Consider the following 72,089-nt stretch of genomic DNA (forward strand, 5'->3'; position numbering starts at 1 on the left):
TTCTTCATTTTTTCTCTTCCATATTTATCTCAACATGAGATAATTTTTTCATCAAAACATTCTTATGAGGTATAGAAGAAGAAAAAACAAAAAATTTCAATGCATGTTGAACATCCGGACCAACCACCGCAAAGTGTGTATAAACGTGTGTATAGACATACTCGTGCATTGAAATCTCGGACCTTCTACAAGGTCCGGAGCAGAGGTTGTAAAATTTCTCTATTGCCATGGTAACCGCCATGTTAGTAGGTTACCCCGGGGTCTACTCACAGGTTATGTGCGCGCATCGAGTTAGTTTCATAGTTGCTTGATAACTTATGAATTTTCCAGCACGAGAGACCCCTGACCCGCCCAGTTACCTCCGAGCCTGGATTAACTTTGAAGCCTCGAAGCATTGCCGAAAGAGTTACGAAGTAGCGTAGAAAATGAGCCCGCAGAAAATCATCTTTCGTATAAAAACGAGACTGAAATTAATTATTAAAAAAGATTTTAAAAAGTTGCTTTGTCGTGAAACACAGACTCCATCGATACCGAAGATGGAAAACTTCTTTTGGATTACAGATTTATCTTACGAGAACCCATGGAATATTATTGCTACACTCGGAATATAATTTATTCAATTTAGAGGCACATTTGCTAGACGATAATTATGAAAATGCTGCAGTATTGAATATCTATTATTGTATTCATACATTGGCAGATCTCGGATGAGACGATGACGAATTAAGATCTCGGATTCAGGTGGCGTGAACAAAACGACGATGATGTTAACGGGCGTTGATGGTTTTTGATAGATGAAATATAAGCTCGCTCTGTCGGCGACAAAGCAAAGTGAAATTACACGCGTGAGATGAGAAAACGGTCTGGGACGCGGAAGCTGCTATTCCCATTTTAGGTTTCTACACTACCACGTTGACGACTGTGAGTGGAACAAGCACCGAGAGAGCGTACCGAATATACGAACCATCAACTCTTTGCTTCTCTCTCTCTCTTCCTTCGCCTTTCTTGTTTCATCCTAGGATTGCTCCTCTTCAGAGTCGATTTGGTGCCTCAGTGGTGATGTTGTCTTAGACGCCTTCAAAGCAGACACAATTTCGAGATTGTTATGTCAGCCTAGACAGGCTCCTGCAAACTGTATAACAATGATGGGTAAACATTCCAGTGCCTGTATACCCACCACGACTTCTTCAGCTCTTCCCAATGCCTCCATCTTTCTCTATATACCAAGAGAGTTAGAGAGAAATGAATGTATATGTGCTACTGTGCTCATCGTTTTCATTTTACTCTTGTACATCCCTTTGGTCCTCCTCACTATTCTATGTGAATCTATACATATACATATACATACATACGAAGATGTCGTCTCTCGTTACAGAACCGAGACTACCTACGACAGCTGTAGTTTCGTGTAAATCGAAAGGGTCAAACTGGACCCTGTTGCTGCCATTAGGAACCAGCCAATCGAATATCTCTTCACTCGTCCTTCCAGCCAAAATAAATGTTTCTAAGTCTTAACGATATACTTTCTCGCTTACTTTCTGTTTCTCATTTCCTGTTTGCAATGGATACAGGTTGCTCGAGAACCACGAACAAGAAAAATAATCGCAGTGGTCTTGGGGTGACGTCGCGAATGAAAGTGTCGACGATGTTTTCGTTCGGGAAATGAGCTCGAGTACAAATTTGTAACGGGATCTCAGTATTTCGAACAGGAAACTGTTTTTAACGATGAAAATTTTTACAAACTCATAGCTTGTAATGAATTAATTTTGTATGCATAATCGTTCGAAATGAAATGGAATGTTGAAATTGAAACTTGTCCATTCGCTACTTGTGAACCTCGAAAATCGAAAACTTTTTATAAGATATTCTTCAAGTACAATGTCTGAAGAATATTCGTAATAGTAATAGTCGTCTAATGCTTGAATCTTTAAACGCGGTTATCTCAGAATCGTCTTTTTTGAAAAATACCTTTGCAGTGGACACAATTATTAAAAAACTATTAATCCGATCAATACCAAATTTATAACACTTATTTATTATAATAATAGCTAGAGCCTGGACAAAGGATTTCGTATTTTGTTGGAAAAAAAATTGTAACAAAAAAACCGAAAATTCAGCACCTCAAAAAATGAATTTTTGAGTTAAAATCGTTGCCATTTTTTTAAAACCAAAATTCTTACAAATCCTTCGTCGAGGGCCAAGCTATTACTACAATAAACGAGTCTTATAAATTTGGTATGGATCGGATTAATAGTTTTTTCATCTCCACCGCAACTGGTGCTCAAAAAAAGTGCTACTGGAATACAGCTGGAGTTGGGCCATTTTGAGAGATTTTTTAATGAAAAAAATTGTACAAGTACATGAACGTATGTACTAATGAACATAGTTTACAATTTTTCAATCAACTTTTATTTTCTTGTCGATAAAAAATGAAGAAAATCACGTTTTTTCGGCCACTGCAAGTGTATATAAGCCTTAATTTGACGTCTGCTTTTCAACATAATTTCTGCATGGTTCTCGGTCTACAAAAGAAGCAGAGCAACAGCGGATAATACCGTGTAGTTTTGGACCTCGTAAAATGGCACTTCCGACAAGGACCAAAACACATAAAGTGCCAGAACGATGTGAATAACAAATCATAGCTTACAACTTTTGACCTTACAACACATATCCGTAGATGTAGAGCTTTTATTTCCATGAAATCCAACGGATTGCATCAAACAGATGAAGAAAGCTGTGCTCCATTGGTGCTTCACCAATAACGCACGGAAACTCGAGGCCCTTTTCAGGTTTCCAACAATGCGAAATGCCTCCGTGGAAATTTAATGTCCAATCCTTCTATCTCTCAGTTCCTCACTCACTTTATAACAAAGCTACCTCAGCAACTGCCATTACATATTATATATAGATCGATACAGAGCGAAACCTGCTCTCTTTCGTAGGAAATTGTTAACGTTTCATAGTTGTTTCGCTCCTGTCGAGTTTTCAAGAGATAGAAAAAGACGCAGCGAGAGCTCGAGCTGTCGAGCGAGCACCGTGCAAGAGTAAAATTGCAACGGGGGGCGTGTTACGTTTTACGAGGAAGTATCAACGAGATCGTTCGTATATGCTGGACTGGGAAAGATGCTCTCCTGATTCTACCTTGCGCTGTTGAGGCGAGTCAGTAGCCGCGAGAGAGATAAAACCTCGGCGCAAATTACGGCGTAAAGAGGCTTCGAAACGATGCCATATAAGTCGAGAGAGAAAGACGAGGATCACTCGTTCACGTCACTCCAACTGATGCTGCTATCGAACGAATGTGTGCAGCTCCCTGCTGCGTATATGCGTGCGCGGATAACTCTGCGTAACAAGGGCGCAACTAGCGTGCGTAATAACATACCCGATGTTTCAATGGCATTATGGGCTGCGGATAAGAAATATTTTCTTGCCTTCGCTACGTTCGAGCACGTCGAGTGCGCCGTTTCGAAATTGAATCGTTCGCTAAAGTTATCGAATCAAGATCTCTCACCGAATCCTAATAACCAATTGGAAAGTTGGCTTTATTCATTCGTACTTTTTACCGAGGAATCTCTAGTTTGTGGAGCCCTTAACTGTTGTCGATTCTCCTGAATATTGGATCTCGAATTTCGAATCAATTCGCAGCGAATCACCCAAACTATATTCTTATTCCTATTCTAGTTTACAAGTTACGGCTTATCCGGATTTACGAATCTAGGATATATTGCGATCCGCGTGAAAAATAAATGTGTCCGATTCACTTTCGATGCTCCAAAGACGCGCAGATATAAAAGTTTATTCTTTTCCTTTGTCCATTTCACTTGTCCCCATAAAAGCGCTCCGACACAATTGAATTTACGTGCAACTTTTCCTCCGGTGAATACCGTGTATAAAGTATTCCAATGTTCGAATTGCGCCGATCAAGAATAGAAATAGAATTAGACTTGCTCAAAGTTGGGTTCTTTCAAAGTTTCACGTATATTAGTAAACTCGTGTTACTGTCAAAGTGATAAATTCCTCGGTGAATCGCGTGCTTCTATATTGAGAGAAAAAACTCAGCAGAAGTTCACATCAGTTCGGGCTTTAAGTGCAACCAAAGGATAGATTTTCATGGATGAGTATTTCGTTGTCTTTGGAGCTGTATCCAAGTCTGAAAATAGAATGAGTGGATTATTAAAACGCTGCCTTAATCACTAGCTCAAACTTGAGAAAGATCTAATCGCTTTTGAACATCAAATGCTTAAGATTTTGAAGTAAGATTTGAACGAAATAGCAACAAGTGTGGACAGAGGAATGACGAAATCAAATGAACAAACTGGATTAGTGTGAGTCCGTGTTGCTTGCGCGTAGGTTGGTCTTTGGCTTCGATTCTCTGGTTTCTTACGATCTTTTCTCGCCTTGGGATCCCTCGGAGTGTAAAAAGCTCGACGTTCTTGTGCACTTCCTCGCGCATAACAGAAACGGCATGCCTCGGGATATCTTGGAATTTTCGAGGGAACATAATGGCGAAAAGGAATCAAATAATAGCGAAAAAAACGTAGTCACGGGTGTGTTGTGTATCCAAGACGCAGGTGCATATGTTCGCACAGGTACCGATACTCTCCCTGAATACAATGCTGTCCGTAAAAGAATAAAAAAAGAGGAGCAGGAAGCAGAAGAAGAAAAATAAGAGGAAAATAACAGCGGAGGAAGAACGAATGAGAAAAGAGGATATAAGATGAAGTAAGAGGCCCATCGTAAGCGAGTGAAGAGCTGTTTCATGCCTCGCGAAGAAATAAGAGATAGACCTGCTCGATCTTGTGTACATCCGATGCCTCCGCGGGAGTTAAAAACTTCTTTCCATATACGGTCGACGTTATATACCGGTTTTTCCTCTATTGTAATCCACCCATCGTTGTTTGATCCGTTCAAGATTGTGCGCTCTCTATCCAACGAGAAAAGCGATCTTGAGTACGGGTTAGATCGACGAAAAGCCAACATAAAGTGGACACTAACGATACTTCGAAAATCAGTGACTTAGAGAAACCAGCTTCGATGTTACTGAATATGTTGACGTCTCGTTTCAGCCTGGCATTGCGAATATTTAAATTGTACTCAGTCATCATTCGAGCGCTTGTGCCCTGAATTTTATTTGTGTTGTTAAACCGTCGTCTTGGAAGTCTAAAGTTCGATTAATTTATTGCTGCTTTGGAACGATAAGAGAGTAACCGTTTCCATTCATGAAACTTCCTTTCCACCGTCGTCTTCTCTTCTATATCGTTTCGTTTTTTCCAGCATCGTTCTTGCCCCGAGTATCGACCGCGTTGTTTCCTCTTTTTTTTGTCATTTTGAGATAAATTGGATTTTTATCGATTACAGAAAAATGCAGACAAATTGGTCAATGCGCTCGATAAGTCTTGAGTCTGTACGAGCGAATAATGCTTTAGTTCAAACGTAGAGAACTCGGAGAGATTTGATTTAACGAAATTGGAAAGTGACTTTCTTGAAGCAGATTTTTTCTTCTAAAATACGAGATTCCTCGCGTATTCGTGAGCCCTTTTACACTGATATTCTCAAATCCCTCAAATTTTACGATTGCAAATGATTCATATACCCAGTGGGCTGTCTCTGTTGAACGAGTACACGTACATCCAGCCCGGCAGAATTGTACACGAAATTGAATGTCTTCGCAGCGACCCACTTCGTTATTTCTAACAAAGCTTCCGGTGTTACACCCCCCAACCGTTGGAATCGCCCAGAAGTTGGGAGTGAACAGGAGCGAGCGCAAAGGAGAGGAAAGCCAGGAAAAGAAAGAGAGGAAGTGGGAAAGAAAAGGCGGCAGCGCGACGGGGGCAAAAAAAAGAAAAGGAGGGAAAATTCAAAAAAGAGGCAATGTGAGCTCAACTTCTCGGCTCAGTGCCTGACAGATTCTTTTTCAAGCCCGCTCCCTTTTCGAGTACGAGAGGGTTTGTTGCTTATTCCAATTTCACGGGTTGCTTTCTGTGCTATGCGTTAGGGAAAGCCTTTTCCCAATGGACTCCGGATAACCCCGAAGACCAAAAGGGGAAGAATACATCAAAAATCCCAAAGCTCAAGGAATCGATTCTCTACTGGTGAACTTGGACCATTGTAACTACCATGTACGATCCGCACGGTCCGATTTGTTCCTATAAAAAGTGTTTCAGGACGAGCCATGGAAAAGCAAAGAGCAGCGTTCACAATTTCATTGAATTTATTGCTTTTATCAGTAAAGAGATCCGCTGCCTGAATATTTAACATCCCGTTGATAAAACATTCATATCCCCAGCTCGGAATCAGAGACTGCGAATGGAAATATGACGACGAAACAATATTGATTTTGTTGTTTTGTTTTCAGAGAAAACCTTATTCCTCCGTGAGATGGTAGAGAAAAACATTCGAGAAGTTGCTGAGATCATGCTTTCGTAGATTTGGCCCGGTATGCTCGTACGAATGCACACCCCTACGTATATGAAAATATGCTTATCTCACTTCATATATATACTTGCACTGCAACTGACGCTGGAGAAAATTTCCGAAGAGAACTCGAAGCATCTCGCCTCTGGAGACCGATTCTCATCTCGCGTTCATGCGCGCTCTTCCTCGCCGTATTTATTTGTATATATATCTATACATACGTATATTTGTATGTACGCCACCTACTCACTTTACCCCCCGTAAACTATTTTTTATATTACGCGCGAGCTGTCGACCCTCCTACACATCGCGCACGCCCTCCCTGCAGAGTGTGAATAACACTCGGGCAAACGTGTGCGGTCTCGTCTTTTCTCTGTTCTCTTTTCTGTTTCCTGTACGCTATTTTTTTCTCCCACTTTTTTTTCTCTACACCATTCTTTTTCACACTCACACCCTTTTTATTGCTTTCTTGCTTTTTTTCTTTCATTTTCTTCTTCGTTGTTCCATAGCTCGACATATTTTTCATAAAGCTCATGTGTGTGCCCACGACCATAATGTAGAGCCTCGTGAATATAACGAAGATATGACACCGACAGCGAGATCCGCCCGCATCGTTGAACGGAAAATACGTTTTTCACCTGTGTCTTATGCGTTTGAGGCTCATGCCAGAGCACGCAAGCGTTCCTCGTGTACCTCGAAATTTTCTCTCATTTCCTCAGTGATGAAAATTTATTGCGATCATCCCCCCTCTTCAATCTCAATCCGATTCCTTTTCCCATCGTCCCACTTCAGGCTGCTGTTACTCACACAACGACCCCCTCGCACCTAAATAAATAACGGTTTCTTCTCATTTGCTTTTACAAGGAATGAGGAGAATTCAATTGACGTTCAATCTTTTCTGTGCTGAACAATCGACTATTCACGCACTTCGTTCAACTATTTTTAAGTCTCCCCGACCATGATCAATAAAAGCTTTCTCCATCGAATCAAACGTTTTTTAAATCAAAATATCGTTTTTATTGTTTTTTTTTTTCGAGCATCAAAAATACGTACTTATTGAATCTTAAATTGACTCACGTATAATCGACTCTGCAGATTTTGAGACTTTGAATTTTACGAGCACTAATTTTTATCGGAATTTTATTACTTTTTCTTGATATTGGTATTTTTAATGATACTACGGATTTTGTTCTCGATATTAAATAGTGGAAGTTTTGTATTCTGATTTTGTCGAGCCATTTCACCTGTAACAAGTAGATCTCTGACATGACACCGCGATTCATTATAAAAGTACTATTATGAGAGTTTTCATGATGATAACAAAAGCTCACAGAAGTATATAAATGGCGGTATATGTATAAGTCGAGAGCATGCATGAACTAGAAATTCTGCATGGAAGGAAGAAAAGATGGATCGCCGGGAGATATATTCCCCAGCTGGTTTCTCATCGTAGTACATTTTTCCCGCTACATCGACGACTTCTTTTCACCGCTCACCACCCCGGAGCCCTTGGGGCTAGATATTGCAAGGGATGAAAGTGCAAGAAGGTGCCACAGATTTGAAATTTATCGCGAAACTTTATGCGTCTCATCTACTATCTTTGCCGCGGCACGAATGCAATACATTTGCAAACATAGATATACGCATGCACGTACTCCTCGAACTTCAGTTATTAAATTCGAGGGCTTCTTTGCAAAATTTCTTTGGTAAATTGACTCCTCAAGCAAACATTTAGATTTACGTCCATAAACCCATCAATCCCTATTTACTCAAAAGCTTTGGAAATTCTCTGGAAATTTTTCAGTATTTTTCATTAAACCTTTCGTGTGAGAAAATTCGAAGGTCACTCCTCGATATGCTACACGGAGAAAGTAGATTCGTTTCGTATAATGAGGAATATATTATTTTTCAAGAATTTTCAAAGTACTTAGGCACCAACTACAAACAGCGTAGTATTTTTTGAATTTTCTAATTTTTCGTCCCTTGAATTCTGAACAGCTTTATGTGGATAGCAGCAAAAAGTGATACACGTGAGAACTATATTTCGTTTTGTTTTCGAGTGTTATTCATCGTGTCAGACTAGCACTTACTGATAAGTGAAAGTGTATTGTAAATCACAAATTTTTACTGCCAGCATAGTAGTTTCTATGATAAATACACGAATACACAATGAATACATGTGATATTTTACCATACACATAGTTTTTTTTAAAGATTGCCCGAGCATACTTTATAATATAAACATTTGAAGCGATTGAAAACATTTTTTACTCAGCTTATAGAGATAAACACTCTTGAGTCTTTTGAATAAAAGGTATTATTATTTTTTTTACTATGGCGAATAAAACAATTCTTATTACTGCTCTTCGAATTAAGGCCGAAATCAGTACCTATACTGTACCCGAGTACTTTCCTCTAGAATCTTCGGCCCAGTTTTCTCCGTGTACCGAAAGCTTTCATTCGTAATTCCTGAATTTGTGGAATGTTAAAATAAAATTCAACGCACGAGATAGTTCATCAATTTTCACAGGATTTCCGTATATCCGAATGATTTTTCTTCTTCACTTTCATTTTGCCCAGTTTCGCACAACCATCCGGAATTTCGTGTGTAAATTTATATCGAACGGAATCAGAATTGGAAACATTCCTATCACAAAAAATTTAAAGCATTCGTTGAAATTACAAAGTTCAACAAACATGAAAAATTTCAAAATATTCCACCAGCCTGAATTGAATTTCCCTCCGTTCACACACTATTCTGATGGTCGAAGTTTATGTAGAATGTAACGCGTGAGTATATTTTGAATTTTCCTGGCAAACATGACTACGCATTGACCAAACCGGATGAGGGATACGAGGCTGTATATTTAGAGCGGATATGAAGGGTGTATGAAAAAATGTGTAAAGGTCTTCGTAGTTATTTCGTGATTAAAATATATATAAATAATTTTATTGTTTATAATACACTGCCCTATCTATATTACAAATATACAAAACTCTTATTTACATTTACATGAGGACAGAGCCTACGCTCTCGACACTCGAACAAACGAGAGAAGTAGCGAAGAACTTTAATAAGACTTGGACCGTCCGATCCAAAACGATCGCCGATTAGAAAGAGGGAAAAAATTGTGTATTTTCGTTGCGATACAAGATACGAGGAGTATGCTGCGTTTTACACTAATTACGATTTCTTTTTTCTTTTGCTTTTTTTTTTCTTTTCACACTACGAAAGCTATCACGATTTTTATTTTATTTATTCGTTTTGTTTTTTTTTTTTAATTATTTTTTTCTTCGAAAGTAGAAATGACTATTTATTTTACTCGGCAAACGGCGTTACATGTACTCCAGCGCGATAGTCAGAAATTCTTCGTGATCATAAGTAGATAGAATAGTCTCGATAGTCCGGAATCCTGCAACCAGAAAAAATCATCCGAACTTTAATATGCGTACGTCGTGATGTGAGCGCACATAATAACAGTCGCTGTGACAAAGACACTTTTTTTATCGTTTGTCTTACAACCCCGTGATACAGCAACCACTTGAGGAAGCTAATGGAGGAATTAAGAAAAAAAGGATTCCCAAGCATCACGATTTAAATATTCTGAGAACTCACGAGAACTCAATAAATTTGGAATAGTCGTAAGTCGAATAGAATGAATTAATTTGCCCTGAAGTGACGAAAATTCTTCTGAATTATTCTTCGATTAATATGAGACGAAAAAATAATTAGAAAGACTCACCTTCTCTCCCGCGATTTCGAGATGTTCCAAACCTGGATAAAGATCGACAACATTTCTCGCGATGATCGTTTCCTGAAACAAAAGAAAAAATATTCCAGTTGAAAGAGAAGTTCTACCTTTCGAGCACATTTTTTACGCGCTTTCATCTTATTTCTCTCGCTCCCACTCGCTCTTTCTTTTTTCTCTCTCGTTTTTCGTCCTCTCCGAAACTATTCGGTCTTGTTGGGGATCTCACGCTCGCCGCTTGGCAAAAGGGGATTGAATGCAATCTTCTCGCGAAATTCTATTTCGTAATAATGAAGAAAGCTTCAATAGAATTCGATCATGAAAGAATTCAGTGACTCTGGCGTGAAAGCAAAACGACGGAGACGACTATGTAGCTCAGGAGATGGGCCAGCCAGCCTCGTAATGTATACGACGATCGGCTAAAGTCGCAGAAAAATCGATGAGATCCCCGGAATTCCGTAGCGCAGGGAAATGCTTCGTCCCATTCCCGCGATCCTCCAGCCTCGTTATGTGTACATAGACATAACGAATACGCTCCGTATATCTATAAAGCTCGTGCGGTATAAAGGAGCTGCATTACAGTGAACCTGGCCTGTATAACCCTGGCGTGATTTCGTGAGCTCATCATCTCTTGAAAACAACTATACTCTGGCGAATATCCGAGTTATATAAATGAAAACAAATGGAGCCGTTAAAGTGGCGACGAGTTAAGGGAGGGGGTGCGTTGACGACGCGAATAAGTTTTTTTCTCCCTGTAAAATGTCCTTAATCTGTAATTTACAGTCAATATTGCGTCATTCCGCTATGTAACACAGCAGTATTTATAATGTTATTCGGTCGGCAGTGTATGTTTGAAAGTTGAATGCTAGTTTTTACGGGAGTTCGAACTGTACTTTTTGCGGAATAACAGAGAGAGGGAGAGCGGGCTTGTAAGAAGGGAGGATCGAAATGAAAGTTTTCCTGTTACGATTTTTGCCTCTATATTTTTAGAGGGAGTTTCATTTTCATTTTAAATTAAACGAGAATGGGAATGTTTTTTTTCTCCCTCCGCGTAACGGAATATGATACATTTATAGCGACCGCTGTAGCACTACATTTGTGAGTAAAATAAATGTCAACGTTCGTGGAGTCAGGACGTGGGTCAACTTTTTTTCTCGATGGTATAATTTGTTGAACTCGAGTGCACTTGAATATCCGGTGAATTTAAAATTTTTACGACAGCGGGCAGGGGACGAAGGAGGGGGAGAAGGAGGAAGAGCGCAAGAAAAGTACGCGGAGCTTTTCTCTCAGGGTCTTTTTCTCGTTTCACTCTCGTCCCACCGACCGTTTTACCGTGTTTCAAGATATCGGCAGATCTATCGGGGCACCCTAGTGGAATGGCAAAAACAGGACAGAGCGCGACCGCTCCAGGAAAAGAGAGGATGAGGAAGGAAGGCGCATGGAAAACGAACGAAAGAAGAAGTGAAAGAGACAGAGGCGGAGCGAAAACTTTAAGAAACTTTTCTTTCGTCTTGCATCAGGAAATGGAGGTAATATCCATCTTATACAATCGACAAATATTCGGTATACAAGCGAAAAATATGAAAAAAGTGGTACGAGTAAAGAAAGACTAGTATTTTTCTGTTGTGAGGGATATAACGTCGTTTGCATATATACAAGCCCATTTATCACGGTATGATATTCGAAAAAATTTCAAGCTTTCTCAATGGATTTATTGGATCCATAAAAGTTCAAAGCGCAGTTTTCACATGTAGCAGACCATGTACGATCATTTCGTGAGCTGGAGATTCACAAAAAAAATACGAAATTGGTCAGACCGAAATTTTTGGCGACGTGATCGGTACAAAAGTTTGCTTTTTCTTTGCAATTATTTCATTTTGCTTTGGCACCAAACCACTCTATGGCAAATAAAAAATATAACAACTATGTGAAAGGAAAGTTGTGGATGTTCAGAGGAGGGCAAAGCACGGAATAGAATCATTTATTGCAGTAGCTTTAAACTTTTCCACAAATTAACTAAATTAAACGTTTATTCATTTCGGAACAAAACTCGCTTAATAATTTGACAAATAACTTTTCATACCAAAGGCCAAAGGTCTATAATTAAGGAAGTTCACGCGAATCTAATGGAAATCGAAAATTCTAACTTCAAGAGTTGAAATTTGGAAATATACTAGAAATATACAGAGTGCATCTATTCCCGGAATTATTATAGGATTTAACGTCTGGTTGTCGAGAAAACGATTGACGATAATCACATTTTTTGAAGGGTTATACACAGACTCTTATGACAGGTACACTTCCTGTGCGACGATTTTGATTTAATGAAAAAGGATCCTCCCAACTTTAAAGAGCCAAAAATAAGAATAAGAAAACATAATGTTTTTAGATATCAATGGTGTCTTGAGAAATCCTTGTTAAACGTAAAAATCACTTTGGAATGGAAAAAGAAAAACACTTATTTGAAGTTAACGAGTAATAACGACATAAACGGTGGAAGATTTGGCAACACCATGAGCCAACTGGTTTAAAATATATAATTATATGCATACGCATATAAATGGAAAATGGCTGTTGTCGTCACGTTTTGCTTTACGATTTTACTACGAAAGTATTTTAACCGCTATCATTACATTAAAAATTTATCGATCTCAACAAACAAGTTACACATAATTTTAATAATAGCGAGAGTAAATTTTAATCGTTTCTTTGATCACCAAAAGAGCAAAAAAGTTCAGTTGCTCGTCATCGTTCGAAGTAGAAGCATTAACTAAGTTAAGCTCACGCTGCACAACTCTTCTTCATACACCAACGATTATAAAAAATGATTTACGTCCACCGCCATCGTTATCATATAAATAAAAAACATAAAAAATTGAAGGGAGCGACAATCATTTTGATTTTTGCTTCAACTTCACGTGGAAATTTTTTTTCCCACAAACCATCAAAAAGCAGTTAGGATACCGAAAAACTTTAAAACCATACAAGATCTGGATTCATCGCCTCGAATTAGGTTCATTTAAGTATGTGCAAAAGGAGTTCGAGGTCTCGAATAATAATTTGATGGATGCGTACATCAATCATTCCCAGTCTATCTTCGAACTATTTTTATAAATGTCACAAAATATTAAATTGAACAGTGCGCAGTGCAATGAACGAATCGTCCCAACGTTCTAAAATTTCTGTCATGCCTCTTCTGGCACGAATGAATTGAGTGAATAAATATTGTCATTCTAATCCATTCCACTATTCAATTCGGTGTTACACGCATGAATGAATAATGGGCTCTCTCATAAGCAATGTTGACATCGAATGAAGGATCATGGTAGAAAGGAGAATTTGGATAACGACCGTGATCTCGTCATCATTCCGTCACATGCCGCGAACCCTTTAGTGTATAGCATCGTGCGCGATACCAACACGACCCATCAACAACAGCATCGTCGTCGTACTCGCAGAACGAGAGCGCGTAATTTGAAATAGCCAAGTGGCAGATCACTAGCTCGAAGCAGCCCTTTTCCCGAGTAATCAAGCTCAAAGCATCGTTTTGTTATAGTCAGGCTTATCTCAACGCTGTCGAAGCAAAGACTCGATTCCACTTGTCAAGTGTGGCCGGTATAAAGTGCATGGGGATTCGGAAAAATGTATGGCTGCCACGCTGCCTGAGTCGGCAGATCAAGCACTTACTACGAACTTGAGTATTCCGCACGAAAAGCCACGAGGGCTGTTAGAGAGTTGCATCAAATACAAGTTGCATGGGGTATATAGTTGTGAGCAATTCCCCGGCGTCTAGTTACTACCCTCCCGCCGCAATTTCGTTTACGTCCAGACATCTCGATCCATCGATTAATCGATCATTCTCGACGCTTGATTACCGTACGTGAGCGAATCATGGGCGACCTATAACCACGCAGCCAGGTTTGATTGTAATTATCGAGGTCTCAAATTTTCACGTTCGACGAGGCGAAACTTAATCGCCTTGAGCTGACGTCCTTCTTATATCGTTCAAGAAAGTGACGCTGCCAGATGTTGCCTGGGAATGTCTGCAACAATCATTCTCCTAAGCTCGCGGTTTTATTCTCTCCAAGATTGGAGTTTCTTTTCCGGTTTAACTGTAGAACTTGTGAGCGAGCTTGATTTCGAATCGGGATAAACGTCGGAAGAAGTCAAATACCGTCAGTCTTGATTTTTTTAATATTTTGTTAAGCTACATAAAGAAAAAATCAGACTATCGAAATTATTTGTTATTTTTCACAAATCATGTTGGATAATAATAATACGTTTCAACGAATTTTCAGTTATATTGAACTGACGAGTATGATTTGATTTACAAAATATATTTATTATGCTCAACAAAACCGTTTAGATACTTCAGTACTTGATACTCAAATCAATATATCGTGAAAGTTTGTGTGAATTAAGTAAAAATAAACAAATGTTCCGAATTCTTCGAACAAAAGATTTGGTTCACTGGTTTAGTTTATTCACATAAACAAAAATTTAGTGATTCGGATAAATGAACTTATTTATCGCAAGCATACGTTAGATCAAGCAACAAAATATCGATTAAAGACATTTAGTTGTTTTTTAATGCCTTTTTCAACGAGTCTACGCATTGCTAGGAAAAATATCTTATGGACAAATAAATGCACTTTAATTGTGATCTTTGCTTTTTCATATTATGTTATGTCGCATATTTTTTGTCCATGGTTGTAACGAATTTTTGTCGTTGGAGAAAGATCAGTTAGGCCCTGACCCAATGGACGAGAATTTTCAGGTGACCGCCTGTGGCCGGAAAAAAATTTAATATGTTTTTCGTGTGCCTGTTAACGGTCTCAATAAAAAATAAAACATATCACATTCTCCCAAGCTCCGATGGCCGCATCCTCTCATCGTGAAATTCACAACAAAAAGTAAAATTTCATCGATAACTGTATTTTTAATTGAAATTTCCTGTATATTGAAAATTATATCGCGAATAGCCTACGGTGAACATTGATGGAGTGTAACCCCGCAGCTATACGAGCATTTGCTCTCGTTCGAATGTGTACCGAGGTTTCGAGGACTTTATTCATCACTTTGGCAATTATTTGGTATTAACGAATCTTCGAAATTAGTTATCGCGAAGCAGCAGGGATTAGAAAACTATCAATCACGTGTATTTTTTTATGCTCATTGAGCCGAAGATAAAAAATGTTCGATTACGTTCTTTTGAATTTTTCATGTATTTTTCTCTTTCTGCCACTCGAATTCACCGATTCAAAAATCTTTTTCACGTCAATAAATCGGTAAATGGAAAAAGTTGTGTGTTTCAACAAGAGCAATCTCATGCCGTGGATACATCGAGCAGCACCAAACTCAATTTTCCATTTCATTCATCTCCAGCGTACTTTCTGCACCTGTCGAGACGGCGCTGATCCTCTCTCTTTTATGTATCGACATAGATATGTATAGTGAATGTACTTCGGTAGGAATTGACCGTCTGTATCGAACCAGAAGAATAAAAGACACTTGACGAATATTGTTTCTCCTTGAAGTTTCATTAAAGATGGAACTGAACCTTTTCCAAGCAACATCCCTTTTGTTCTGGCATTTATTTTATTTTTCATTCAGCAAACATTGCCGAGTAAAAGCTTCTTTTCTCTTGAAGCAAAACTTTTTCAAATAACAAGTCTAGAAAAATAATTCACTTGGAATCAAATGTCGAGCAAAAAGTTTCTCGTCAATTGAAAATTTAAACGACGAAGTCACCTAACCTTACCTCGAATTTTCGAACTTGTAATAATTCTCCAACGAGTTTTGACCCATTATAAAAAAAGCTTCGTCAATCTACGCAACATGTCAACCCATGGCAAAAATTGGTTGACAGAGACTTCTTGCAATCGGTCAAACCGCGTCAGAAAAAGCGTCCCTGAAGAAATTTGCAGCACTCACGGTGATGAGACACCGGTTGACCGACACTCGAATACCGGAAGCTTTTAACGCACGTTGTCCGGAAATATTTTTCGTCTACTTTCCATATTTGAGTATCCACTTTGCATATGATCATTTATTTGTATTTTTTCCGTAATTATCGTCACATTTAGATATTTTTAGATTTTTCCACTATTCGATTTATTTATAAGTCGTTTTTTTTTTAGTAATGAGCACATTTTTACTTCATGTTCGCCGGACTTTCGTACTTATTCAGTGCCTCAGCAATAATTCAGTGACGAATGCACCAGAGTGGACGAATAAATGTTTTTTAGTAATGATGCCTTTATACGCACAAAGAATGATGGTTGCTCGGTGCAAAATATGTCGCGGGGTTTATACAGCAAGGAGACGCAGGGCGCACGCTAGAGTGAGGAAAGTATGGAGAGTATATTCTATAAAAGTGTGGTTTCGCGCGTGCTCAGAGGGTGTGAGGATTAAAAGTACGTAAAAAAGGGTGGCTGGGAGCAAAGCCTTTGGGTAAGTACCTCGTTGACGAGTGTAATTTTTTCGATTCTTTTTTTTATTCCCCCTCTCTTTTCTGCCCTCGCACGTTCTCTTTTTCTTTTCTTTCCTTTCGGAACCCACCGGTTAAAAAGTTGGAATAGTCAGAGCCGCAGTGTCGCGCGTCAAGGGAGAATAAGGAGGTGAGTTTTGCACAGCTTGGACGTCTGCATGTTCGCTACTGGTTAAAACCCGGAGCACCTAGAAACCACAACTTCGGTAAAGAGCATCTCGCTTCGACTCGTTTGGAAAGCGAATCCGTGGACGAGGGAGTTGCCGAGGAGGCCAAAATGGAGAGAAAAAAACGTATTATAGCTCTCGACTCGCGATAAAAAGTACACGGAACTTGTAATGGAATATCGTCTATTCAAAGCGGCTTAACTCGCTCTCTCTCTTCCTTTATCCATATGGTGAACCACACGGACGGTCAATTCTCAGAGTGGCTTTAGCACTTCGCAATTTGACTATATCCACCGCACGTGCTATAAGCATACTCTCATTTTGTGTAAATAAATGCATATCTTTAGCTATGTGTACGGATGTTTTACATAAATATATACCAATAAAGCGGATATTCTTGAAAAGAACTTTCACACACATACAGGCAGAAAAATCGACGACCCCGACCCCCCCCCCCCCCACATTCACCCTCAACTCCGAAGCAATTCAATGCACGAACCTTCCCATTTCCTCTACCCCGTGAAACGCCTTCCGCAACGAATTTAAACTCCCACAACCGTCAAGAAATAAATACCGTAAAATATAGAGGGCAAAAAAATCGGTACAGAAATGTACAAATTAACGTCGGAAAGTTGAAATCCCCGTGTCGTGTATCCCCCACATTACTTGAAAATAAGAAGTTCCCGTGCCCCGGCTTTCACGTTAAACCTCCAATTAAGAAGTTTCCTCGTGAAAAAATAAAGCAAGAAAGAAGGAATCATTTTATAAACATTATTTTTTTCCTCCACTCGCTTATTTACATGTCGTAAAAGTTCCGGACTGCCCAAGATTCGTGCGGTTAACGCCTTTTGCGTAATGCAAATGAGGACAATTTGTAAACTGGAGAGTACGAGAGAGCGAAAAGGCGAATGCGCAGTTCCGTGGTACATTATATCCCCGGTAATAGAATTTTTAATGGCCTTCTCGTTATTTATCTTGTTCACATGCAAAAGTACGTACGTCTACAGTGGAAGTTTCAATAATAAGTTTGCATCAAGAATACAACAAAAAGTTTCCCTAGATCGTCAGTTCCTGGCAAGAACGATTTTTTTCCAAGATAAAATCGAATTGGAAATAGCGACATCTGCGTCGGCTCTTAAATTGATGGTTTCTCAGCTTTTTTCTTTTTTTTTTATACATTTGACTAGTCACAGTGATCTGGAACCGAACAAAGATTCGGGTGGCAAAATGCTGACAGCGATCTGGTTGATTTTATAAGCAGGCAAAATTTATGGCTCCGAGATTGATTTCGAATTAATCAGAGTGAAAGAGCAGAATTTGTAAGACAGCGAGAGACGTAACGAATAGTGAAAAAAATGAATTGCAGAATTAATCTCCGAGCCGCGAACGACGTAAATATACTATATTGGTAGAAAGCTTTGAAACAGAAAATATCACGGCTCAAACTGTATTTCACAATTATATCTCGGAACGATAGAGCAGGCCGTAGGGAGGGGAAGCAGTAATTTTTTCCAGCACACGGAAGAACGCGGAAGCGAACGTTTCAGAAAGTTGAATTGTTCCTTTTTGAGAGAAAAAAGAAGAGAAAAGGGAGGGAAGGAGAGCGATATCTGTGGCAGCGCACGGCTGCACATCGGGGATGTTGCAGGATCGTGGCACATTCTCTCTTAGCCCGTCGTCTTTTCGCCTATGCACGTATGTACGCGAGAGCAGGCTCTCCAGCACATGCAGCTTTTCTCTCGACGCGAAGCAGTGCCGCCGCCGGGTTCTCTGGCAATTTGTAAACTCAACGTGTGAGAAAAGTGGGCGAAACTTATAATAGAATCATCTTTTCACCACCGCGACCTGTCCCAAGAAAAGCCATGAAGAATTCAAGCCATTCCCTGCTTCCTTTTTCCTTTAGTTTTTTTGTTGTTCCCTATTCACTTATACACAGGAATACGTGGACTTAAAAATGGCGCAACTTTAACGACTCGGAGTACAACCTTAGTAACTTTACGCCTTTCTCATTCTCAGTGCGTTATAAACTCCCATCTTTTGTAATTCTTTCGTTTCACAAACCCGCGCGCACACACTTGTACAAGCGTGCTCCGGAAAAGAAGAGACGCTCGCGTCAACACGTTCGTAGAGTCTTTTCTGAAGGGGCCGGGCGCGCGTCGCCCGAAGAAATTTTCCTCTCGTCACCCAAAGGAATTTTTCTTGCGTCCCTAAACTCGACACAATCGTGGTCTCTTCCGCGCATAATGCAAAAGCGGCCCTATATCTGCCCGTTTTTTCAAGCATCGTGAGTTGCCGTTTCTTTCATGTTGTATTGTGCACAAAAGCTTACACATCTGTACGCCCGTACGTGTGTGCGAGCAGTGTGAGTAAAACGAGGGAAAACTGCTTTTGTACGATGAATGAAAATCTTATGTACACGCAGAAATGGTTTTTTTTTTCTAGACCTCGGATGACTGATTTTCGAGATCAATTATTTAGTATTCAGTTCAATTGAATCTTTATGAAAGGTTTTTCAAAATGAATGATGAAATATTTCAAGATTATTGCAATAAGTCCGAAAAGATTTCTCGTCGAACGTTCTCACTGCGGAGCCGCGCGATTCTTGACCGTATTTTCTGTGAGCCTTAATTGATAATACGTCGGGTATTGATAAAATTGTTTACCGTAGCTGCGGTAGAGTCGACCGAGAAAATTTGGCAAGCAAAAGTTTGGCCAATATTCGTGGTCCATCAGTGCTGCGGTGGAACTTTCCGACGGGATTTGGCAAGCCGGAGTGGCCCACTTTTGGGCTGGTTTCAGCAGCTTTCGTATTGGGCGATGGTCGAGTCCCACGCGTTGTTTAATTTTTTATTGATGAGTAAGAAGAAGTGGTGCATCAGCGAGGGAGAAAAGGGAGGCAGGAAGAAAGGGAAAGTGTGCTTGAAGATGAGAAAAAAATGAAGAGACGGAGAAAGGAAAAGGAAGAATGAAGGCTCATTGAAAGTACGAGGCTCGCACGGTACAGAGGCGACTCTAGCCCATTATTTTACGCGCACTAACCATCGGTCCATTGTGCACCGAGACATGAGAATGTCGAGGATTCATCGATACATCGATCGACGTGTATCGAGGGCTCCATAGTAAAAGGGCGTCGGATAACCAACCAGGATCGCATGCTCCACGTTGTTTCGCTTGTCAAAGGTCTACGTTATATTCCGTCTTGACTCTCTGGCTCCCTTCACGCTTTGTCGGTATTATGTACTATGTACTAAACCCTCCTATGTACTACACCGCTCCGGAACACACGAATTCCCTACAGAATGCATGTAGGAAGACACTCGTGCCGTTCGCTCGACTCTCCGAAAATCGGCGATGCGAAATAACCAAACATTGTCGCCTGCCCTCCCTCATGCTCTGCTCGCTTTCTCTCTGTCCGTTGTACTTCAAGCTAACCAAGCAAAATGCTCCCCTTGTACACACCCCGCGCGGACGCGAAATGTCTACTGTAAACATGCGGAAAAATCTCCGGCTTTCCAACATCATTTCCTTCCATTTTCTCCTCGTTCCTCAATCATTTGGAAATAAAATTGAAAATGTAGAAAACATTCTTTCGGAGTGTTTACAATATTCGCTCACTTTGGAATTTTTATTTAATGAGAATTGAACTAATTATTGAAGCGTCGTGGAAATTTCAGGGGACGGACCAACCGAGAGCAGCTAAAGAAATTAACCGAACTAAAGCGGAACGGTACCATGTATCAAAAATGAAGAATTTTTATGCAAATTGGTAGATACGGTAGAAAGTGTGTAAAATATTTGCTCACGAAATTTTAACGCGTTCAACCATACCGTTTCTGAGTAAATTGAATTAGTTTTTTACATTGGATCTCATGGAAAATCATGAAAAAACGCAAAAAAACATTGACAAACTACTTTTTAAAAAAGCCACTTTTCGATTAAACGAACACTAGTAAACCAACTGCCAAGATAACTCTAATTAACAAACTAAAGTAAACGAAAATTAATAAACGAAGATTGTCTCTCTCTTCTGGCGGACACAGCTTCAAACGCGGCAACGTCGCATCGATCAACGCACTCTCGTCCAGCTACATATAAACAGTGCGACTTACAGCTTGCCCTCGAGCTTGAGCAGAGCAGCCAACAGTCAAAAACTGAAAGCATAACCCTGCATTGCTGCTGCTGTCAAAGCAATTGTTTGATATTTTGAAATATAAAACAAGAAACTTTTTTCGCCAAAATTAGGAACATTATTATTGTTGAAATACTTATTTTTTCAACTCAAAGTACACAATTATCATTTTTTCATGTAAATTGAAAACGAGAAACTAAATTCACGTGCAGTTGGTAAGACGAGAGGCTTTCCACGTTAAAGCATAGCAGTACCCTCCTCGCCGCCTGCCCCGCAAAAGAGGTACCTTCGTAACATTTTAAAAAATTTCCTAATTCAATAATCGCAAAAGAGATTTATCAGTTTAGCGATCCATGCGAAAACATGAACGCGCCGAATACCTGACTCAACAATTCGAAAGTATTTTATAATAAAAACTGCGTCTGCGGCCACGCCCGTACGTTCGACTTAACCATCGTGTTTGGTGGTCTCGCTGATGACGGTCGAGCGAAGACGTCGATGTGAGGGCGGAGTTTTCGAACATGATACTTTTTGAATGGAAGAGGAAATGCGATTTTATATGAAGCAAAGTGTACACGTGTGGGAACGATCCGGCGTCGATGCTGCATGAAAAATAATGTATTCGATCTCAGCTCCTCATGGCCAAACGTTGGTCGAGCTCGGCTGGCTGTATGTTTATATACATAACCCCCATTTCTACCTGAAGAGAATTCGACACTCAACCGCTCAGTTTGGGATCTCAAGCACATTTATTTCGTTGAAAATTTGATATTTTTTCAATTCTACTGTAATCAATTAACGAAAATTTCAACTCGTTCATCTCGAATCTTCCAGGCATTACGAATGCGTCAGAAAAAAATGCAAGTACATTATTTATCCATTTTAAATAATTCAAGAGACAAAAATCTCTTGCGAGATGAAACTCAAGATTTTCCTAAAAACTTTTTTCCGTAGGTGCTGGAAAATAAGGAATTGTCGACTCCTTACAAAACAGTCGAATCCACGGACAAAACTTTTTTGACTTGGAATACCCTGTACGAATGTACACATACAGAATGAAAGGCGTTCACTAAACCTGCTGGGCTGCTTGATCAATGTCACAGATACAATCAACTTATACGATAAAACGAGTCGCCTCTCGGTCTCGTGTGTAAGCCTGGTATAGGTACAGAAATAAGAGCTGACTTTGTTGGCTGCCAATGGGTTTGTCAGATCAGATCGTTGATCTCGTATCAGGCGACATGGAATAGTTCGTAGTCAACCATGAGGTTCTTTCCTCATTTTGCCCTTTTTTTTCATTTTCTTTTATTTTCGAGCCTTTTTTTCGTCGTAACAGTGTGATCGAGTGACCCACTGGAAAATTGTGTAACGCCCATGTAACGAACGCGAGTCAGCGCACCACGCGAGCCTGTAGTTTTTACGCTTGAAATTTTACTCGATAATTCAGTGACACGGGACAAAGGGCGAGTCAGGTGGAAAGAATTTCAGCATTGATGAGATCGACGCGTTCGTATCCGCCGAAGAACTGGACCGGAGAAATTCAACACCAAACAATGAGTCGTGTGTGCGTGTCTGTAATTTATGTATGTGTGTGTGTGTGTGTGTCGTCTCTAGTTTCAAGGGTGTCGTCTCCGTGTCATAAATTATCAAAGAGAAATTTTGTCCTGTTTACTGCGAGACGAGTTTTACTGACAAGGAACATCACTTTGGTGTCCCCCTCCGATTTTCTTGAAACTGCTGTATGTGAAAGAGCATTCGAAAGTAAGAGACACGTATTTTTTTTTATCGGCGGAAAAACGGTTTTAAGGGGTGAAACCACCCTTGAAAGTAAGGCATGTCAGGGGGTGATTTTGCAGTTTCACCAGCAAGCACTCAACAGATTTTGATAAAACCAAAACCAAAATGTTTCTTATCTGAAGTGATGAAAAGTTCACCCTGTGCACGAAAAAAAAAAAAAAAAACAGGGGGTTAACCACCCTTACATTCTTATATTTCTCACGCCACAATGAAAAGGAACGAATATGATGGAATGAAACGGGTTCTATTTCCATGAAAACATGAAAATAAAGTTCACATGTTTTTGCATTTTTGCAAAATAGCAGTCTTAAGGGGGTAAACTACCCCTTTTTTGAATTTTCGTACTGTATGTGGCTTATTTCTGTTTTACATGTTTTTGCTGATTCGAAATATTATAATAATTTCGAATCAAGATTTTCTGAGGTATCAAAGTCAATACAAGACTCTGAAAGTGTGAATCTCCCCCACTCGATTTTCCTCTTTATTCGCTATTTCAAAATTTCTCCCTGCATTTCGTTCAATTTGGTTGCTCTGCATCGAAATTACGAATTCAATAATTTTAGGAACGTATAATGATCGTATTGACCTCAATCTTGGCGGGCAAGGGAAGGAGGAGGGGAGCCATTTGATATTTACTACGATTCAACTTTGAAGTCTGAATAAGTCTATGCTGTTGATCTTGTTTACTAACGAACATTTTTTAAATGAAACTTCAATACACATTAACAATTCATTAACCGTCTCATAGTATAGAATCGGATTTTATTAGATAAGTACATATATCGAAATAAAATATAATAAAACCTATCATTTCCAGCAATTATGGCTCATACGTTGTACAATAATGATATTCATCAAAAAAATGTTTCAAACACAAAGATTTTTTGCACCATGCACATTTTATAATCGCTATATTATTGCAACCAGGTATTTCACAGTGTGTTTTTGATTGACCGAACCCAAAATCAACAGGATTTTCGAAATATTCCGGTTTTTCCGTAATATAATTACTTTTAAACCATGAATATTTGAAAAGATTGATATAGCGTGGAGATGACAATTGATTGTGGGCCAAAGATTGCAGTTTGATTATATTATTCCTCAAATGTAAATTTATATCAGCATCCACTAATAGAACACTATCTGAAAAATGTCGTACAAAATTTTTCCATATCCTGAATCCAAATACATCAAGCGGTTGAATTTTTCCAGTTGTACCTTTTGGGATAATCATTGTGATGATTTTTTTATCATGAGGGGTGGCTTCACGTACAACTTTGGGGCAGTGTCCACTCCAGGAATCAATCAGTAATACATTGTCACTTCCAACATTCGGAAAAAAAACTTTTTCCATCCAAATTTTAAAATGATCTGTAAACATATAACAAATTATATATTTATAACTATATTTTGGAAAAAGTTGATGCACCCTTAACGATAATACGCACCGGAAGTAAGTTTCCCAGATTTCGATGCTGTTACTATGACGTTATCTGGCTTAAACAATTCGTTCGTTACTCTCGGTCCAAATTCACCTTTTGCCTCCTTTAATACTATGAAAAGTGGAGAAAGTAGTTTCCCGTTGGCATTTATTGTTGGCTGAATCGTGTAGCTATGGGTCGTTGAAGACACTGATTGTACAACGCATTCAACTTTTTTCGATCCTTCCATCGCTAAAGTTCGTGCTGAATGGATTTCCAGTTGAAAACCGCTTTGGTCCGAATTATATACATTACTTGACCCATACTTTTCTATTAGTAATTTAACATCTTGAACAAATTTGTCCGCATTTGTTTGCAGAAGCGCTTCTTCCTCCACAGTTTTTCTCGTTATAAATTTATTAATTTTTCTGGAAACAATGCGATGCGATTTCTTAAATTTCCATAGCCAGTTATGAGAAGCTTTGAATCGTATATCTTCATGGCCTATTTCTTTCTGTGCCTGTAGAGCCCACTTTCGAAGGTCAATATCATGAACAATGACACCCGCGTCTACAGCAGTTTTCATATTCCGTAATGTGTATTCAGAAATTCGAGCAAGTTTTTCTTTATATGTACCACCCTTGTTCAGTTGTTGTGCCCAGCGTCGTAACTGCCGTATGGATTTTACAGATTTGTATTTTTGTTTGACGGTTTCAACACTGTAATTCTTTTTTTTACCAGATCTCCAATATTCAACAGCTTTTTTTTTATAATCATAGCTCAGCTCATCGTCACCAGAACAAGCGTCGGAATCGACATCATCATCCTTTTGCCATATCATATCTTCAACAGCAATTGCTTCGAACTCTTTAAATGGTTCTTGAAAATCAAGAGTTTCTTCCTGTATCATCTCAATCCCGTTGTAATCTTGCATAGAATCGATTAAAATTTTTTCGAAATTCTCCTTCATCTCTATTTCTGCATTATTAACAGGAGTTTGTGCAATGTTCATAGCTTCAAATGTAGCCAGTAACAATTTGATAACGTTGATTGGGTTGACTTTCATGCTGGTAAAAGTAGTAGGCACAATACACCAAAAGCACAGAAAAAGCACGCACGATTTGGAGCTCACTCAAAAATGCACTAGTACAATGCTAATGGTTACCGCCTTCGAAAATAAGTATCGAAAGAAAAAAATATTTATTAATCTCACGATGCCTGATAACGTTTTTATCTGATGCATGACTCAAGAATATTCGGAATGACTAATGTTATTCGGTGTGTGAGAATGCCAAAAATATCAGGTGATCATAACTACTTGATAACATTTTTATCTAGCACAAACACCGGGATCATATGTCTACGCCTCTATTTTTCCGCCAAAGTTATGAAAGTGTTTTATAGAGGCATTTTTATCTGTAGCATGGTACCTATTCATTTACGTGCAGTTTACAAGCTTTCTATGATCACCGAAAAAGTAGTTGTGAGAACTTCCCCCCCCCCCCCCCCCCCCCCCGCCAAACCGACACCATCCAGGTCAATACGAGTTTTATATGTTCCTAAAATTATTAAATTTGTAATTTCGATGCAGAGCAACCAAATTGAACGAAATGCAGGGAGAAATTTTGAAATAGCGAATAAAGAGGAAAATCGAGTGGGGGAGATTCACCCATTCAGAGTCTTGTATTGACTTCGATACGTCAGAAAATCTTGATTCGAAACTATTATAATATTTCGAATCAGCAAAAACATGTAAAACAGAAATAAACCACCTACGGTACGAAAATTCAAAAAAGGGGTAGTTCACCCCCTTAAGACTGCTATTTTGCAAAAATGCAAAAACACGTGAACTTTATTTTCATGTTTTCATGGAAATAGAACCCGTTTCATTCCTTCATATTCGTTCCTTTTTATTGTGGCGTGAGATATATAAGAATGTAAGGGTGGTTAACCCCCTGTTTTTTTTTTTTTTTTTCGTGCACAGGGTGAACTTTTCATCACTTCAGATAAGAAACATTTTGGTTTTGGTTTTATCAAAATCAGTTGAGTGCTTGCTGGTGAAACTGCAAAATCACCCCCTGACATGCCTTACTTTCAAGGGTGGTTTCACCCCTTAAAACCGTTTTTTCCGCCGATAAAAAAAAATACGTGTCTCTTACTTTCGAATGCTCTTTCACATACAGCAGTTTCAAGAAAATCGGAGGGGGACACCAAAGTGATGTTCCTTGTGAGAGCATCGATCGTAGAGTACTTCATAGTGAGGAAAATTCTATTTTCGTATATATAGAACCGCGTTCCGATGTCATCAAAGTTCAGAGAAGTTCGGGCGCATATCGTTTAGAGCCAGATCGACGACCCTTGAGCACTCGAAATTCCATCGCGCGACATTCTCCAGCTTCGTACTCCATGCGATTATATTATGAATTATTCAGACATATAAACAATGTTGAATATGCTCCGGAGTGTAGGAAACAGTTACTTTTATTGATTCTCTCAAAATTTATAGCGAACTCGATTCTTTAATTGAAGTTGACGTTATGCTCCATTGGACCATATCGTGAGATGAGCGTGTGACAGAATTTTCGGTAAATAAATCATTTGCACCGTTGTCGACAGCCCAAAACAAAGCGACGCTTTGTTTTTTTATGAAGTTTTATGTTTTTTCGTAGTTAATGTTGTAAATTATTGAAATAATTTTCCTGATATATATTATTGCTACTTCACTCTGTCCACATTAATTCGTTCACCCATGTGGCTAGGCTATGAGCAAATAATCCTTCCTCCCCCTTCTCGTCCTTCTTCCTCTCGCTCTCTCTCACTCTCTTGTTCTCTCGTGAGATCGATAAAAACTTTTTTTACTGCTTCTGTTGGTTCCCCACCGTTTGCGCACGGCTATCGCGTAACAGAGTCAACGAGAATGCTCCTTTTCCCTTCCGAAGCTTTTCCTCTTTTTCTCTTCCCATTGGTCTCATCGAGTCAGTCTCGTTTCACATACATAAAAAACGCTTTGCAACATTTTCCCACCGGAGCCCCGAGGGCACTCGGCACGATACTCTAAAAAATCGTATTCCTCGAAAATACATTCATACGTACAATACTCGCCATTTTTCATTTCCCGATGTAATTGATAGCTCATATCAGCACCGCTGTTCAGCGAAAAAAAGCAACGAAAACAAGAACATTTATTACGAATATTGTTTATCCGAGTTCTGCTTTCTGTTCGCTCGCACGAACCAAAATAAAACAGAGCACCGAAATATGATAAGGTGATGAAATAATGGAAGTTATCATAGCCCGAATATTTGCTACATTTCCAGAGTGTATCAAATATAAATTCCAAAAATTCACGGAGCCACTTCAATCCTGCAGTAGAAAATTCCGAAGTCGTACAAATAAATCCACTCCAAATATGAAATCCGGTGTTTTAGAGAATTTTTAATGTTTCACGAATAATAACGAAGAAAATTTTCGTATATATATAATTCGGAATCACAACAGTAATTTGAGGATACTAGCAATATAAGTTATGCTCACTGTAGCAACTAAAGTCTAAATTCGATCGACTTTTACTCCCTAATTAAAGACATAATCACTTTAAATTAATGTCAGAGTTATTAATTAGAAATTGTAAATAAATTTTTCCAACTTATGTTTTGGCGAATGAAATTACAAGAATTTCTTTTCTGTGTTTTCTGTCTTTCATCCGGCACTGTTTTCCCCAATTCTCATTTAAATACGAAAAATAAGAACATTGAAATAGCAGTCGAGTCGATGCTGTTACCGAAATTGTTCAATTGTGCTACAACCCAGCAGTTTGGCAGCTTGATAAGCGAAGGAACTTGAAAAGGTAAAATTGATAAATTTTTTAGCTCCCGCACATAGCAATGCACTCTGAATTGCTAAGGGGCTTTGACGTGGAAACGCTATGTTTTCACAGTCCGATAAAGGTAGGGAAAGAGTCAGGACGGTGAGCGCAGAGAGCGGAAAGAGAGTGAGAGGGAGAGAGAGAAAATCAATGAGCAGCATGCAAGAAGGACGGAAGCTAAGGCGAAGGAGAGAACAGCGGTCGCAGCAACAGCCACAAGAGAGAAGCAGCAACGAGAACAGCCCCACCGGCACTTCAGCCCCTGCGGGCCACAACCCCATTTAATTCCCGTCACGTTCTCCTTTGTGTGCTGATTGATAGATTGATTGCATTTCCAAATTCGCGTCGATGCTGCACCTTATGGTGGCATCGTTCGACCTCGAACTGTGTTCTTCATCTATGTTCCTCGTTTGTCCCCTTGTCCTTTGGTCGAGAAATACTTTTCCCTCCATGGGCCCACCCAACGAATTTTTCTCTTTTTGTAACAGCAATTCTTGCGAAAAAGAGGGAAGTCCCCTTACACGTTTATCGCCCGGCCTCGTCTCTGGCTAATTATCAGGGCGAATTTGTGCGATCGAGCGAACTAACAAAAACAGCAAATTGATTTTTTTGAATTTTCTTTCGTCCCCTTCGTCACCGCCTCCCCATCACGGGTCCTCTTCGACGCCTCGGAAAGCATCTCCTCACACCTCGCTGAATAATCTTCATCTCTGCACAATCCTGCAGTGATATCTTGCCTTGACCGCAGCCCCACTTCTTTCTTATCGTCTCGACGCAGCGAGTTACGTCACGGGTACAGCAAAACGTCGACTCCGGGTCGTCATCTTGTCTATATCTACAACCTACTTGCTTGTCGTGATCTCTTCTTCTACATTCATTCGCATATATGTACATGCTGAATCGCATGTCGCGCCGTCTCTTTTCTTCGCTCTTCCGTCTTTACACGCTACGTAAAAACAGAGCTTCACCAAAGAAACTTTCTGCATAGCCGAATGTACTTTGCTCCTGAGCAAAGCTCAACTTCTCCCCTTAAACGACTTCTATCTCATGCCGCAAATGGTTGTTTTTAATCAAAGAAAATTTCGAATTCTCTTGCGCCATTTATTTTTGTTGCATTCAAATGGGTGACCTCGAAAGCGGCTTCCAACGTTGGTTATTTCATTATTTTATCTGTAAATTGGAGTGAAAATATATCACCGACTTTTTCTAGTGTTTATTTTTTAAATCCATTTGAATATTCGATCGGAAAGGAAGGTCCTTTCAACGCTGATTTCGATATAACATCCGAATGTGCGAAGACTTTTTTATTATTTTTTAACAAAGGATAAAACATTTTTGCGTTCATGTTATTTTTATTCCCTCATCCGTACGTAGGAAGACGTAAAAGAGAATTTCGATCATTGTTTTAATCAGTGAGTCGAGTTCATTGGAATGTTCAATAAAAAAACTTGGCTTACTAATGAAAATAATATACGAGCGTTGCTTTTTGAAGTTTCAATAGTGAAGTTCAATTGCAGAATAAAAAATGAACTGATATAATCAAATGAAATTTGGTCAAAGTTTGTTGTAATTAGATTATCGAAGTGTGTGTATGTACATTTGACTTTATGCACCAAACTCAAGTTGTGTTTCACCACACTTCGTCAAAGGTAGTTGAAAATTAAAGTTCACTAAAGGGCGTTATGGGTCGGATGTCGACAACCGCTGTTGCCGGAATGTCAATAAACTGGCGTGGAGACTCCAAACGAATTAATTGCATTTTTGGAAATCTCCTGTGTACTCGGAAATCCAATCTCGCAGTTTCCTCTGCGAGATATATTTCTCTTCCTATTTCCCTTTTCCATCTCTCTTTACTCTTCCTCGCTCTTTCTAACCAACAACGAATTCTTGCGAGCAGTGGAATTCGTACCGAATGTGGTAAAAATCGATTGTGTTTCCCAGAAAACTGGCTCAACAGCGAGAGATGTCTAGCGGGCATAGAGACAAAAATATATATACATATATATGAATATTTTTTTTTATTAGATTCTACGAAGCGTGTGGATTGAACGACTATCGATGTTGGGAAAAAAGTAATCATTAGAGCGATATTGACTATTTAGAGAACTTGTAAAATGAGACTCGTTGCCTGATATCACAATAAATTTGCATATATAAGCGATCGCAAATGCGATCACATGCCCGAAGGATCGTATTTTATGGGTGTCTAAATTGGATCGATTTTTACTTCCTAATTGAAGATATTAACACTCTAAATTAATGTCAGAGTTTTTAATTCGAAATTGAAAATAAATATTTCCAACTTATCTTTTGGTGAATGAAATTACAAGCCATTAATTAATCTGGGATCCATCACTGACTGAACCCCACACTTCATTCGTCCCTGGCTAAAATACTATAGTTTTTTATGCAAAAAATCGCTTTAGAGAGCGCAAAGAATAAACACAAAGGAAATTGGAGCAAGAAAAAAGTGTTAATAAAAAGACAGAAGGCTATGACAGGAATGGGCCGAGCCAAGAAGAAACAAAATGCCGAATAAGCAAATGTGTGGTTATACGAGTGCTCATTACCAATTTCGTTCAATCTTTAACGTAATGTATCTTTATTACTGGCAAGACAATCGTTTCGAATTTTTTCCCAAACTTTCGTTATATACTTCTTTGTTATTGTGTACTTTTTTATAAACATGAACGTTGCATTCGTTATATGGAAAGATAGACGATTTTTTAAGCATAGTTCCTATAACCCTATGTATTTTATCTCATATTTAAACATGTTTATCTCAATAACCAATAAGACAAACCCTTTAAAATTTGAAATGCGTGTCAGACGACTGCCCATTTAAACTCTGTGAAAATTTCAAAACTTTCTTAAGAAAATCGTTTCGTGCATGAACTACCTTAAATTAGTAACAAATAAGATTTGTAATCGTAGGATCCGATAAATTTGGAGCTTAGCTACACCTGACGGTTTATAAATTCGTGTCATTTTGAGAAAGTACCCTGATAAAAGCTCCTTTCGTAAGTGATTCGAAACAGTTTGTACCAGAGTGTTGAGGGTAAATGGGCGTCGTTCCGGAGCTGACGTAGATATCTAACTATTCTGCTGAGGATTTTATTCGACGAAATCTCATCCGTCCTCATGGTAATCTTACGGACGACATGACCATACGAAATCCTCAATACAAATGAATTAGATTTTTTTTCCTAGTTCCATATAAATCGGTAAGAAACTTCGACATTGCTTTTGCTTTTTTCTCAGTTTTTTCAGCCCCGATCATAAGTTTCGTGTTCGAATATATTTCAAGTTTGTAGTTTTACAATCCCCTCCAATTTATTCACAAATTATTCAGTTCGTAGCTCGCAAAGAGCATACGGTTCCTCTTGCTAGAGCGGAATTTAGAACCGCGTAATGCGATCGTGCATTAGCACCAAAACCAAGCCGCTACTTTGCCTTCCATTTGCCAACCAAGTTAAAGAGGCTCCTGATACTAAATTATTACTACAGCTACTTTCATTATTGCCGTCCATATCAATGAAACCTTTATCAAACGATTTTTTAAGTTCCTACCTGATTTTACTGTTATATTGATTTACAGTTTCGACAGTAATTTTTAACGACTAACGAGACTGGATAGTTTTGGAATTGATTGTAAGATTTTCGCTTAAAATAAATTTACTTTTATAAATATAGCGAATAACACTTTTCCAAAATACGAAAAGTCAATATTTCAACAGACATTGAATTTCCTCTAAATGATCAGTACACGGAGTGATTGGAATCGGATATTTTGAGAGGATCGTAAATTCGATTGAGATCATCGGCTTTATATACACATGTATCATGTGAATATCAATTAATCGAACTGTAACTTTGACTAAATCTCGTAGGGTATTCACTGATAGAATTACATCATTTACCGTTCTCGTCGAATTATGAGATAATTCAATCTAGCCGATCCGCTTATACACCCAGAGAATCGCAAGCACTGGCAGGATTGTCTGTCGAACTCGAAGGGACCGCTAGAGCATCAGATCTTTCTGTCCTTTCTATTTTCTCTCTCTCTCTCTTTCTGTCTTCTCGTGGCTGTTAACTCTTCATCGATTCTCCTGCGGTGCTGGCGCACCAATTTGATTCGATCCATTCCAATAATATCCAAACGACTTTACCGTCTCCCGTTCCCGATTAATTGCAACTCTATTAATTATGACTCAGGAGAACTTCTAGCATAATTAATCTTCGGCCAAACTACTTTAGTTACGAGACCAGAGACAAAAGACAATATTGGTAATAAGATTCATCAGCGATTCCTCAACCATTATCGTTGGAATGAAAAAACACGCAAAGTTAACTCTATCGCATTTCTGCCTCGATGAGCCTGGCCCAGGGACGAACTAGATCCAAAAACAACAGACTTTGTAGATAGAAAATTGATGGGATTCGATCGACTACATTTTCATCGACCGAACGTAATCTGATTGGAAATTTCCATAATTCCTGAACCTCCGCTGATTAAAATGATTTCCCATGGAGAGTTTTACCATATTTTTACATCAACCTGAATGTTTTTTTTTCCTTTAAAATTGTTACTTCTGCTTTCGCTGTAACCGACTTGCTCTGAAGTATTTAATACTGGAGAGATTGATTAATGTATGTTTATTCAAAAATCTTTTTCCAAACACACGTTTCAGGGATCAATAATACATATCGTTTATTCGTTAATAGGAAGGACGTCAATTCATGCTATTTGCACATGCGAGAGCGACGAAATGGGTATTTTCTCGGATCAGGACAACGACAAATAAAATGCCGTTTCGCATACACGACAATAAGGCTCTCGTAGCGCATTGTGCGTGTAAATGTATTTTTTGCGTAATCCCATAGGGACAGTGACAGAAGGAGGGGCGAGGTGAAAAGGAAAAGAGGCGTTCGGTGATACCTATGTATTCAGTAGGAGAGATGGAAAAGAGAGCGTTGGGCGTATCGATGCAGCTTATCGGCAGCTCAGCCGTTAATGGAAGTTGCAGAGGCGCGAGCGACCGCTCTGCAGTGAGAAAAAGCGAAAACTAGAGAGAGGAAAAGAGAAAGGGCGAAATGGAGAGAGCGCGGGAGAGCGAGAACGAGTCGGCAAAGGAGAAAAAAAGATGGACGAAAGGTTAAGGGACAAAAAATGTCCCCGATGAAGACCCTCGTGAGACTAGAGTTGCGAGAAGCCGGTTCCCTCTAACCACCATTTTCCGGCTAACCGAAATTCTCCACCCGTCTGTACGGCTTTCCGTGAGTTTCCTCTCCCTTCTCTTCATCCCTCTCTCTCTCTCTCTCTCTCTCTGATCCTACTGTGGCGATTCGTCATTCGCCGCTGGCATGTCACATAAAATAAAGCTAGGGGATATAAAAAAAAGCCTTGGTATATGAATCAGTGCCTCCATGGTGAAACGATCGAGGAACGACTTTCACGCTCACGCTTTTCCTATATATTTTTTCTCCCTTTGTCCAGATACATCTATATCTAATAACTATGTTTACCGATATATGTATATCTGGCTATAAAGACGATAGAGAATTTGTCGAGACTGCATTTCCTCAGAAAAATCCTTTGCAAATTTATTGCAACGTTCCTCTTTCTCTCCCCCTCTCTTTCCCTTTTTTCTTTCTCTCCTTTTAGTTCGTTTTTCGTTGAAGAATGCTGCACGATTTATGCTTGATCACCGCGTTGAAGTAATGTTTGTTAACTCTCCTGTAACGAGAATCGCTCTTCTTTGATTGCTCTTCTATCCATGGCTCTATCAAGAGTTGCAGATTTAGTCTTTTGGATTAATATCAGCCATGGCCACCCTATTTTTAAAGTTCTTTTTGTCGTTGTTCAATAACCGGTGGAGATATAAATGAACCGGGAGCACGGGAAATGTATTTTTCATTCAATTTTAACTATTCATCCAAAAGCGGATCGAAATAGAAATGAAAAGGTTTGTCTGCATTGCTCGGACATCAATAATTCGACTAGTTCTATTATTACTGAACTGCAATGGAAATCGTTTAGGGAATCACAACAGTGAATTGGTAAAATTTTCATACCAGGGTTCTCGTAGATTCAATAAACTCGTACAGTATAGAAAAATGTTTCGTTTCAATTTCGAAAATTTACAAAATTGCAAAAAAAACTATTATTATTAGGAATAATTTTCTTCGATGACGCTGAAGTTTGCAACGTTGGAGCCCAACGAAATTAACGAAAATAACATTTATAATTCACCAATTTTTTATTTCGCGAATCATTGGTGTAGACTGAAAAGCTACGAATTGCAAATTAGGCAAGTTACAGGATTGGAGAATTACTGGAATTATTGGAGAGTTTTTAAAAATTATTTCGTTGGACTCCAACGTTGCAAACTTTAACATCATTTTCTTCGAGCAAGCTCACACGCGAGCCTAACTACATTTGAATTTTCGATAAGTTTATTTTACAACCCTTAAGGGAATTCAATACTCCCCGTAACTTTTCAATTCCATCATATTACAGTAGCATTGTTTACGTCTTGTGAGCCCCTAAATTCCTGCAATCTCTTGATCGTGACATATAAAACGTTGGAGATAGTCGCTTTACGACACGTAGGTACGATGTGCCAGAGGCACTACCTATAATCCGGATATTCCATCTCTTTTCAAGCCCTCCATATAGATATATTCGTAGAAGCACACCTTTCACTCAGGACACGTACGGAGTGTGCATCACGTGGAGAAACACAATTGTAAGCCTCGCCAAGCTCACGATGCTATACGCAATATATATAAGTATCGATTTTATCGATACCAAACTTCGCAATAATCCATAACATAAATTTTTCCTCGTTAACGATCCCACCTTCTCTCTAGCCGGGGCGACAGAACATTCTTTCACACTGATAGACGCTTACAATTTTCTCACTCACGATTCCTTGCCACGATAAAATTCTCACCGGTTGGAAGCATTCAGTGCTTCCACGACTAGAATAATTCTACACTCGTGTGTGCAGCAATTCTATGTACACATATATACCAGAGAGAAAAGGAGCGTCGTTATGGAAGAGACGGAATGAGCGAAAGCTGCTTCCACGTGACTTCAGATATACGCTGTCGCACGTGCGTTCTATGCTCACACGTTTAAACCACTTATTCCAAAATGAGAATTTGGAATCGTCCTACAGTTGAATGTGAGTTATTATGTTTCGTATGATCCCGAGACGTGGCAACGTCCCGTGTAACTTTTAAGTGGTTGATACAAAGATGTGAAAGGCGAGAAGGCGATATTGTATGAAGTGTAAAAGTATTAGTATGAGAAGATAATTACCTAAGGTAGGCTCCTCCTATGCCCATAAATGCTGAGGTGGCGGTGGCGGCGGTGGTAATGGCAATGGTCTATCCAGCACCGGTATAGGCGATACCTCAGGCATCGCGAATTTCAATTTTTGCCAAAAGAGTTTGTCGCCCCAAACGAGTACGGTATGGGACGAGATTCTTTTTCTCAGATCGCTGTCAAGGTCCTTCGGACATACACCACCAACGAGGAGAAGAATGACCGAGCGGCCTTTCCCTCTGAGTGCCTCACGCAGCGCCGATTTGAACTCAAAACGCGCCCATTCACCGTGCAAAAAGTTTCGCGATAATATTAGAATGGTGCGCCTCGAGGAGTCAGCCGCTTCGGCAACAGCGTCCGCAACATTAGCACCGGCTCCAAGATCCCGGTAGTGGAGACACAGCCTGTAAGAAGTCTCGAGTCCTGGCACGAGAACCCTCGAGACAAAGTTCTCATCAACAGCCGAATATGAAATGTAGGCATCGAACGGTTTCTCTCGATCTTCAAAAGCTGCGGTTTTGTAACACGCCCGCAATCCACATCTACTCGCCGCCCATGTTCGTAAAGTACGACGATGCCTGAAGGCACCACAAAGCAGAGCAACCATCGCAAAGAATAACACCGCGGTGGCCAATAAAAGCGGAAGATAAGCCTCGAGAGGACGAGTCGCGATAGCCGTGCCGGTAGCACCAGTCAATGCCGCACAATTTATGGCAGAAACGTTCGCTGGTAACGTTATTGGCATGCCCAGCGCACAGGTAACTCTTTTCCAATCGCTCACTTTCGCCTTGTTTTTCGTCATCCAGTCCCGCACCTGATCCAAATACGTACATTCACAGCTCCACGGGTTATTCGATAAGCTTATATCCACGAGGTAGGGATTCTGGGCCAACTGCCAAAGGGCGAAGGTTCCCAATCGATTGTTGTCCAAAGTGAGAACCTCCAGGTAGCGAAGCCCAAGAAACGTACCATTGTCAATGTGAGTTAGCAAATTATTCTGGAGATAAAGCTCCTTGAGATTCTCCAGTGGAACAAGTTCCGCCCCGTTAAGCGAGCTTATCTTATTGTTCTCAAGATGAAGGACAATTAGTCTTTTAAGGCCGCTGAATGTGTGATTGTGAATAGCGACAATGTTGCTGTCATTGGCGTACAATACCTCGAGATTCTTGCGCCCGATGAACGAATGCGATGTAAGCTCGCCGAAATTATTACCATCGAGATATACCTCCGTTGCGTCCATGGGCAAGCGGCCCGGAAGGCTCTTGTAATTCGAGCTCGAACAATCGACCACGTTGGCCGACCACGATTGATCGTGGTAGCACGTGCAATTCTGCGGACAGGTCATTTCACAGTCGCAAGCGTCGAAGTCACAACAATGACAGAGAGCGAAACAATGGGCCTTGTAGGTGCAGAGGAACTGCGATGGTTTTGCCTCGAGGAGCGGTATGAATGATCTGTGCCTGTCGTAAGGCAGATGACAATAAACAGTCTCGAGATCCATCACTCGGGGATGCTGCCTCAATGGCAGTGAATTTATGCGTTGGAGCCACTCGGTCGTACAGTCGCAGATGAAAGGATTCCCACCGATGTAAAACTCAGGCAATGGTCGATTCTCGGCAACGGGTGCAAGCTGAAACGCCGATAGATCCATCTTCACTATCTGATTGGCGTAAAGATCGACTCGTGTGAGATTCTCCTTTTCGTAAAACGTTTGCGGTTCAACGGTGTGAATCATGTTGTCATTGACGAATAGTAGCTCTATCGAGTCTGGAATCGATTTCGGATGTATCCTCGTTAGCCTGTTGAACGACATGTCGAGCGTTTGCAGCCGGAAAGCGTGCGGCGTGTTTCCCAGATCCATAATCATATTTTTATGGAGGTCCATCCATTGAAGACGTTCAGGAAGAAATGAGTAGTTGAAATGTCCGATCATGTTATCGGACATGTTCAACCACAATAAACCCGGTGCGTTTGCAAATATTCCCGAAATATCCTGAAGATAATTTGCGTCCAGACGTATCGCCTGAAGTGCTGGGTTGCTGGAAAATGCCGCTGTCTCAACGTATTCGATTTTGTTTCTGGCAAGGTTCAATATCTGTAGAGCCGGCAGCTCGGCAAGAGCCTCCCGCGTCACGTTTGTGACCTCATTGCCAATCATTCGCAAACCGTACAGACTTGACATCCCATGAAAGCCAGGCTTATCCAGACTTTTTATTTGATTCTCACCGAGATCGAGGGTTCTCAACATCCTCATGTCTTTCAGAGCGACTGGAATACTGTCAAGATTATTACCAGACAAATTGAGATCTTGCATACTCGAGCAATTTCTAAACGCGTCTGAATGTATACCTTCCAGTAGATTAGAATCCATAGAAAGCAGGGAGAGAGCAAACAAACCATTCAATGAATATGCGTCTAGATAAGCGAGACGATTGTGCGCTACTTCGAGGGTATGAAGATTGCTCATTGGAGAAAATGTATCCGCTGGTATCGTTTCAATTTCGTTGTGCTGAAGATTCAATATCTGCAGGGTGTATAGATCTTTGAAGAGTGCAGGATCTAATTTGGCTATCTTATTGTGTGACAAATTGAGCAGTACGAGACGAATGAGTCCTCTGAATGTGGTAGCGTTGAACCACGAACTCGTGAGCATGTTACGGGAAAGATCAAGGGTTACCAGCTGGTGCATGTCAACCACTAGACCGGGTGCTAGCGCGGAGATGGAATTGTTCTGCAGTCGAAGCTCTTTGAGGCTGTTGGTTGCATCTTTGAAAAGACCGGCAGGCAATGCTACGATGCGGTTCGAAGATAAATCGAATATTTCCAAAGATCTGAGACCTCGCAGAGCCGTATCGTCTAGCATAGAGACTGCGTTGCCCGATAAATTCAGACTCTTGAGACGTCTCAGAGCCGAAAATCCGTGTGATGGTATCACCGATATTTGATTGTTGGATAAATCCAGGATCTGAAGATCGAGGGAACAGGATGTTGACGCCGGAGTGGATTCTTGATCACGTTTTGGCTGAACCGACGTGCCGGTATGTTGATCGCTAAAACCCAACTCCGTAACGTCTTTGAGCATGTTGAATGAGATGTTTAGAGTCAAAAGATTGCTCAGCGGACAAAATAAATATTCTGGTATCTGCCATATATTGTTGGCAGATAAATCAATTTTCTCAATCTGAGGGTTCATTTCGAACGCCCCTTTTTCCAACTCGAGACTAAATTTCGTTTTTCTTCCGTTGAGACTTCTTATAGTCAAATTTCGTAGATCCCGAAAACCGTTTAGTATTTTTGCTGGCCAACGAGTGAATTTGCAGCCGGTTAATCGCAGATCTCGAAGTCTCCACAAGTGAAGAAAGTCCTCTACGTTTACCGGTGTGCCTTCTACGCTCCAGTCCTCACAAATAATATTCATCGAAGTCACGTATTCGCTGGTTATCAGCGAGAAGTTCGTGCGTAATGGCTCGTTTCCATTAAATCGGTAAACACAAGTAAGGGCGCCTTCGTGATCGGGTTCCCAGTAACAATGTTCCGGTACATCGAATCGTGACGGGGGTGCACTCGTTACTGCGAGCACGTGGCCTATCTGGAAGATAACGTAGATTATTGCAAGTCCCGAACCGGCCATAAGGCATCTTCGATTAGACGCCATTGAACTGCCGCTGCTCCGGCTGACCACCATATTGCGTTCTTTCGATTTATAAAAGTCTTTATTCAGTTGAGATGACATTTTTCCACGCGGACTCGTATCTCCAGTTCATTTCTCGATTCGCTAATTCGATTGCCGATGCAGGAACTGCTTTTAAGCTGCAATTCTCGCAACTGACTGTACAATTCGATTAGATGATCGTTCCACATCGCTTATAACGAGAAGGAAACGAGTATAAACAAACATCACGAAGCGGCTCTCACTCGTTCACTCTTCTTTGAAATCCTTTTTCTGTTAAATTGATTACTTCTCTGATTTTTTTACTGTGCAGGAGACACTTTCAACATGACTCCATCAGGATGTCGTGAAATGAGTCGAAAGGGTTTTTCTGTAAGGCTGATGGTGACGGAGGATCCTTTTCGAAATGTCAAGCGTTTGAACACTGTAAAATTGCTGTGTCCTTCGTCTCTTCCTTTCCAGGCAGAATTAGCCGCCTTCGGTTTTCACCTTAATTGAAAATTCATCCGGTTTTTTTCAAGAATTAGATCATCCTCCGAGCTGCCCCTTCCATTAATCATCCTCGGGATTCCTCAAGCGGATGACGAGGTATGGCTGATGAAGGAGGTTATCAACGACAGTGAAAAGCTCTGTGACTTCCGGAAATTACAAGGTTGGTGAGGTGGCCCGCGACTTCAAACTACGTTCTAATTACGGCGTCTTCTTCACGATAACCATTCGACATTTCAAGTATACAATCATTTCGTAATCCCAATCCTTGCAACCGTTCACTTTCATGCTTTTCCGTCCGGGTTTAATTTCATACCGGCAAAGCACGATTTTTACAACACCGCAAACGTCTCGAAACCCCGGAAGGTTCGTCGTCTGTTTTCCACCCGCGAGTAAGCGGTCACACTGCGATCATTCGGATCGATCCTGCCAAGCACTTTCCAATCAACTAAACAAATATGCCGAAAAACTTAAATCCTCACAAGATCGTGGACAGATGCCGGCAAAGTAGCAATTGTTTACGCTCATTAATCGCAATCGACCCCAAATAATCCACGGAAATGAGCCGCAAAATACTTTTCCTATTCGAATAAGAATAACCCCGAAATAATAGTGTATCTTGAGGAAAGCGAACCCGGAGCTGGAACTTGTATCCCGTGAAAATGTAAAAGTTTAACGGGGCTCTCCCGCGTACGCTGGAGCTCGGCGCCTATGAACCAGCTGCGAACGGAGGCCACCGCACGACTGACGGCAGATCTCGACAAGCTCTAACTCGACGCAGCGTCCACCAATCGCTTTTACCCCCACTCTAAAAGGGCGCGAGAGCGAGACCGAGAGGAACCAAAAGGAAGAGAATGAGAGAATGAGAGAAGGAGAGAGACAGCGACGGTAGTAGCAGTGGCTAGGGCGCCACAACGTTCAGGCACGTACCCCCGGCAGCACATATACACGGGCGCGCGCGATGAGCAACGCGGCGCACTCGCAACCATCACCCACGCCCACACCCATGTGTGTGCGTTCTACTATTTCTTTCTCTTTTCCTCTCATCCTCGCTGTATAAGTCTCTTTCGTTTTCTAGTGTACAGGGGTTGAGGACAGCATGCACGAGTTGGTGATTCAACTGGCGAACTTGCACGAAGAATTGCGAACCACCCGTTCCTCTATCTTTCCTTCACTGCATATATGTCAGTATGCGTGTACGGGAACGTAGATCGTGCTCTCTTGTTGTGCAGTAGTACGTCCATGTGCAGTGCTTGTGGATGTGAACCCTCCAATAGAATACTCACTGGCATTTGTGAATCGTCGACACTGCTAGCAATATTCTGAGTGCATCTCTCCGTGTCGAGAATCATTCAAACAAAACGCCGCAGTTAATTTTTAAAATCCCTCAAAAGCACCCTCGCGAAAAGACTTTGCAAACCATTTGAAGCCGCAGACCAGTAGGATTTTTCAACGAACCCATATTTGCGCAGGGGATTAATTGAAGCTGAAATTTTGCCGTTGCAACAATAATTGCGAACAATCTCTTGTTTTTGGATTATCATTAAATGTGGGGCGAACGTTTTCTCAATGTGAAGTAAATTATTAATAACAATAGCAAAAATGCAACGTTGTTCTTCGTCTCCACCACTGTATGGATAATTTCTCGGTTCTAATTCCCTCCGCGTGCAAAAATTCATTTAATTTCAATGAAATTCCACGAAATTTGTTTCACGCAGCAAACCAAAAGAAAAAGATTGCCCGACATTAAGGCATTTTGCCAGGAGTAGCCTGAATGAAGTTAGAGAGAAGGTCAAATGAAAAGAAAATCGCGGATTAAAATAATCGCTCGAATGTGCCGGAGTGTTCCAATAGCCTAAAGGTGTTTTCAAGACGATCTCGAAAGATCACTGCTCGCACAGCTCCCTCGGATGATACCGTGCACCGGAAAGCTCCATGATAAATCCGCACGAACCTCGCAATGTGGTTATAAAATTTTCGACAATGCACGTGCGCACTGTAAATCCATTTGTGGATAGAACACACCGCGCGATGCTGGATAGAAGAGATTCGCTACTCGCATGTGTTGAACAACGCCATCAGTTCTGTCTTCCGGCACCGACGCTTTCTGACTTTTTATTAAACCATATCTACGTCCATGCTCGTATGCACACGTATGACCACTCTATAATTGGAAATATATACCCTAAGAAATCAAGGGCTGTAGCACGAGGCAGTGATACTAGAGAAAACATGTGGCACGTTAAACGTTCCACGGTAGCAAAGCGTTTCTTCGCCGATTGTGGAATCCCCTGAAGAGGGAGAGAATTAAAAAGGATTAGGGCTCGTGGCATTCACTAAATTAACGAGGGGTGAAGGGCCGCTTACGAAGGAGGTCCAGTCTGCGGCAAAGAAATATACATAGAGTCGTCGAATAAGCGGCGAGTAAAAAAGGCCGATGGAGAAGGGTGAGGTTCCGAGGGTGTCGCGGCTAACCCCATCTCCCTAGCTCAGGAGACATTCGAATTCTCACGGGTGACGTGACTCTTTGATATAGCCGTAGCGCCGCCGCGCCAAAAGAAGAAGTTTTAATTGAACGGGAGAATAGGACGTTTAATCGGGCAAAAGGGATTAATTGCTAGAAAGGAAGGGGGTTAAAACATTGGGGGGCCAAGGGATCAGCGGTGGAGATGGTGGTGCGGCAGTCGTGAATGGTACGACCCATAGGCCATCGTATTTGTATGCATATATTTCAAGTTAAATGGGCAACCACGCGTCTTCGCTCTAGCTCGCGAGGGTCCAAGTACAGAAGCTCCCTGGAAGCACCCCAGACCAAATGGATTTCGTATAAATATCTGTATGGGGTAGGGAGAAAAGGGACAGCGGAGCGATCTCCGGGCCTGGTGCACCCATGGCCACCCATTTCATTCCTGGCTCCGAGCGAATTCCTTGTACCATACGCGTACAGTATATAAAGACCACGAAGCCGACCGATCTTTCGTTAAGGGGTGTCGCATCTTTGTATACTGTGCAGCCCTCCGGCTCGCCCTCCCTTCTCCGCCGCCTCCCTCGAAACTGGTATCTCCGACGCCGCGACTTCCACGTCCGGTCCCTGGGCGAAAGCTCTTTTACTTTTAACAGTGAATAAATTAGCTGTACCCGCGAAGCAAATTAAAACAAACGTGGCAATGCTTTACGCGCTTCTCGGGATTACATTCTCGCAAAGGAAGGCAAAAAGAACTCGAGTTTCTTCTCTCTTTTGCTCTCCCTCTCGCATCTCTCATTTTCACCCTTTCTCTCTCTCTCTCTCCCTCTCTTTTCTCTCGTGCTCTTTTCTTCTTTCCTTCCTCTTTCCGAGTTGGTCTCCCTCTTTCGAGATACTACCACTCGCCGCAAGAGAAGCCCACACAGGCTCTTATTTCGAAGGCGACGTAAGCACGCCATCTTTTGTCATAAATCACCCGAAACGATACAACTTTCAAGTTATTCGGAGTTTCGCACTTGGCCGCATAATTTATAATACAACGAAAGTCGAGTCTCTTGCATCCGCGCTGTTTCCCCCTGTGTACATCATCACGTCTCTCTACTCGCAAACTACTTTATTATGATTATCGCGATTATTATTGTTATACGCCTATACGCGTGTGTGTGTATTTAGTTATGGAACGAAAGTTTTCCTAATGACTTTAAACTGCACGAGAATCCGATGGCCAACATAATTAAAGATATTGGATCGAACGGCGAGAACATTGATTATTTACTTTGCATATTTCGATTTATAAACGAGCAAAGTACCGTAATTTTCAATTGGACAGATGCCAGATCTTTCACATTCATTAACATCCAACATATTTGACGAGGGATTCCTCACCACTCAGAGGTGGAAGAATGCATTAATCTTGTTGGAGAGGAGAAAAAAGATTTGAAGTTTTACGTGTATCTCGATGACGTACATATCAGATAAGAAAAAAAAATTCAAAATGAAACATACAATGGGAGGATCATTTCGAAATTTCATTGCACGAGCCTTTTATTTTTTTAGCCAGAGTTTTCTATTGATCGATGTAACCTACATTTTTATAATGGATTATCGCAAGTTATATGAATGGATTTTTAGAGTTATTCGCAGATTGGAAAAGTAGTAAACCGAACCTTTCCGTTATTTTAATTTTATTCATTGACAGGCGAACAAACATCCATTCACTGAGGATAAAACCATCAATGTTTAACTCAAACACAACAGAGAGTTCAGTCCACGCGCACACAAAATAAATATTTTCGATAAAATTCGACGTCGAACAGGCATCGGTAAAACAAATAAGATTCGAGCACCCCGATATAGTTCGTGGAATCAACAATCCCTTCAGCATCACCAGGCATGGTGCATAATGCATACAATACAGAGTCTATTGGTTTGAAAAAAAAGTCGTTGGAAGCAAATGAAGACGAAAAAATTCGTTGAGAGTACGAGATATGAAATTTCTTATGACACTGCACCGGCAATGACGTTGGGACTGGAGTAGAGCTCCGGTTTAATAAGCAACGAGATGATGCCGGGTGAAAACGTTGGCGAGAGAGAGAGAGAGGAAAGAGAGAGGTAAAAAAGCACAGGAAAAAAGAAAAATAAGTGAAAACTGTTGCAGCCCGAGGCTAATTTAGTATCAGGACAAAATTACACATAAAGGACCCGAATCCTCGGCACTCTTGGTGCTGCAGCGTCAGAATTGAGACGGTTTAAAAAGGGTGGGCAGGTTGTATTTACAGGCTCATGAGAGAGGAAGAGAAAAGGGATGCGAGAGGAGAGAAACAGACGCGTTTCTCCATCCTCTGCTAATAAACTCCTTTCATTAGAGGCGCCTGTGATGCCGAATGAACGGAGTGCGTATAGTCGCAACACGACGACAGCTGGAGCTCTAATTATTGTATTTGGCCCACTCCTAATCCTGGAGCTGAACGCTTACTCTCATCCCATTTCGTCTAGATGCCCCTGCCCTGTATCTCATCTCTCCCTTTTCGGTGTGTATCCTCTTCCAAAGGGAAGCCGTTTCGTGGGGTGTATGCGTGTGTTATACACAGGACACTTCTATACTCGTATGCAAGCCTTTTGTACGAAAATCTCGTATAAATTCTTCAAAGGACTGGTTCTGAGTTTCAGAAATTGTGGGTTATCTAACTATATACATTTTGCTTTATCTCTTTTCCTCTCCCTTTCTCTCGCGCTTGCTCTCCGTGCTTGCTCTCTATTCCTATCTTTGAACAAACCCTGTGACTCGAAAAACTTCTTTCCATGGTACACCGGATACCCGAGCGAGCCGCCACGTGTTTCCTCCCACGCGAAATTACCTAAGCAACCTCGAACCAAACTCCTTTCATTTTTTCGCATGCCGGAACTCAATTAAACGTCGAAATGTCATTTTCATAAGGAGCAAAAATTGCAAAGTGTGCTACTTTGAATATAAAATTATATTCGGGAAAAATGTGCTTTCAACCTGACGAACTTGCAATGTTTTTTTAAAAATTATTATCATTATTTTTTTCGAGGAAAAAAAATAGCACGCGGTCTTTTGCTGCTTCGTCTTTTTCCTATTCCCTTCACTTGTGATGTATTATCAACTCCGCCCTTCCTCACGATTCTTTTTTCTTCCTTAACTCACGCTGGGATATATGGCAGCCATTTAGCAATGCTGGTATGTGCCCACGTGAGAAACTCTTGTAGGATATGATAAAATATGCTTTTTGTGAATGCCTAGAAGACTCCACCAGAGGGCGAGTCCCATTTACCTCAATTATACTGGGCATCATTCCAGTTTTCTCCGAGTTATTCACAGCTTCATATTTCGTGACAAAAGGGAGAAAAGAAAAATCGTCAATTGTTCATAGTATGCAAGGAAAGCTGCACGCTTAATAAATTGAACGATGAAAGTGTTTTTTTTGTTACTTTCGTCTTAAATTAATAGCTCAGAGGTGAAAAAAAACAATCATAAATTATCATTATAAGCTGAAATTAAGGACTCGTTTAAATAATTTACGGAGCAAAGACCACGTAAACTCTAAATTTAATATCACGTTTTATCTGCCGTAATTCATTCCACAGGAAAGCTTGTTATGCGGGTATAGACTAATATGGACGTCGCGTCCTCCCTCGTGAAACCTTTCTCTTTGCGCTTCTCTGTACATTCGTGTGTAACTCTCATCGACGTATAGATGTGTGTAAATATAATATGAGAGTGTATTCGCCCATGTGAATGCTCGTGAGCTTTCCGGAACAGGAACAGATGATACAATAACCCGCTTTGTCCTGGCCATCACTTCGACCACCGCCATGTCAAACTCTCGACCCCTCACTTTTGTCACCCTTTTATCGATTCTCTTGTTCTCCCGTTCATCGCCGTTCCGTCCCCCTGCCAGCATCCAACTGCTCCAACACTAAAAACAGACAATTACGAACTGTTCCTTCCTCATACCTCCTCCGGTGTATGAATACTCGACTTTTTATATTAATTATTTCATCGTGTCGCCGCGCCCGCTACGTGTTGGCGAATAAAAGTTTTAGCCTCATCGCCCTAGTATTTCGGCACACATATACAAACAATTTTAAGGAAGCCTCACGATTTATAACAATCAACAAAAAAGAAACCAACAAGTCGAATTTGCTTGTTGCAAACCAGAGTGAATGAAAAAGTTAAATATCCATGATCACAGTAATTTCACACTTTTCTGATGCCATCGAACAATAATTTAAGCTTCTCAACTTCCTAGAATTTAAGGTTGCACAGTACCTCTTTTGCGGGGCAGGCGGTGAGAGAGGTACTCTAATGCTTTAACATGGAAAGCCTCCTCGTCTTACCAACTGCACGTGAATTTAGTTTCTCGTTCTCAATTTACATGAAAAAATGATAAATGTGTACTATTAGATGAAAAAATAACTATTTCAACAATAATTTTCCTAATTTTGGCGAAAAAAGCTTCTTGTTTCATATTTCAAAATATCAAACATTTGCTTTGACAGCAGCAATGCAGGGTTATGCTTTCAGTTTTTGACTGTTGGCTGCTCTGCTCAAGCTCGAGGGCAAGCAGCAAGTCGCACTGTTTATATGTAGCTATACGAGAGTGCGTTGATCGATGCGACGTTGCCGCGTTTGAAGCTGTGTCCGCCAGAAGAGAGAGACAAACTTCGTTTATTAATTTTCGTTTATTTTAGTTTATTAATTAGAGTTATCTTGACAATTGCTTCATATACTAGTGTTCGTTTAATCGAAAAGTGGCTTTTTTAAAAGTAGTTTGTCAATGTTTTTTTGCTTTTGTTTATGATTTTCCATAAGATCCAATGTAAAAAACTAGTTCAATTATCTCAGAAACGGTATGGCTGAACCCGTTAAAATTTCGCGAGCAAACAGTTCACACACTTTCGAACGTATTCACCAATTTGCATAAAAATCCCTCTTTTTTATGTATACTACCGTCCCACCTTAAGATACTCGAGGAAAAATGATTTTTAAAACTTTTATGTACTGAGCAACGTACGCAAAATTACAATTTATCCACCTCATCGGCTTATGCAGTGTATTGAAAGTAATAATATTCCAAAATCGTTGTATTTTCTCAAGATTTATTGCAAATTGTGCTAAAAGCAGGCCTGTTGGTACCAGAGCACAGGAACGTTGACATCCTCTGATTCGTCAGTTTATTGAACTCTCTCTCAATCGAACATTAATGAATCTTGAATAAGCAAGCTCGATATGTAATAAATGTGTATGTGGATGTCCAAGGAAAGAAGAAAACATGCATACATGATGGGACGATCGTGCGTGCGGTAGTAGGCAAATGTAGAGAAATTAAACGGATAAATTCATCCTGGTCAAACAGGCGGTGAACACGTTCGATTGACATTGGCCGTGCATGCTCATCCAGCACATCCATCGGCCGATTGTACTGGAAATTCTGCGGTGATGGTGAATCCATTTTAGCCTCGTTACCAAATTGCTTGAATATTTCAGAACGCTCTGGTAGATAGTATTGATGGCATATAGAGTTAGAATCAGACACGCACTCATACGCAGGCAGACACTTTGATGAAAACGTTCGTGAATGCACTGAAACGTGAGCACAAAGCGGTTCAGTCACCGCATCGATTTTATGAGAACACTATCTTGACGTCAGAACGTTGAGAATAAAAATGGAAGAAAAATAAGTTACGAATTGATGAGCATGTTGATCAACGAGCACGCAAAATGAAAGATATAAATTTTCAAGTTTAGTTAAAACCTGCATAACAATTTCAAATGCACTCGAACCGCATCAGCAGAATTATTCAAACCAAATGGTCGAACGTTATTGCGGAAGAACACAGCGGGAAATAAAGAAACGCTCGTGTTGCGGTATAGTGGAATTTATTTTGTATATTGACGGAAATACGTTCTTAGTCTGCTAGATGCCTTTCATCAATTCACGCCGGAGTGAATTTAATTATTTACTTCTCATCGCAACAGCTCGTAGGTATTCTCGATCTTGGGAAAGAAAAATCACGCTATACCTGAACGCTTTGCTCGCTCTACAACCCTCCATGGATTACCATCTCTCTCTCTCTTTTTTCCTCCTCCATTCCTCTCTGTCTGCTTCCTTTTTCATCCTCGATTCTCTATTTGGGCCCGGATATATCTCGCGTGGTTGTTTTCGTCTCGCCTCAGAGCAAGTAAACGAGCTACTTTCTATCTTTTTCTCCTATTAGATTAAATCCAACGTCCGAGAGGGAAAAGGTGGCTCACCGCGCGTTCGTAAACGGACATACGGACCGAGAATACACCGAGTCAAGATCACCGTAAAAGTGAGATTCGTACATTGTGCTCCAATGCGAAGGGCGCGTACCGAGCGGCAAATTGATACAAACGACATACCGTGAATTCGCCCGGCCACAATCACACGTACATACATACACCAATCCAACCCGGCACGTATACATCCTTCTTACTGATTGGAGCTACAAGAAGATCCTCTCGCAAACGGTTTTTCTCGCTTTATTATTCTATGGTAAAATCATCGAATTAAGATCCTACCCACATTCATTCTCATCAATGCCAACGTGTTAGAGATCGTTGTAACCAACAATACTGATCCCAACATATCCACATGTTGAATAAGGACTTTGACAAAAATGTTGCTTCGTGCCTACAGTTTTGTATTTACGATTATTTATATTCATTTTTTATTCAAAGATAAACGATATTTGTTGAAATGTACATTGACAACAAAGTGGAAAGTTAAATAATATTTGTAATAAATCTTCGAAAAAATTAAAATTCATCATCTTCGTAATCGTAATTTGAAGTTCGAGATAAAAATTCGGACGAGTCTTTTGAGCATAGATTAGTGATTTCGTTTTAAGCTGAAGGAACAAGAGCTTACTTTTATCAATGCTTGATATATTGAAAAGCCATTTATCGCATCTTATTCATTTAGACAAGTTTGGTAGAAAAAAAGCTTCAGCTATAGAAAAAAGTTTTTGGAATAACTACTTTATCTCGAGATTACCTTTTTGTTTCGAGAATTTTGGTATTATTTGAATTTTCCGAGTGCTCTACAAAAGACAAAAAAGTACTTGGTTATTCTGGTTTGAGAAAGAAATTCTACTGTTATGGAAACAAAAACTCTCATCTCAGCTTTGTCGCGTTTCCGGTGGTAATAAGGAACGAAGTCTCATGGCCGCGTGGTTAGTCTGTTTCACGCCCGTGAATAAAGCCCGTCAAGTTTTTGTGAGACGGCAAAGAAAAAGAAGAGATAGTACAGTAGTATACCTAGGAGAGTTTCTAATAAAACTTTTGCAGCCACGACTCTCATTCCTGCTCGTCTCTCGTCAGAAGAAAAAGCTCGCCGAGAGCGGCGCCTCGCCACAGTTAAACAATCTGCAGCATCAAAATAATATGCAGATGTAATTTCTAGTAACTTCATTTTATTCAGAGCGTGCAGTCTGCATTCGTACGTATATGAAACAGTTCATATGCAAGAGGAATAACAGTGTATGCATATAAACAAAAGGTCCAAATGTTTTTTCATTTCAACGAGAAAAGTTCTCACTTTTTATGTACGAAATATCAATGAATCGGTCAGATCAGAATACAGTTGGTTGGTGGTAAGTGAAACAACTAGAAAGAAATTGCATTTCAGGCTGTCCACTATCGATGTGAGCACGTTTCTCCTTGTCTCACTATTTATGCATTAGTATTTATTCATTTTTCTTGGCCCTATTAAAGACCCCAAGATTTAGCAGAAAACTGACATTGAAATGGAAGAAAAAAATATTTAATCGTAGAAGGATATAGGGAATAGAGTTCCATTTTTTTCTTTCGATGAAATTCGAAAGAAAAAAATGGAAGTAACGAAAAACATTATTCGTGTAAGTGTAGCTAATTCGAGAGGGCATTGTGCTCGTTATTTTGTATACCAAATTAGTTGCCTTTCCTCTATCGATATTAGCATTTTATGTGGCAGCGTCTCGCGCCGTTGCCCAATGAATTCATCCACATACATAAATATTTGTGCATATTTACTGCAAGAGTTTTAAGGTTCAAGATCCATGTCAGGGTTCATCCAAATCTAATAAGTTTTAATAAAAATAAATTCTACTTCTTCACAGGTAAACTGAACTTATTCGAAGCAACACATTTTTCTGCAGGATTTTCACTATATATGCGAATTGATATTTTTAAGAAAAATGAGCTCAAAGCTCCCTGAAAATACGTAGATACCCAACTTTATCATCGCATCCGTTTTACCATACATAGGATATTCTGTAAATGAGGTTCCACGATAGCTGGCTCTTAACACGTTTTTTACCCTCGAGCTTGTCCCTTGACTAATGTACGATTTTAAGGATTTCCGTGAGGGGTTCCAAAAGATCTACATACACGTATAGACCGCCTTACATCACAAGCTGGAAGGCTATAACAAAGAATGACCCCGATCTCGCAAAGCTCGAATTCTTTCGCTCAAAGCATCACAAATCTTAGGGCCAATGACAGTTACCGTATATATGGGTATTTCTGAGTTTGGTGGTAGGATAACGAGGAGTGGGAGTTCGGACATCCGAAGGATAAGTTGGACGAGCGGAGAAAAGTGAAGGAGGAGGTGGAGGTGGTCGAAAAATAGCGCGGGATAAGACTGCGAGGTGGGTGGGAAAGACGGAAATGAAGATGGGATAGGGTGAAGTTGAAGGGCAGCTTTGCCAGAGAAAAAGTAATATCGATCCAGCGTCATCCATCATGGCTCACACTCTATTAAACCACCATAGCTCCTTCTTTGCCCCTCTGACCCTTTTTTCTTTCCATGGCTACTTTACTCCTCCGATTCCATGCTTTCTCACTCCGCACTTCTCCCATGCTTTCGCCCTTTCTCGAGATCCATTCAACCTCCACACCGGATCCATCGAAAACCACCCCTCATTTCAAGCGGCTCATCCAACTCTCACCGAATACGATTTCATCCAGTTTTTCTCGTTATAGTCGTCACCCTCAACCCTCTTTGCCCAGAGGGCTCTTTTTTAGTGTTTTCATCTCATTCACTTGCTCTCTTTCTCTTTCATTTGGTGCCCTAGATGTGAAAGGATATCCTAGACTATTCGCAACATCGGTCCTTGTATAAGGCCTGGAGAGCCAGTGACCGTGCACCGGATGGAAAAAATACTCTGGCGTGTCCGTTGCTTTCCCAGCTCTACATTTCCCTTATCTATACACATATTCTACTCATCTCCCTTCTTTCCATCGTGCTCGAAAATCAGGGAGGAATCTCTCTAATCGAATACCCGAGCACCAGTTATTTTCATTGCATGCGCGTGTAGAGCATTCAATGTAAAAAATCTTTAGTTGTTATCGAGGCAAATTTCCTCCGACACCATCTAATTTGCTAAAGTTTTTTCAAAAGATTAACAAAAAAAAACGTCTACACGAGACTGCACGAGATTAGCTTTTCCGTGAATTTCAAACCAGTTTTCCAGAGCGACCTGCTCGTACACGGTCGTCGAACGCCCTTTCCCTCGAAACCGGCGACTCTCACAGAGATAACTGTGAAAATTCTTTCATTACTTTATTTCAGGCATTCCTTGTAATTATTTTATGGCCGAGGGAATGCACTGATACATTGAGTTTAAAAGTCCAACGATGCTCCAATCATGTGAGTGCACCAATGAATTTCATTGTAGCTAACTAAATGCTTCAAATATTTCAAAGTAAAATGAGAACAAATAATGCATTTGCATTCATTCATTTGATTACTTATAGCCAAATACAAAAACAGGAATATCACACACAGACATTTTTCACCGACGCGAGTTCTTGTGATTCTTTCTAATTTAATAATGAAGAATCATGGCAGCATGAGCGCCGCAGAGGAACGGGAAACGATCGCATCATTTTTCGAAGTTTTTATGACAAATGTATGTGCCATGCTGTGTATATCATAGATATGCATAATAACAGCTCATAATATCATATATAAATCCATACACATATTATTCACTGGTACCATAGACGAGGTGAACACTGACCGTGTGCACCGTTTCGCGTATACAGTAACCGTATTATTTAGACCCGGATGCTCCTGTCAGCGCAGAGAACGCATCTCCATGCGTCCAACACAACGTGGCAATATGCGGCTATACATCTATACGAGACGCTCTGACCTGAAGCAACAGTTTTAAAACCTCGACAGTTTCACTCGTGCAGAAAAATCAAGACCGCTACGATTGACTTCTTTATCGGCGGAACTGAAGTTTCGAGCGACAAATATTCGTGTGGTTGAGATCGAATTTTGCATCGTTAATGCTCAATTTCTCGGTGGTGATTCTACACTGAAAAAAACGTCATTGGAACAACGAAAAACGAGGTGTCAATGAAATATAAGATTGTCACAAGATTCAGCATGATTAAACGAATAAGATAGTTTTGGATCAAGCTGCAGATTCTCTCCGAAGACATTGAAGTTAAATGGAGAAAACTCTTCCAATAAGCATCAATTGCTATTGAATATTTTTTGTTCTCAGTGCACGTTGAAAAGTGCTGACGAGTCATGGTCAAATGTTTTGATAGCACATCGATAAGTGTAGCAGGAATTTATTTGATTAGCTAAATCGGAGAATCATGCTACACACTTTCGTTGAACTTGGTATTTTCGAAAATGACGACTCTGCTAACCCGTAAGCCAGTTGGTTGGAGGAATAATGGATTCAATATAGTCGCAGCGACGAATATCATAAAAAGCAATGTGCGGAAGGCCCTGCTGACGGTTGCCAGATTGCTGATTCCAGGTAGATTATCCCATATACATACACATGCGAATATAACTATATTTAGTTTGTATACATTGAATTCTCGCATCCCTTTTGTTGGAGGGTCCGAGGAGAAGGTGCGTTTATCGCCGGTGTTGGTGCCTCGCACAGTGTGTCGTGATCACAAGGGGCGACGAGTTATAGCCGCATACACATAAAACGCATTACAGACTCGCGACATAATTGCACCGGACAAGCCAGGGACCATTGCTGATAACCAGCGAGTGTTTGGTTGATTACTGAGGGGTGAACTCGCCGCTGCGACCATGCCCTTCTCAGACCAATATATGAGGATGCTGCAGCCTGCGGACCGGTCATGTGGGATAATGGCAAAATTCACAAATCTCGCTGTCTATCGCATCGGAAATTATAACGTTTGGAATATATTATGAACTACGAAAAGCAAAAATGAAATAATGGGCTGAGCGTGTACTTTTTATCCTGAACTTTGGGGCTGACAAGGCTTTTATCAGCTTCCAAAATAAGAGTGATTTTTATTCTATCTCTCCTAGCCGACTGATCCATAATTTTTCTAGGTATAATTCACTGATCTGGAGCTAAGCGAAACTGTGAATATGAGAAACGGTGTCAACATTTCGTGAGACGAGAAATAAAAAGACGGTTAATGAGGATGAGCTTAAAGAGCTCATTTTTCAGGTGGGAGCGTTTAGTTGTAAAATTTTTCTAACGTAAAAAGATAATTAGCTCTCGTCTGGCGCCGCGGAAAATAAGACCGTCGCAATTTGGTTTACATACACGATGTGGTAAAAACTGAAAAACATGATGAAGGAAATCCTATTCCACGAGTTTGACGAAAAGAAGTTGTCCACCAACTATTTAGACGGGGGAAAAGCTTTTTTAAGCATGAGTAATAACGTTGCGCTTGAAAATTAAACGTACGCGTTCCACGAATGCACGATAATAATGCTCGGACATTCTCAATTTGTTGCGCTCGACAAATATTGGAACGGGGTGTTGAACAAACAAATGGAATTTCAACAATGCACAAGGCACTACGCGAGGTCGTGGAATAATAATTGCAGTCCAGGAAAGAAAAGCGGCCAGGATCAGCCGCTCGTGCACGAGACGCATTAACGTTAATCTCTCGAGTCAGTGAAGCTCGAGAGCGAACACAGATATATCATGTATGCGGAGGTGTACGTATTTTTACGAACAATAAATTCACGCTTGTGCACACGTTCGTACTGCTGCACAGTGTGCTTCTTGTACAACTACATTATCCTCTGTTTTCTTTCATTATTTCACGTCTAATTGCTCATACCCGAATGTAGAGAAGGAAACCTGTTTTTTCAACACAAAGTTACTTTTTTAAATGTTTTCTATCCATAAATAAAATTCTTCATCGGATGAGATACCGCTGCCTCCCGTCCCAGTGGGAGCCACCGGTACGCGAAGGCAGGTTGAAAATTGTAGAAAATGAAGATCGGATTTTGACAAATTTTGAAACGTTAGACCATTTGAATAGATTTTTCAAATAAAAAATGTTGATTTCACAGTGAATGCTCTTGCAGGTTTCTGAGTGCCAATCTCAGCATTTTGACTCGTCATATCCTCGTCTTCGTGTAAGCCTGAAAAGTATTCTCACTGCCGCCGTTTCTTGATACACATCACTGTCCAGCATTTGCAGGAGTGCCAAAGGAAGCAACGTAAAACAGCCTTAAAAGACTCAGAACACACTGATTTCGCCACAATAAAAATTATTTACTAGATTATCGAATTCCAAGTTTGTTGAGCAGGGATAATTTCTAGAAAATTCTATACAAAAAAGTGATTTTAAAAACGATGAAAAAATCATTATCGGCAGTAGTGAAAAAATCGTCTGGTTTTCATGAGGAAGTGACCCGAAACCATGCATCAAATTGTCGACATGATAGATGTGGCCAAAAGGTATCAATAGAGCACTTCTGACATCAATCGATACACACAACTCAGAGTGAATCCTCCGGGAGATTTATAAATTGCGATGCAATGCTCGAAACAGCCTGTTGCAGAAGTGAGGATTTACTCAGGATGAAATATCGCTGTGAATGGAAAGAAAAAAAAATTTACTTCGCACAGACTCCACTGCATAACGGTATACCGAAGTTCTGAAAAACGCAAGTATCACCACATGAAAGATCGTAATCCTTATCGACATATTTTTCCATCGGTTTGAAAAATCGTTCACTCGAATTTTTTCCCATATCCTTCGAGAAATCGACGCCCCAAATCTGAATAACCGTTTTCCCAGTTAAAACGAACCTAATGAATCGTTTATCCATCCAGTTGTTTCGTCATCAAACACTCGATTCATTGGATCGTCGTCATCAAATAATTCAGCGTTCCCAGACTGGAGAAAACAATTTTGAGAATAAGATTTTGTCGAACCAACTTAATTAACGTTTTCGGTGATATGAGTACCTCGCAGTGCCCTCGAGGGTCGATAGCTTCTGTAACATGTGTCGTGAAATATGGAAGAGGAACCCGAGGATCGGGTTAGCTCAGGTTCGATGTTAGGGTTTGTTTGGAATAGGGTTCGATGACGTGTAGCACCCAAGCTGTAGACACGCACCAAAACAGAGAGAAACGAAGGCCGAAATGTAAGGGGGGAGCGAGAGAAGTAGCCACCTAAATTCTGGTAACATGTTCAATATCAGGAGCATTACCCAAGGGTAGAGGAAACTCCAAAAGACCCTTGATGCCAATCAAGCCCGGGGAATGTTTGATCAGTTAGTCATGGCGCTGTCGCAAGGTGGAAGGATACTCAGAGGCATCGGAAGAGACAGAGGGTAAGAGAGAGAGCTTTTGTAATTGCAGAAGCGTTATTGTTACCGTTTGACGAGAGTCGAGCTAATATTTTTTGCCAACGTTACAGAGACTAAATTGAAAAATACTTAACTTTCTTCTTTGAGTTATAGGAAGAAGGGAGCGAGAAAATTTCAAACAATCACGAGAAATAGTTCGACCGGCAAGAGGCTAATAAAAAACTTTATCACTTTACTGGCTCAGCAAACGAATTTTGTTTGATTTCCACTCATCGTTTTTCAAGTACCAACAAGCGAGGACTCGATGAAATCTTGAATCAAAAGCGGGCTTGCCAACTCGAAATATCCTCGTGTTAAGGTTATTGCAGTTATTATTATTATTTTCATCATTATTGTCGATATAAAAGCCCGAAGTGGGATTGAGCTCAGGAAATATCTTCGAGTACAACTGAGATGAGGTTAACTTTTCAGTTTCCGGAGTGTGCACTCGCAGAATCATTAACTTCGTCACTCAAGGGCCTCTGCCAATCTACACAGCGTTTCTCTACAGTTTTCCCTAAATGCTGGAAGCCCTAAGAGAGGGCAAATCACACGCCCATTTTCCAGACTCAATTCAATGAGTATTTTATTACTAAAGACAATTAAAAAACCACAAAAGATTATCAGGCCAAAAAAAATAATTCAACTTGTCAATCAATTTCATTTCATTGTTTGATTCAACGGCATGCCCTTAATCATTCCAAAAAAAACATAAGAAAAGTGACAATTTTGAATAATATGGCGCCCAGCGGAAGTGAGGTCCAAGGAGAAGATGCGGTCAGCTGGAACAACCGATGTTGAGCACGGAAAAAGTGTGTATAGGCATGAAACACGGTAGAAAGAAAATATTAGTAACGCTATGAGCTGCGAGGACTCGTATTAATATATATAACAGAATATATATGTATTTACGAGGCTCCTGAGTCTCGAAGCTCTACTAATTGAACGCGTAATTGATGAGGCTGCAGTCTGTACTTACACAATGCTCCAATTGTGCTCAGCCAAGCGCCGCCAGCACAGCACACCAGAGTGTGCCAATATTAGCGATGCACTCGACGTCCCTATAACGGACCCTTCGCGCACAAATAATGCTCCAAGTACCATAAATACTCGTCAGCTCCCGCAATATGCCACGTCGCGCTCTCGCGCTTAGTTATATATGTACGAAGGAATATGCATGTGCTCGGGGCAAGCAATACGTACACAGGAGCAAAAAGTTGTAGAAGCCGCCGACGCCGCGGCCTCGTCGACGTGTCTCGGTAATCTTTTTGTACAATATGTGTGTATGCACGTATATATTACAATGTGTATCGTATAAGCCGAGAGCCTACTTTACGATTCGATTTATATGACAAATTGTTTCCTCGTATATCGCCTTAATGCTCAGGTTATTCGCTATTAAAGTTTCATTTATTTGTTTGTGTCGTCATCGCCTTTCATTTTTTTTTCTCTTCATTTTCCAGTGGATCATAAATATTCGCTGCGTTCTCTTGGATTCTGTTTTTATTTATTTATTTATTTTTTTTTCCCCTCTTTTTATGTCGACGAGAACAACTGAACCTTCTTGTACTGAAACTCGTCGTATTAACGGCAAAGGAAAAGCACAACGAACGCATTCACGATATAAGACTTTATAGGGGTGGCGAAAGTTTGCCAATAAAAAAAAGTCCCCCCCCCCCCCCCCCCCGCCGACGCCGCTCGGGCTCATAGATTTGTATTTAATCGGCGGGAAAGTTTGCCAAGATAAATAATAACTTGAAATATATCAATTTAATACTTGGCCCAACGGTTATAACCCGCCGGTAGAAGAACGGCCAACAGTGTTACTTTATTTCTGGATTTTTAGCCAAATAAATTACTGCGTTGGGGTGCAAGAGAATGCGGAATAATCGCCCTCAATAATGTACTTGCGGATGAATATTTATTGACGAAATCATACACATTTTTCTACGGACTCGTTCCAAAAAATCATTATTCGATATTTGAAAAAATTCATTTCCGGATTGACGGCTCGCATTTTTTCATTATTCATTGGGCAGAGAATCGGAAGGATGTTTGACAATTTCTCCCATAAAACACGAAAAATCGTTGCTAATTATTTTAATTTTTTACGTCCATCACCACCTCAAATGCTTCGTAATTTTATTCTTGAATAGAATATCGCGATCTCGATTACCGTCAAATTTCAAATGAGCTTCTTTCCGCGATAAATTTTTCATCGAGCAAGACATTAAAGGCTTGAAATTAATTTACGGCATGTTTCGATCGTTTTCATTTTCGCGCAACGAACTATCATTGCTATCATGTCACGAGAAAGCTATTATTTGAACGGTCCAAAAAACAAATTAAATAAAGAATCGAAGTGTGAAAGTATCCTGACGGTCATATTTTGTTCACCGCAGTTCTGAGAATCATTCAACGATATTGGGCCGAATTTTTCGGCCAAATCGTGAATTTTACTCCATGAAAAGTAGCTTTGGGGTACGTGCATATGAGAACGTGCGTGCGCGTATGCGTGAGGGAGACCCGAATTGATCTGATAATCCGATTTAACGGTATACCGCGCGATATACGAAATGGTCTGGTTAGTTTCTCTCTTACTCTCTCCCACTTCTTAAGCCTGTATGTATATACATATGCGTGTATATATACAGCTATACCTAATCCCGTCAACACGCCTGTATGCCACATGCTCTGCTTATTGTTATATCGAATACGTACGTAGGCTCTGCTATCTCTCACCGCGATTAAGCCCGATAATGCAGGAGATGTTAATTATAGCGTTACTATAATGCACGCCGAGATAGTACTAACAAAAAATACTAGAAAAAAATAACGGCCATAAACAAGTCACCGGTTACAAGGTCCTCTGGCGATCCAAAAGTAACACGATGCACTTATCCCGAAAATTTATTGGCGATTCCAACCTTAACAAAGGCAGATCATGCCCATGGGATCGTGTATTTTATGGGGGTCGAAGTGGGGTCGATTTTTACTCCTAATTAAAGACATTATCACTCTAAATCAATGTCAGAGTTATTGATTCAAAATTGTAAATTAATTTTTTAAACTTATTTTTTGACGAATGAAATTACAAGCCATTGATTGAACGGGGATCCATCACCGACTGAAGCCAAAAAAATTCATTCGTCCCTGGCTAAAATATATCATAGGTTTTATGAAAAGAATCGCTTTCGAGAGCGAAGAGGAAGAGCACAAAAGGGAAGGGATGAAGAAAAGCTGTGAATAAAACGACAGAAGACTATGACACGAAAGTCTTAAGTAGATACGAAAAACTTGCTATCGTGGAGGAAAGTTCACGAATGTTCAGAGCATCTGTCCCCGTACAGAGAGCCACATACGTTGACAGAATACAATTATTTTGATAAATCCGTAGAAAAGAATCGCGAAATTATCAAAACAAAAGAAGCCTGATGGGCTTTTGGTAATTTCGTTCTGTCGTACTGAAATTAGGCTACTCGACTCAGTCGATATAACAAAAATTATGCCCAATACTGCTGCAATGTTTCAAAGCGAATGAATAATGGCGAGTTCCTGTAGGGACTGAAGAGAAATGTAAAAAATGATTTGTAAAATATTCCGAGTGGCTCGTGCCATAGTCGGGATAAAGTGAGCCTGTCAAAGCTGCGAGTGGAGCCAGTGTCTATTCACCTGTGACGTCACCTTTTTAAACAGGAGCGTAACACACGTACATTTTCCACTCTCTCTCTTGTTACCTTTCCCCCTTCCTTTGCGCTTATAAATCTCATTCCGAACGACCCGAGCAGAAGGAGAGAAGCATCCCATTCGCTCGTCACTCTTGTCGTCGCCGTCGTCTCGGTGTACAGTCATCGGTTCTTTATATTCTCGATTCCTTGTCCCGTGGTCATGTGACACATCAACGAGAAACGTTATGGGAGATCCCGGAACACGGTTATCCTGCATCTCTTATATCGAGGCGCGATATCCATCTGGTCGTGTCTATGAGCATGCACATGATCAGTGTGTACACGTGGATATGAAAATGTACTTGTACCAGTGCACACAAACGTGTCTGTATTTCGCGCCATATCGCGAGAGAGCACCGACGTTTTATTCCTTTCTCTCCTCGTTTTTTCTCGTCCACTCTATTTCCCTCGTGCTATATATACAGTCAGGATTCTCTCCCCTTTTATCTCGTGTATTCTCTAGACGCTTTTTTTCGATCCCCCTCATCGTCTTTTTGCCTCGACTCTATCGCATGTCTCTGCATACGTGGACCAAGAGTACTCCACTTCTGGCTGTATCTGTGCTTCCTCATTGGAAGCGAACGCTTTCTCTGTCTCTCTGGTTCCCACGTTCCCCTTACTCTATTCTTCGTCTCGCAGTCTCTCTCGCCTCGTCCTCGTTTTTCCTCCTCTTTTCTCTGTCTGTTTCTCCATTAGTATCCTCTCTGTATACCTTCCTACCTTCGTGCTCGACCGATCTGCTCATTCTACCAGCGATAATGCAATTTATTCAATTTCGGTGCTTCATTACGCGGCTCCACCTGTGCGTATTGTTTAATCGTACTTTTTCGCGCGCGTACTACGACGCCAGAAAGGGGAAAAGGGAATAAAAAAAATGGTGGACCCGCCTTTATCGTGGATGCGAGTCTGTCCGTCGGCGTTTTCGAAAGGGAGGGTGGGACTCGTCATGCGAAGCTGCATTTGCGCTCATCCGGGGCTTCGAAAAATAGAGAATTACGATTAGCACCCACGGGCTGCTCCTCCCACGGTAGAATCACCAGAGAGTTCGCAATGCCTAGAGCAAACACTCCCGAATACCTTCCTGCTTCTGTGCCACTCTTTACACGCGCTCTTACCAGTGCGCATATTCATAATTACAGATAGAAAAACGAATGTGAGCTCAACGTGCAGTTTCTCTAATATAAAGAATCGTGAAAATTGCGGATGAGCCTGACAATTAAACGAAACGCGGATTTTCGAAGGGAGCAAAATCTGACATTTTGTTTTCATGGCATGCCTTTGATGGAATAATAATCAGTCGGTGAACACCTGGGGGGTGCGTAGATAAAAAAAAACTGTCTGGAACAAGCACGTTCCATCGTTTGTCCTGCAGCAAACAGAACCGAAAATTTGCCCCATTCCACACTCTTCACTCCCACATCGTCTTATAACGTTGTCTGCTGTCCGCAGCAGAATCTCCTGATCTTGTACAGTCTGAGCGTGACTTTTGGCACATGCGATAATATGGAAGGTCACTGGATTGTGGGCAGGCACATTTGAGGTAGAAAATGCTATGCAGTAGCACTCTGGCTGCAATGAACGAAGATATAATGAAAGGGAAAGAGAAAAAGTAGAGCATCATATGGTTAGCCGACCGGTAATGCACTCATTAACGTTCCTTTCAAGTCCTCTTCCTCTCTTTTCTCTTAATCTACCTGCTCTCTTTCCTTCCATCATTTCATCCCCAGCGTCGTTCCACGTGCGAAATATGTGTGCGGAACAAAAATCCGCCACACTCGGTGCTTATCATCCTCGCTTAGTTCATGTTCCTCGACTCAACAACCCTTGCTGGTTCTCTTACCCGCAGTGCTGATATAAAACCATCCCAAGTAAGCCCACCGGACAGAGCAAGAGAGAGAGGGAGCGCAATAACCGTAGCTGGACCGTACCAATGTTTCCTGATGATGTAAACTCGTAGTTATGTACTCCGTAGGCTCGAGCACAGTAGTAATTCCATCCTGTGTATGAACGAAACCATTTCTGGGTTCTTGATATTTCGCCCTTTGGCCCTTGGCTCACTACAACATATCCAGCATCCCCGAAACTTATTCCTCTCTCTTTTCCTTCCTCCCTCACCGCCATTTCTCTCATCTCTGGCACACGTTACGCTCCAGTGGAAAAAATAATTACCCTCTAAGCCGCGACTGTATGGCTACGTTCCTCACCCTCATCCATCCACCACACATACCCTTTGCGGGTCCCTTTGCCCCCGCCTTTTCGTTGCTTGGCCCTACCTAAATAACTAATATATATATATATATACATAAATAGAGTAAAAGATGCGGGTACACGAATGACTAGGATGAAAGAGATTGCCAGCATGCGTGAACGAGACTGCTCCCCTGCCACAATCCCCCCCGACTAGTGCCAACAACGTTTCTTTCGTTATATGAAAAAAAAGGCGATAAAAACATCACGACCCGGTCTGCTAATTAACATTTTTATTACAACGGACACCGCGGGAACGCTCGAAGGAACCGACTTAACCGGAAGCAACGCGTTTCCGAACCTCACTCTCGTAATGAACAAGTGTCTTTGTATCATGGCTACATAAAGATAGTTTGTATGAAAAGGTCGATGGTATTTCGTACCTTACCACACAGCACGTCCGCCCTTCCGATAATTCTCGTGTTTTTCTGCCTCTGATTAAGAAATTCGAGGAAAGCTGCTGGTTATGAAAGTTAATATAAATTACATCGAGCATTTGGAGATACTCAGATGTGTTTTGCAACTTTGGTCGTCCACTGTGATATTAAATAAAATGGTCGCGGAAAAATTCGTACGTGATATGTCAAAGTGTGTATTTGCGGAATTGGATGAAGTTTGAAAAACTGAAAAATTCGGAAAATTCTCATATTGCTGCATAGAAGAGTGCGGCAGTGCTCCACGAAACTTTTGCTCTACTCTTTTCCGTAAAAATTTGTTTCCCTCTAATACTCGGCGTCCGGTCGCTACCGCGCGTTTCTGAATTCGAAAAATATTTCATCGAAATATTCTGACAGGAAAACTATTCTTGATAAAATGATATACGAAAATGTGGATATTTTATGGTAGAAAAAAAGAATTTTATCGCAGATAAAATTGAAAGAATTTTCACGAGGCTTTCGTATGTGTCGCGTTATTATTGGGAGATCACTGGACTGTCATCGTACAAAAAGAATATTAGGATGCTATACTGATTTTCTGCTTTTTGATTTTTCATAGTTGAATTTTTCTACAGAATTAATTTCGAACAGAATCAATAAATCAATTTTCTCAATGAAAAAAAAATCGTTTAGTTTCATTTGGTTCAATAGAAATGCACAAATTGTGAACAAAAAAGGATTCTGAAAAGAAGGACCAATCAAAAATTTCTACTTGTTTTTGCAAGCCGTTCTGAATTACGTTGCAGTGGAACGATATTTTCAGAACTCGTACAAATTTGATGTTTCAACGAATTTAACAAAGATTGTCCCCAATATTGCAGCAGACTATCGAAAACTGATATTATACCAATTGAATAAATGCAGCCAGACAATGTGGCCTGGATCGTAGAGCCATTTAATTTAATTATTTAAGTAACGTTAATAACTTCACCTCTCACTTTTCCCCCTTCTCGTTTCCTCTCATCCAGCTTATCCTCTGACTTTTCATCCGTTATAAAAATAGGATAAAGAACGCGCTTCACGGGATACAAAACGTGGCTTGAGGTGGTTCCAAAAGAAAGGAGAAAAAGAAAGGAGGAAACGAGGGAAAAAAAGGAAAATATTCTCAAACGAGAGCGGGGAGTGGTGGGTCAAAATGGAGAACAGCCAGTCCGAGAGTAGAGATGAATTAATAAACCACAGACGGCGGCGCGTAGGGCAAAACCTCATACAACATGATGCAGTGCGTGCATGCATGAGATTACCGTATTTCGCGAGATACCTTGGCTAAGACCATATATAGGCAGATGTGCTGTCATTTATTCCATGAGCTTAAATTATTTCCTATCTCTTCTGCCCCCTTCTCTGTCCCTTTCTCTTACCTCACTTTTGCATTTTTTTCCCTTCACTCTGTGTTTCATCCTCGTAACTCGACAACCCGAGTCATGCCCTTTCAGTCGGACATTCTCTCTGTACTTCCGTAATTTTCTCTCCAGAATTTTTCATAATTTCAACTCTCCTGAAATATCTACTGTGCAAAACACCCCTTAAAAAGTCAAGAGACTCGTTCCCAACTGTGTCCCCTGTCATTGTAATCGAATCAGTGTACGAGACCAAAAGCCTTCGCGTTGTCTACGTATTAAACTGAATATATACGTGCTACGCTGCAGATTTACAAAAGCATTTCTGAATCACATGAGCACTCCGTATTTATTTCCGCTATCAGAATTTTCATTGCGACTAAAAATTAAAAATTCATCACCGTTTTGAGGGTTGCTATGATACACGGTGAAAGTTTCAATCCTTTTGAGATTCTTCGTCTGATACATAATTGAGTTTATCTGTTCCAGCCAAATATTGGAACAAATATATTATCGTGTGCTTTCTTGAGGTCTTGACAAACTTATCGATCGCTCTGACCCCACATTTCCTTCGTTTCCATAATTTTAGGGTTGTGTTATAAAACCACTGTACCAAGGTGCTGAAAACCTCAACTTCCTGATGTGGCATCACATCAAATTTGCACCAGAACCGAAGCAAAACACAGAAACTCCAGCTCGGTCTGTTCACGTATCAAATGCAGATAGTGAGTTTCCTCAGAGTGACTAAATTCCACATGTCAACTTCGCACGATGACAGCGACCTTCAATAATGTTTTGTAAATGTATTCTCTGAACATTGAATAAGCTCAGGCAGTCCCAATATCGTATTAAGGCGTCAGAGAATCGACTGTTCTCTTCACCGACAAGTTTCTCGTTGAATCATTAAAGTCCTAATTAGCGAAATGCAATAATTAACTGGAGATTAGAGCTATCAGTCCAGTTCACAATCGATTGCATCGTCTCTCTCGAAAACGTGAATAAACGTCAACGGTACTAAAGCTTTTGCGTAATTGACAGGGCAATAAGTTTTCCATTGGCTTTTTTCTTTTATCTGGACATTTGTAGTCGACATCGAAGAGAAGTTTGGAAGCAATTCAGGCTTGATAATTGCCCCTCAGACGGATCTGTCTCGACAACTCCACATATATGTTAAGTACTTCGATGCGCACAGTGCATATGTGAGTTCGAACAAACCTATTAATAAGACTGGTTAATTGCTTGGTGGACTCGGTGATGGCTCGCTTGGGATAAGTCCTCACTCTATGGTACACCGTACAAATATAAACTTACACCAATACTCGGATACATCAATACACACGCACACGATGACTCCTGACTAACGTTGAGACGTCCAGTTCAACCAGAAATACTCAACTCTCTCTCTCTCTCTCTCTCTCTTGGATTCACAAGAGGATTCTGTTCGTCGTTCGACTGTACCTTGTATAATTGATCGCATTGGGAAGGCCTGTCCATAACTCCGAGCAAATAATATGCCCCAGTCGGCGTTAATTAGCTCTCCAGTCGTAATGTACTTCATGGTGTCTATACAATGCTATGGTTCGTACGGCTCAGTATTCGCTACCATTCTGTACCGCCTGCGGGAAGTAAGTATACTTATATACATCTAACTGATCTCTTGTCCCTTCTTGCCTGGAGCCTTTGCAATATCTTTGCTCTGTAACTCCGTTGATACGTCATGCTCGAATAAATTATCGCGAAGTATTTCAGAATTTGTTAGATGAAAGAGGAATTTCGTCAGGGGTCAATGGCCGAAAAAATGGTGAGTTTAGATTTTCAGGAGAGATGAGTAAAAAATTATTTACCAAAATCACTTCTCTGCTCGACTAATTTCAGTATTTTTTTTCGTAATCGCTTGGTCGTCAGTCTTGAGTCTCGAAAGTAAATTTTCTCTTCACATATTTTCCAGAATTGCTCGAATATCATAAAACCATAATAATATTATGGCCAATTGTTGCATCTTATAAGGTAAGCCCGTAGGATCACATTTTATGGGTGTCTAAATTGGGTCGATTTTTATTTCCTAATTAAAGATATTATCACTCTAAATTAATGTCAGAGCTATTAATTCGAAATTGCAAACAAATTTTTTCAACTTATCTTTTGGCGAATGAAATTATGAGCTATTGATTAATCGGGGATCCATCGCTGACTGAACCCCAAAATTTCATTCGTCCCTGTCGAAAATATGATAGTTTTTATGTAAAAAATTGCATTAGAGAGTGCAAAGGAAAAACACAAAGGAAAATGGATCAAGAAAAAAGTATTAATAAAAGGTCAGAAGGCTATGCCAGGAATGGGCCGAGCCAGGGAGAAACAAAATGCTGAAATAAGCAAATGTGATGTTCTACGAGTGCTCATTACCAATTTCGTTAAATCTTTAACGGAATATATTTTTATTACTGGTAAGACAATCGTCTCGAATTTTTTCCCAAACTTTCGTTATATACTTCATTGTTATTGTGTACTTTTTTATAAACATCCTAAGGAACGTTCATCCGTTATATCGACAGATAAACGATTTTTATGCATAGTTTCTAAACCCCCGTGTATCTTTCTTCATATTAAAACATGTTTATCTCGATAACCAAGAAGACGAACCCTTTAAAATTTGATATGCGTGTGAGTCGACTACCCATTGAAACTCTGTGTGAGTTTCAAGACTTTCTTAAGAAAATCGTTTCGTACATGAACTACCATAAGGCTCATGACTGGCCGGTCCAATTGAAAGGAAAGCGTATGTAATCTAATGTACGGTTTACGATTGTACATAAAACATCGGTTGATCACACAAAAGATGGTGGCTCGTAATACTTGACTCTTTTATACACTCTGATTAATCGTGACAACTCCATTATTTAAAGGGGCATATTTTGTAGGAGGCGTGCAGAGAATGGTGAAACTTATAAAGGGAAAAAGGTCTCGGAGTAGGAAGAGGGAGCCACTGTGTTTGCATATAGCGAGCTATGGGTTCACATTGTACGCGGATATATATTTATACATTTTATTCTGTTTTTCAGTACTGAAAGGTACTTTGCAGCGGCTAAAAGCAAATTCGAGCGATTCATATACATTCGACATTGCCAGGGCGCTGCGTGTGTTAGTTAACCTACCACCCATCCCTTGGCCCCCTGCTCTTTCACCCGTTTCATGCACCCCTCTTTCGGCGGGTACACCACTTTGCGTCCCCCTTTCTGCGATTACCACAATGGTGGCTCCCCGTCAACCCAAATGGAGTCCAACCCTCCTGCAATTCTCGGTTAGAACCGTGTATTAAACGTTAAAGCATTGTAGCAAATGGGAGAGCAAGAAAGTATATCTGCTCCGGACCAGCTTTTATGACCAATATTAACACAATGTCAAGTGTACACATATTAATGCACCTTTAATATTATTATGAATAATGCAAATCGAATATTTATGTACAATTATGTCTAACTGAAATTCTGGCTGTCGTCATACTCCCGTTAACATTTTCCATTCATATTACGTGATAAATTATTGATAATACGTAATAATATTGATCAAGGTACATTAAACAAACAATTTGTTTAAACATTAATTTCGAAGACATCAACATGTTTGGTGAGACAAATTTTCCCGATCGAAATACAATAGTAACGTCCGAATAGCATAATTTATTCGATCCTCGATTCCGATCCTGATTTAGTGTTAAATATTTGATTCAATAACAAAATCGAATTAAAAATGTTAATCTTTTGGCGTCAATATCGAATGAAAAGCATTTATATTTCAGGCACATTTTTTGTTAGACGATTCCAACAAATCTGATCATTTTATCTGAATAATAAACTACAAAATGTTCCATCATTGCTCGTAAAATAGCATGAAATCTGAACATATTCGGAAAGGGAGTTTTATCGTAACCTACGAAATCTCTCATTGTGTCATATACACGTAGAGCAGGTTGATAAACTCTCAAAAGTTTATATCGTAGAAATATACACCAGGAAAGATTAATCGAACGACTTTAAAGCAGAGCCAGTCGACTCCTAGTACGACTAATACCGGTATAGTCAGAGCCAGGGTATGGAAGAAGAACAAAACGACCAAAGCACAAGGTGGAAGGGCGAGTTACCAAGTGAGATGTCAAGATAGCACCGTCAGCAAAAGGTAACAGAACTTTAGCCTCCAACTCTCTCTCCCCATATATCTGTAAGGCTCTTTCGCTTCATTCCTCTCAAAATATATATAGATTCCTGCGACCGCTCTGGCCATCCCTGCCACGCCAGACTGCTCTTCGATTTGAATGTCCTGCAGACTTTTCGACGTACGTGGACTCCGCATAAAGCCACGAAAACTTTCGGCATGACCACGTACGCCTGCAGCTTTACAAGATTTGTGTGCAAGTCGATTCAGATTATAAACATATGAAGAGAGTGAGAGATCGCTATTGGTGAAGAGTCTCACCACCTTTTATTTTATAATATCCATAATTTTTTTTTCTATTATATCGTTTCCACATAAAACCTCTCGAGAACGAGTATGATTTGGAGTACATCCACGTCTCTTCGAGTCTCAATACTTTGGCAAGATTTTCATTTTTTGTCATCGCTTGACAAGCGTCATGCTTGGAAAATCGATGAGAAAACCATTCGTTTTAAATTGTTCACAAAATTGGATTTTTAAGCTCAAATTCACAGAACTTTTTTCATCTTGGAATCAATAAGGCTCATGTCATTGAAAAACTCGTTAGAGATTTTCAGTGTGCATGTTCACGGCTGTCCTTTGTGAGATATTTTTCAAAGGGTAATCTCAAAACTAATCTGGAGAGTCAGATGTGTTGTTTCAATGGGCACACAGTATGCCGTACGTTCGAAGCCTACGCATGTAACGGAACTCCAGCTTCATGCGGTTCCCTTCTATCGGGACGTCAACCCTTCGGTCGCTTAGATGTTTCGGAGGCTGAAAAGAGTGCGAGGAGAACGAAGGAGAGCAGGACGATTGAAGAAGGGGTTGCACGATTTTATCTCTCGCATTCTTTCGGCTAAAGGGTCTTTACTTTGTTGTGTCCGTAGTTGTATAGCGAAGCCTTGCACGATCTCGTATACAACTCTATACCGTGAATAACAGAGGCAGGAAGAATGGAGGAAGGAAGAGGAAAAGAATGAGAGAGAGAAAGAGAAGGAGAGCGTGTTTCTTTTCGGTGAAGGTTGAGCGCTCCGAACTCTTTTAGTGAAAAGTTTTCTTTCTTTTTCCAACTGCCTCGAACGGGTCTCGGAAGAGCCTCTGGCTCGAGAATTCTCTCATCGGTTACCTGCTGGCCACACGATGCGAAGAGCTGCAGGGACGAAAGGAGAACGCGACGGAGCGACGCGCTCCTGCTGATGCCACAGAAGAGAACATTGCTGCGTCCCCCGTCCAACCGCTTTTATATACGTAAAGAAAAAAAATCAAAACGAAGGAGGAGATAGATAATCTGGAGATGCGCCGGGACCCTTTCTCGTGTCTCAGCATCCTCTGCAACGATGCGACAGTGTCAGCGAGTTAGAGTCCCGCTGAAGAGAATCCCTCACCTTCTACCACTACTTTATACCTTTTTTCTTTTTTATTTGTATTTTTTTTTTTTTTTTCATTATTTTTTTTATTCTTCAACCTGCCTTCGTCCACCGTCACATGTACAGCGTTTGATACGTTCTTACTGGACCTTTAGCTTCGCGTTCCTCTGCTCCGTCACTTTCTCTCTGTCCCTCTTTCTCTGTTCCACTATCCTTTATAAATATACATCTACAGATTTTGTATATGCGATGTTTTTCGTGCCTCTTTCATTGCACCGCTATAGCATCGCTAAATGAAGGGACAGATCGGCCACTGGCTTATTATCTTTATGCGAGGGCTTCGAAGATCCGAAAATTTTGTGTAGGACTTTATGAGCAAAAAAGAAACAAAAATTAAGGTCGTTGCACGTCGTCACTAAGGTTCCAACTCACCGCGTGTGAGACATCGCTGCCAATGAGAAAACAGTCGAAATTTTAAGCATCATTTGCAATGCAAAGTTTGAAAGAATATCTTACTGTCAAGCTGTTCATATCGAATGAAGAATAACTTCGAGGTCGAATGTGTGCAATTGAATTTCGTCCTGGAACACAAATACTTTTTTTCATCGATCACTCCGCGCGATTCAATTGCATCGAAAGCATTTTCAAATATTTTCAGGTGTGTACAGCCTCACGCTTTTCGAAATATTTAAATCGAATTTTTTCTCTTCGGTTATACACTCATGATCGAATTTCCCTCGAGATATACACAGCACGATAAAAACTTTTTGAAAATGTATCACAACAGCCCGTGAAAAAAATGGAAAAATGTATTTTTCACAAATATAATTACGATCGGTAGAGCTGAATTTGAACAGAATTCGAAGAGATTTTCATATCCAGAGCCTTCGGCCATCTCGTTTAATTTTTCATTGAAAGGGTAGTTGCACGAATAAAAAAGTTGCACCTGCATGGTCGACTGTTAATAATTGAATGATCCGCCATCCTGAATCGTTGGGCGATCGGTCGAAATGGATGACAAAAAGGAAAATCTTTTGTATTTGACGCTTCTATACGAATGTGGATTTTCGTGGGAAAAGGCAGACAATGAGAGGTCGATTTTTTATCGTGTTACAATTGTGAAAGGTGAAACACATTTGTGACGTTGCATGCTTTCCTATTTCCGCTCATCATATTCCATGCACAGCACTCGTTTTCGTCATTGTTACAATTCATCCCTCGTGAAACGTATGAAATTATTTGGAGTATCTCGAATTAACTGTTACCTCGTACGAGTGCTTGAATAATGCATGAGAAATTCTCGTTCGTTGTGTGTAACATTGCAAACATGAAAGTATATATCTATGCGCAGTTGCGTGCATTTATTTATGCACGTAGTGCCCTCTGGCGAACAAAAAGTCCTGGCACACGAGGATCGAGCCTCAAACTTATGATTAATACGCCTTTTTGTTTAAGAGCAGTCTCACGACGAGACGTATACGGACTCGAGTGTATGTGCGCGCGTATTAGGGGGAGAACGAGAATCGACGGAGGGTTGCACCGCCGGGAATCTCGAAAATAAGCTACAGCGCCCCTGCGGTAACCAACACGCCTGCAAACCAACACCGCGCGCACATACACATAATCCGTATACGTGCCTGTACGCAATCAAACCCCCCATGACTTATGGCATCGGATTTCTCACTAAAAATACACAGAACCAGCGCAACGAGGATCTTCTTGCTTGACGTTACTCTCACTCAGACTTTTCCCCGATAAGCCTCCAATACCCGGTGTCAAATGTCGAGCACATCGACATTTCGTGCAGCTCGCCCTAAGTGCCCGCTCCAAAATGCAACCCAAACTGCCTCGTTTCTTCCCTTTTTTCCAATCTCCACTCTCTCTATCCCTCTTTCTTGTTCAATCTCTTCGCTATCCACACTACGCACTATTCCCCCTTAAAATATTCGTTGGCACTACAACCCCATGGGAGTACGGTATACATGACTTTAATACAATCAAGTGAAAGCGAAATCCATTATCTTTATTAACCTTCGAACACGTATTTGTTTATCTTAACTGTTCATTTCGATAATCCATTTGCCGTTCTCCCCGTCCGCAGAGGCCTCAAATTAAGTGAGTTTATATCGATAACTTGGAAATTTTTAATTTTCTTACGTATTTCTTGTAAAAGTAATTGTATTCCCAGTATTATTATGACGTTGTATGACGAAACTCTATGAGTAATGAAACAAATGAATAAAATGTTTTTAAAAATCGAATCAGTTATTGTAAAATCAAATTACTTTCCTCAGCACTGTCCCATCCCTTTCCCTATCCCTGCAATATAATCTTATCACCCGCATGATTAATCCTGCGAAGCTCTACCATCTCCGCTTTTCTCTCTTGAACCGCGCGCGTATAGTTCGAGAGGAAACTTATCTCTGGAAGGAATTGCGACTCTTCGCCACGGTTATACCATTCACGAAATCTCTTCGAACGAAGTAAGATTCAGAAGTAACTGTCGTGAGTTCGTCTGAGGAAAAGGAGTACTTTGCAGTCCCCCTGGCCCCGGCGAGAGCTTTTTCCTCAGACCGTTTGATGAGTACGACGTTATCGTCTTGGCGGAAAATTGCGAAATTCTTATATTGATCTTAGATCTGGACCGGATCGAGCGATCGGTCTTGGAGCACAAAAATGGATTTCTCTAATCAGAGGGGAAAGTTACATTTTTCAGAATAAATAGAATTGATGCTGCGTGCGAAAGCTCGGCGCAGTCGCCACCGGGAATGAATGATGGTCCACAAAACTAATCAGGCTAAATGAATATGACTTGAAATATATTAGGATAAGGTAAAGTATTATGAGGATGAGATGAAAAAAGCTATCTCCGAAAAGCGGTCGCGGCGTCAGGAGAATATAGGCAAAATACACGCTCCGAACATCAACGGCATCGAATGCACGAGCATGCCCGCGCGTTTGGTTCACCTAAAAGAAGAATATCCGAGAAGAAGGCTCCGGAAGATTGGAGAATGATGCGGTGGAAGGGGCGAGAAAGGTTGGCGGAGTTAAGGGTAGGAAAAGAAAGAGTGCGCTCGGTATAATAAGAAGACGAGGGCAGAACACGAGTCGCCCTCTCTCTTCCTCCGCCCGCCCTCCCTGCCTCGTTTCTCCCCTGCTT

At 40.6% G+C, this 72,089-nt stretch overlaps 1 protein-coding gene across 1 annotated transcript; it reads right to left on the reverse strand.

Annotated features, from left to right (window-relative positions):
• Window positions 1-9,339: 9,339 nt before the first annotated feature.
• Window positions 9,340-40,250, reverse strand: Toll-6 (Toll-like receptor 6). The gene is made up of 3 exons (XM_043411893.1): window positions 35,357-40,250; window positions 10,155-10,226; window positions 9,340-9,824 (listed from the first exon to the last, which is right to left on the reverse strand). The coding sequence occupies exon 1, from the start codon at window positions 39,093-39,095 to the stop codon at window positions 35,373-35,375; it is 3,723 nt and encodes a 1,240-aa protein (XP_043267828.1). The 5' UTR covers window positions 39,096-40,250; the 3' UTR covers window positions 9,340-9,824; window positions 10,155-10,226; window positions 35,357-35,372.
• Between the last annotated feature and the right edge of the window lie 31,839 nt (window positions 40,251-72,089).

This window comes from Venturia canescens, chromosome 2 (assembly GCF_019457755.1).
Source record: "Venturia canescens isolate UGA chromosome 2, ASM1945775v1, whole genome shotgun sequence".
Lineage (NCBI taxonomy): Eukaryota > Metazoa > Arthropoda > Insecta > Hymenoptera > Ichneumonidae > Venturia > Venturia canescens.

Coding starts and splice junctions, on each gene's coding strand:
- Toll-6 (XM_043411893.1), bottom strand. CDS start 39,095: ATGTCATCTCAACTGAATAAAGACTTTTATAAATCGAAAGAACGCAAT.